The sequence below is a fragment of the Mustelus asterias genome, chromosome 8 (assembly GCF_964213995.1).
Source record: "Mustelus asterias chromosome 8, sMusAst1.hap1.1, whole genome shotgun sequence".
Lineage (NCBI taxonomy): Eukaryota > Metazoa > Chordata > Chondrichthyes > Carcharhiniformes > Triakidae > Mustelus > Mustelus asterias.
The window spans coordinates 33,536,101-33,608,189 of NC_135808.1; the positions used below are offsets into that span (position 1 = coordinate 33,536,101).

Below are 72,089 nucleotides of genomic sequence, written 5' to 3' on the forward strand. Positions count from 1 at the left end.
GAGTATAGGCACACAGAGGGACCTGGGTGTACAAGTCCACAGATCCTTAAAGGTGGCAGCACAGGTGGAGAGGGTGGTGAAGAAGGCATATGGCATGCTTGCCTTTATTGGACGGGGCATAGAATATAAAAGTTGGCATATGATGTTGCAGCTGCATAGAACAATGGTTAGGCCACATTTGGAATACTGCGTCCAGTTCTGGTCGCCACACTACCAGAAGGGCGTGGAGGCTTTGGAGAGAGTACAGAGAAGGTTTACCAGGATGTTGCCTGGTATGGAGGGTCTTAGCTATGAGGAGAGATTGGGTAAACTGGGGTTGTTCTCCCTGGAAAGACGGAGGATGAGGGGCGACCTAATAGAGGTGTATAAAATTATGAAGGGCATAGATAGAGTGAACAGTGGGAAGCTTTTTCCCAGGTCGGAGGTGACGAACACAAGGGGTCACGGGTTCAAGGTGAGGGGGGCAAGGTTCAACACAGATGTCAGGGGGACGTATTTTACACAGAGGGTGGTGGGAGCCTGGAATGCAGTGCCAAGCAAGGTGATTGAGGCGGACACGCTGGGATCGTTTAAGACTTATCTAGATAACCACATGAACAGACTGGGAATAGAGGGATACAAAAGAATGGTCTAGTGGGCACATGAGTGGTGCAGGCTTGGAGGGCCGAAGGGCCGGTTCCTGTGCTGTATTGTTCTTTGTTCTTTGACCAGAGGATGAGACGTCACACCCCCTCTCCTCCACCTCCCCACCGCCCCCCCCCCCCACCCAGGGGATGATACGTCACACACGTCACACCACCTCCCCTCCCAACACCCCTCCCCCAGGGGATGATCGGTCACACCCCCTCCCTTCCACCCCACCCCACCCCCAGGGGATGATCTGTCACCCCCCCCCCCCCCCCCCCGACCAGAGGATGAGCATCAGAGAGCCACTCTCTCCGCTTTCTGCTTTTTTTTTCGCGTCCGGGCACGCTGTCAGATTTTTTTCTAACTGCGCATGGGCAGTTTAGAGCTCCGATCGGTCCGCCAGCGCTAAGCCCCGCACACAGTGCGAATCGAACTGGAGCCGGCAAAACGCGTATGGGCGCGCTAGAAAGAGGATTCCAGGCTCGGATCTATTTGACGCCCAGCTTTGGCACTTACACTCAAAATGGTAAAATTCCCCCCGTAGTGTAACAATTAATAAAGACTACTTATTGAATTAAAGAAAAGACAAATACACAAACAGGACTATACAAGTAAACATTGGAATTAATAAACATAGTAAGAGTTTTAACAACACCACGTTAAAGTCCAACAGGTTTATTTGGTAGCAAATACCATTAGCTTTCGGAGCGCAGCTCCGCGCTCTGAAAGCTAATGGTATTTGCTACCAAATAAACCTGTTGGACTTTAACCTGGTGTTGTTAAAACTCTTACTGTGTTCACCCCAGTCCAACGCCGGCATCTCCACATCATTAATAAACATACACAGTTTTATCTGAAAATTGCCCATGGTTCCAAACTACTTTTTTTTTGTACTTTTCAAATTCAATCAAATCAAATCCAATTCAGAGTCTCAACAAGTTGAGACATTTCAGATCCAGGCTGACAAGACAGCGAGCGACCAAACCACCCTGTCCTGGGCCTGATCTACATGAGCAAAGCTGATTGGAGAAGGGGGAGGTTCCTCCTCCAAGACTTGAGCTCATTTGCATCTTAGCCAAAAGGCCGAGATGCCGCTTTAAAAAATTGCTTCATCTTCAGTGTAACCTAATGACCTCAACCAAGTGCGGCCGACTATGGGCTGCCGACCATACTACACTTGATCTTAGCCAAAAGGCCGAGAAGGTTCCAAACTACATTTACGATATCTGAACAATGAGTTCCCAAACAGCATCCACCATAAACAAGTCTATGAGTAAAACCCAGCTTATAGTTACCACACATTACCAGGAGGATGATCCTGTCAGGGAAGCATCTTTGCCTGGACCATGTGACAATAGTTAAACGGCCTTTACAAACATTTCTGCACTTGCTTGGTTGTAAGACTTTAAAAAGTGGCTTCTGCTGTTAGCTGGCTTGCTGTTAGATGTTAAACTGGCCTCTCTGCTTCTGCCTTCTGTATATTGGGAGTCTGTCTCTCTCATTCCTTTACTCTTGAAAATTTGCATTTGTATGCCTCCACTGATCTCTTAATCATCTTGGTTATCTGTTCCTGATGATAGGGCTATTTACATCTGATCTTATCTAGATGTCTGCTAATCTCATCACTGGGAAAAAGGACACATCTTATCATCCCCTTTGAATGTTGGTGACTGCTGTTGCCAGGCATATTCTTCCATGTTGCTGAGTAGATTACATTCTATCATTCCCTTTATTAATTCTGAGTCCTGCTGCTACCAGGCAAATCCATGACAGGGAGTAAGGAATACATGGTAACAATGATAGGTTTACATAAAAAAGAAGTTAAATTTTTAAAAAATTGTGAGCAGGCTCAATGGCAGCATAAAAACCAAGCTGCACTATCTGGGCTGAATGGCCTGATTCTGTGCTGCATATACCATGTAATCCTATGCAATCAGATAATCTATTGGATAGGATCACCAGCCTCTTACAGAAATGAACTGCAATTCTGATGGAGGGAATCACATGCCTCCTACAGAGATTTCCTAAGAGAAGATAAGGCCAAAAGGAGATTGTGGTCTTCAAAATCATGAGGGGTCTGAACAGAGTAGATTTTTTTCACACATTGGGTCCAGAATGCAGTGCATGAGACTGCAGTGGAGGCAGATTCAATCGAAGCATCAAAAGGAAATTAGATTGTTATCTGAAAAGAAAGGTTGTGCAGTATTATGCGGAGACGGGGGTTGTTCATTTGGAGAGCTGGCAGAGACACAATGCCTCCTCCTGCGCTGTGAAAGAACTGTTTTAATTACCTTAAACACCTTAATTAGATTACCCATTAATTTTCCACATTCTAGGGAATACAAGCCCTGTCTGTGCAATTTCTCATAATTAAACCTTTTAAACCCAGGAATATTTTGGTGAATCTATGCTGCTCTCCTTCCAAGGCCAATATATCCTTCCTGAGGTGCCCAGAACTTAACACAGTTCTCTAGTCAGGGTCTAAACAGAGCACTGTACAAATGAAACATAACTCCCACAAGAACACAGTTGAATTGAGGGACAGGAATTTGTGGGTTATCTTTTCAGGATGGTCCTGGAGTAATGGCAGTTTTGACAGAGGAAAACGGGACCACTAGTCCTTGATGTGGCCCTGTCAAATCTGCATTGGCTAGCTGAACGGGATGTATACCTGATACACTCAAATATTCATCCCTTGGACTAGAACAGCAGGGAGATTGACCAGGAAAGAACAGAGTAAATGTTAATTTTGGGAACAAGTATGTAGAAGATGGATATGAGGGAATGGTTAAACCAGATTGATGGCTACAGAGCATTGTGGTGATTGGAGGGTCAAAGGGCAGAGAGCTGGAAATTAGAAAGTGTTGTCCAACTCACCTGGGGAAGACTGTCTTCCAGGAATGGAAACTGGTCCGTTGAGCCATGTGACCACTTGGTATCTAACCATTGGTGGGTTTGTCTGATGGAAACAAGCTCCATTCTGTGTCAGTAGTGTCATTTGTGACCATCGGAATTGGGAGCCAGACTAAAGCGATTCTAAGGAAATTTCAGTCTAGTATTCTGAGAGTGTTTCCCCTAATTTGAGTGTATGTGTGTAACTAAAGTAAACCAGTTCTCAGGAGTGGGTATGGTGTAGAATCGGACCCTGCTTTATGAAGATACACAGATCCTCTTCAGGTGTCAAGTGTTTGACTAATACCATGTTTGTACTCTCCCGTCTAAGAGGACTACTATTCTGAGTATGGTGAGGGATTGGGGGTGAGTCTGTACAGACCTGAGTTCCCTTCAGCCCATCATTCCTTGATGTATTAACAGTGGGATTTGTTCACCTTACACTCTTCCAAGATTCAGTTAATGTTCTGGGAAAGATCTTAAATAATTTTCAATTTGTTATTTTGGTTAATTCAAAATTTGATGTAAGCTTAATATTGTGTTGTTGTTTGTCAGTTGTTTATTAATCTTCTGTATAGATTTACAACTCCCAATAAATGTTCTTCTTAGCTTAACCCAGAGTACTTGATTTGTCAGCCTGATGTGACCAGGCTGACAAAATTCACTCACTCAGGAGCCTACAGTAAGAGTCTTGTACACAATACCTTGGTCAATGCCACTGTGAGTTGGTGTACTTTCTCCATCAATGGGTTATAATTTTCAGTTCACAGGAAACATAGCATTTCCCAGAAAAAGAATGACTTCTATTTATGTATCATTGGTCACAAACTCCATCATCCAACAACATCCAAAAGTCATTTACAGTAATCAAACTGCAGTGAGAAACAGTCACAGTCTGATAAGTCTTGGTGTATTTTCTGAGACTGTCCTTGGACAACAATTCCATTGTTAAGGTGCCAAGTCTTTGAACAAGGTGTCAGCAGCAACCATCATAGCCTGCTTGATAACTTCACCATCGGTGAATGGTTTGTGTTGTGCTAGCAGATGACCAATCCAAAAAGACACCTCTTTGCCAGCTTTGCCTTTAGTCACAGGTTTTGTCGAGGGACTGTTGAGTTTTCAAAATTCCCTTTTAACTCCTCAACTTTCTTCATTCAAATCGCTGAATCCCCGAAAGGGAAATTTTATTGAAATTTTGCATGCATTGTCAATAATGTCATGCCAAATTACCTCTTTTACTCAAGGCTACATTCTTGTTGACAAATGAGACAAATTATCTTGTCTTTGACTTTTGTAAAAAGAAATTTAATTTCCCATCCGGGTGGAATTGGTAGGCCTTTGCCTTCTGGAAGATCCCTGGCTCCTCACCCGTCATTTTGTGTTCACCCAGCTTATTACAAGTTTTGGTGCCCGTAGGAATCTCCTTGCCTGATTCTTGAAGATTTAGGCATGGTTCGGCAAGCAATGAGCTGATTCACTCATCATTTTGAGAACCGTGAGTCTCGCGCATTTTTGGTGAGGTTCGGCAGGCAGTGACAATTAACTTTGAGACTCTGGGATCGACCTGTTGATTGTGATTGACTATTTGAAGACTACAGTTCCAGATGGGAGTGGGAGTGGGTTTGGAAGGTGCTATCTAAAGAACCTTGATGAGTTCCTGCAGTACATCGTGCAGATGGTATACAGGGCTGTTTGTCAGTGATGGAGGGTTTGAATGTTTTTGGAAGGGGTAGCAATCAAGTGGGCTGCTTTGTCCTGGATAATGTCGATCTTCTTGAAGCATTCGAGTTAGAGCTGCACTCATCCAGGCAAGTGGAGAGTACTTCATCAGACTCCTGACTTGTGCCTTGGAGATGATAGAAAGGCTTTGGTGAGTCAGGAGGTGAGTTACTCATAATAAATGGCTGGCAAATGGAACTGCTCTAAATCCATGCCCCTAGTCTTCTACCAGCAATTACGTTGTCTAGGCTAACCTGTGTAATTTTCTGCACAATTTCTGGGCATCTAGTCCAAGTGTTTGTGGTTGTTTAAATTTCAGTGAGAGTCCCACAACTGTCAGAGGAAACATCGGAGCAGTTCAATCAGTCTAAAATTCTGGACCAGACATGGCAATTCCCGTGAATCTATATGCCTGATAATCAGGAGTTGTGCAAGTTCAATGCACATCTCTCAATTCGGTTCCTAGCGTGCCGGTCCAGAGACTAGAAAATTTGGACGACTAAATTAGGATATTAAAACAATTATAAAGGATTTTGTCTCAATGTACCACTCATGCCTAATGGGATACAAAAATCTGCAAGTAACCATCTTCACAAAGTGTCTCGGATTGATTGAATTAGCCATAGTGCTCGGGCGTGTTGTGGGTTTTGGGAGGTGTGAACATAACCACTCTTCTTCTGCCAGTTTAACTCCCTCTCCTCATTCTTCTGTAGATTTGACCTACTCTCTTCCTGTTAATCTGATTCCTTTCTCTCACTCTCCTCTTGTTAATTTGACTCCCACCCCTCACTGGCCTCCTGCTCAGTGGGTTTCTTTGTGATTTCTCTGTGTGATGATCACCTTATTAAAGGTGGTGTCTCACTGTAACTTGTTGTGCTATAGTCCCAGTCTGCTCGGAGCCTGTTTAACATTACTTGAGGGGAGTGGAACCAGCGGTCAAAATGTTTAGTGCAATGGGGGAGTCCAGGATCGCAGTGCTTCCTTTCTTTGCACTGGAGCTGTTGAATGAAACCTCTTCAATCTCACTCTGAGGGCTGAACTTTGCAGGATTGGGACATATTGCTCACCTTCTCAGAAGAAATAGCAGATACTAGCTAACCCACATTAAGCAAAAACCACCTCGCAAAATCCAGGCCTATGTGTTTCCCAGCCTGAACTGTGTTTGAACTTCCTGGTTGCTATGACGGGCTAGCAATGGTTTAATTGGTTATTTTTCTGAAGCTAAGCAATGATTCATCAGCTGGATCTCCACTTTCAGTTCAGGAAATGATTGAAGTTCAGGAAAAGATCAGAGTTACAGAATAGAGTCTTAACAGAGCTGTTGTTTTCTTTGTTCCCTTCCATTCCTCAGAGTGTTAATACCCAGTCACTGATTGGAATTGGGACATTAGATTCACAGAATGTTGCTGATCCTTTTCCCCATCTCCCTGTGTTTTTCCTGGGTCTCTCCCGGTAAGTATAGAATTCACTCTTCCATTCTCACTCTCACCCTTTCTCTCTCTCGCACACACACACACACTCTCTTGCTGTAAATTCCTGAGGAGTTTACTGAAAGTGGGAGTGTCAATACCTGTAGAGGATATGTGCCACAATATTACACTGATAGTGTCTCACTTACTGTGTGTGTTAACCCTTTTTTCTCTGCCTCTATTTCTGTGGCTGGGATGTGGCCCAGGTGCAATGGATGCGGTGAGCCATTCAAAAGTCCATTCACTTTGGTGGGATTGGAAGATCCTGCCAGTGGGAGGGACCAGGAGATTCTGACCATTGATTCCATCTGCCTCTCTTTTCTCTCTCTCTTTGGGTTTGTTTTTGTGCCTGTCTTTCTAGTCTCTGTCTCATTTCTCTGTTTCTCTTTCTATCCCTCTGTCTCTTTTTTCTCTCTCTAATCTATTCCAGTCTCTCTCTCACTCACTGCCTGTCTCTCTCTCCCTCTCTTCATGTCTCTTTCTTATTGTATTTGCCTTTGGTTCTGTCTCTCTCTGTTTCTGTTTTTTTTCCCTGTCTGTGTATGCCCCATGTCCCTTTTTGTTATGTTTTGCCTTCTCTCTCTGCCATTGACTCTGTCTCTCTGCACTTTTACTAGAATTGGAGTCAAACAACTATTTCTTTCAATCTTTGTTGTCCACAAGATTTAAAATGAGCTATTGGTTTCAGAGTCCCAGTTATACTTGATCTGAAAGAATTAAATGGAATGGATGGGCAGTTTGCAGAAACATTTTCTTTCCCATAAGGGAATTTTCTAGTGCCTACTTAGCTCTTGCCACTTTGAAGATTGACTGGCCCTAACCTTTCAATCTCCAGATGTTTGGAGATTGGACATAAGCTGGGCATGTGTCTGGATCCTGTGTATTTCCAGATGCACAGACATGCAATGTGTTAGCCTGGAAAGTTTAAGTTTAACCTTCTGAACGGCTAATTCTTTCTTCCCAGAGCCCCCTGCGAAGTCTCCAACGCTGAGCTCAGTATCAGAGTTTTGGGACTTACCCAGGAAATGTTGCATAGTTCAATACCTACTCTAACTCAGTGGTCAGTCTGTGGAACTCAACTAAGCCACACAACCAACATCTCCAATCACTCCCTGATCACCCAACTTCAACCGACCACCGGCAGCTCCCCCACCACCCTGCCCCCCCCCCCCCCCCCCTCCTCCATCCCAAACCCCAGACAATCACCCAACTGGTTAGCACTGCTGCCTCACAGCGCCAGGGACCCGGGTTCGATTCCCAGCTTGGGTCACTGTCTGTGTGGAGTTTGCACATTCTTCCTGTGTCTGCATGGGTTTCCTCCCGTGCTCCCACAGTCCAAAGATGTGCAGGTTAGGTGGATTGGCCATGCCAAATTGCCCCTTCATGTCAGGAGACTAGCTAGGGTAAATGCATGGGGTTATGGGGATAGGGCCTAGGTGGGATTGTAGTCAGTGAAGATCGATGGGCTGAATGGCCTCTTTCTGCACTGTAGGATTCTACAATATTTCTGTCGTTGATATAATTTTGGGGATTACTGAAGATTGTTAATCTGTGAATGGGCTTCAGTTGGGTGTCAGTGTTTGTAAATGTCTATTAACTTGCCTATCAAATTGTTTGTTTTACAGATAGTAATGCCTTTACTGTAATGTATTTGGCCACCTCTGGCACTACTGATTTACCTGAGTACGTTGGTGTAGGAATGATCAATGGGGTTCCAGTTGCCTATTATGACAGTGGTACCCAACAAATAGTCTCCCGACAGCAGTGGATGACGGATTCTTTTGATGCGGAGTACTGGGAATATCTCACAAATCGAGGGAATAAACATTGTGCCATTGCAAAGGAGAACCTGAAGATGATAATGAAAAATACAAACCAGACATCTGGTAAGAACAGTGATACACAGTCTCTCCTTTGCCCTTTTACCTCCTGTCTTCTCACCATCTAAGGCCTCAAAGAATCATTCCAGGTGATAATGTGATTTACATATTTTTACATTTATTATACTGTATTCACTGCTCACAATGTGGTCTCATAGAATCATAGAAATCCTACAGTGCAGAAAGAGGCCATTGCGCCCATCGAGTCTGCACCGACCACAATCCCACTCAGGCCCTACCCCCATATCCCTACATATTTTACCCGCTAATCCCTCTGAACTACGCATCTCAGGACACTAAGGGGCAATTTTTAGCATGGCCAATCGACCTAACCTGCACATCTTTGGACTGTGGGAGGAAACCAGAGCACCCGGAGGAAACCCACGCAGACACGAGGAGAATGTGCAAACTCCACACAGACAGTGACCCAAGCCAGGAATCGAGTCCAGGTCCCTGGAGCTGTGAAGCAGCAGTGCTAACCACTGTGCTACCATGCCGCCCATTGGAGATCCCAAGCACAGACTGGGTGGTCATTTTTCAGAACACCTCCGTTCTGTCAATAAGTATAACCCTGAGCCTCCTGTTACTTGTCATTTAATTCTCCACCTTGCTCCAACTTCGACCTTTCTTTCCTTGGCCTGCTGCAGTGTTCCAATGAAGCTCAACTGAAGCTCAAGGAAAAATACCTCATCTTTTCATTATGTGCTTTACAACCTTCCAAATACATGTTGAGTCCAAATTCAGTCTTTTGCCCCTCAACCTTTCCCTCCATTTCATTTATTAACTTATCTCTCAAGATTTTCTTGCATTTACCTCTTTTGACAACATAATTCTTCCCATTCAAGCCTCGTTAATGATAATAGTAGGAAAAATTCGGGAATTACTACTAAAGGAGGGAACAGAAGAACTTCGAGAAATGGGAAATACAACAATGAATAGTTAGCATGAATTTCCAATGGGACAACCTTGCGTGGCTAACATTGTTGATCGTTTCAGGGAGATTGTGGAGACAGAGAGTGGACAATGGTAATGCAGTAGAGATAATTTATCTGGATTTTCAAAAGACCTTTGACATAGTGCCTCATAATAGATTAATGAATAAAAGTCAGAGAATGTGGAGTCGGGAATAAGTGGCAGAATGTATTGTTAACTGTCTTCAAGAAAGAAAGAAGAGAGCAGGAACAAATGTTGGTTAGTGGCAGAATGTATGGGGAGTTGGTGGCTCATTGTTGGACTATCCAGAAACCCAAGGTAATAAACTAGGGGCCGGCATTCGAATCCCACCATGGTAAATGATTAAATTTGAATTCAATAAATCTGGAATTAAAAGTCTCCTGAGGAGCATACAAAGCATTATGTACCATCTGGTTCACGAATGTCCTTTGGGGAAGGAAATCTGCATGAATGAATTTTTACCAAGTGGTGTTCCACAATGATCAGGCTGCTATTCATAGTTTGCATTAAAGATTGGAAATTAGGATTAAAGCACAATTTTGAAAATTGCAGATGGCACCAAATTATAGGGAGGTGAGATGGGGTATTCAATACATGCTGGAGGGCATCAATAAATAGGCAAATAATTGGCAAATGGAGTTCAGCACAGATAATGTGAGGTAGTGCATTTTGGTAGAATTAGGGAAGTAACATTTTACTTGGAAGGTGTCTAAATTGGGTGTAAAAAGAAAGGGATCACAGAGTACAAATATGTTTATCATTAAGAGTTGTGCCACAGGATACTATAAAAAAGAAATCAAAGTTCTAGGCTATATTTCTACAGAGATCAAATTGAAAAGGAGGGAAGTCATGCTATACTTGTATCAAACCTTGATTCGACCACACTTATTGTGTGTAATTCTGGTTGCCATATTATAAAAAGGATATAGAGGCACTAGGGCATTGGAGACAGTGCAGAAAAGATTTGCAAAGATAAAGCCAGAAATCAGTGGGTTATACATATACCAGTAAAGGATTGACAGGCTGTACCACTCTTCTCTTGCAAAAAAGAAGGCTCATGGGATGACCGAACAGAGATCTTTCATCGAATCCTTATAATGCAGAAGGAGGCCATTTGGTCCATCGAGTCTGCATCGACTCTCAGATAGAGTATCCTACCCAGGCCTTCTCCCCCTCCCTATCCTCGTAACCCTTTTCCCTGTACTGTTTCACATCTTTAAAAATGAAAGCTTTTGATAGAGTGGATACTGCGAAATTGGAGGCGATATTACCATCATGTTGCGCCTGTTTCCGGGCACGAAAGCTTGGTAAAAACGGACGAGAGGCGAGTAGGGCAATCCGTGGCCGCCTCAGCACCAGTTCCCCCTTTACCAAGGCCCAAAAATAGCCTTTCAGGAATCCACCAAAAATGGGCATGATGGCCATTCAAACCTATTTGCATGCATTCCAATCCACTTAACGGGCTGCACACCCAACTTTATTGGCACGTCCCCCTTTACTACTGCGTTCGCCAATCCGGAATTGGCCTGAAACAGACATGCTCCATAAAAGTCCAATTTGGACGCTCCATCCATGAGGGTTAGTGAGGAGGTAAGTGCCTAGCATCTGACGGCTCCATGCGTCCTTTCGTGGCTCCATTATGTTTTTTGGGTCGGTGGCAACTCTGCGAGTGTGTGGGGTTCGGGGGAGGGTGGGGTGGCTGTTGCTCAGCAGGGTGTCCAATGTCTGATTTGCAGCATGGACCCGGGTACCTGGGTCTCAGCACTGACCTCGGGACTTGTGGATGCTGCTGGGTCCTAATGCAGTCAGCACTCTTCCAGCTGAAAGATTGCACAAAGTCCTTGCGAATTGCACAGCAAGGCACTTTAGGGTTGCCGCAAGTTGAGCTATCTTCTCTCCTTCTAGCTGATTTCATTTACGCTATAGTTAATAGTTTGGGTGAATAATGGTCCCCCAGTATCTTAGTTACTTCTTAATACATTTTGCTACCTGGTTTCTCAAGCTGGACCAGACTTTGGAGTAAATTGAACGTTTTACCGCCAATGGTACTAAGAAAAGCAGGGACTACAATATCCTCTGGAATCTTATTTGCCAATATATAACACTGAAATCTTTCTACATAAGATCTCCAATTCTTAGATTTTTCCTTGAATGAGCTATTGGCATCAAAATTTCCTGCCATTCTTACTGGGTTACCGGGATCTAGGCAGTAATGTTTTCCAGGAGCTTGTCTTGATAATAAACAGCCCAGTTTTACTTTTCAACAGCTAGCTCTAGATTTTAATGCAATTCCAGGAATATCTGTTTTTCACTCTACCTCCATGCTTTACTTAAACTATGCACTTTGCAAGCTCTGCGTCCTGACCTCCTCGGATTGCCCGTATTTTGCTTTTTGGTGGGGACCTTTCTTTATGCTCCACTACCTTACTGGTCCAATGTCAGATGCAATCACTTACCTGCTGCTAATTCTACTCCAATTATCAGAAACATCGAAAGGGGATCGACCCTTCAATGAGTAAGTGCAATTCTAATTTTTCATTTCTTCTTTTTGTTAGAAGAAAATTTTTAATCTGCTCCTCATCACCAGTTTTGTTTTTATCTTGTTGTATATCTTGCACTCGTGAGGATAAAAGAAAGTGGAGTGTGTGGGTTGGTTGCAGTCAACAAGGCAGGTATATTGAGGTTCACTGTATGGAGGCATGGTCTAGACTGACTCAAAGTCCGCAAAGCAGCCGTTAACATCACGAATTACACACATGGCTAGATTCTTAAAGTGACAGCACAACAACACAACATCTACCCAAATAAATAAGTTACATTCCCTTCTCCTCTTGATCATCAAGACTGGGACATACAAGACAGGTTCTGAAAAGCAACCTCTTTTCACAGAATGGAGTTATTCACTGAAAATAAATTCTTTAATTTAAAATTTAGAAGAGTATGAGGTGATCTGATTGAAACATGTAAGTTTCCCTTCGGGGTCTTCACAGGGTGGATGTGGAGAGAATACTTCCTCTTGTCAAAGAATCTAGAACCAGAGGGTCACTGTTTAAACATAATGGTCACCCATTTAAAATGGAAATGAGGTGAATTTTTTCTCTCATAGTGTTGTGAGTCTTTGGAACAGAGATGAATAGATTCTTGTTAAGCAAGGATGTGATAAGGTTATCAAGGGGAGGTGGGATGCAGATGTGAGGTGGCAATCAGATCAGCCTTGATATTAAATGCTAGGTAGGCTCGAGGGACTGAATGGCCCATTCCAGCTCCTTGTTCATAAGCTTATAAACTTCCTTCAACACCACACATTTGCTCAGTTTTACATTAATGGATGTCATTGTGAATTAACCAATAAAAAAAGAAGAATCTATTACTACGAAATGGATCCTACTGAGAGACCTATTGCTGAAACACTGAGCCCACAGAGAGATCTTTTACAATGATACTGAGCCTGCAGGGGGATCTAATACTGTAAGACTGAATCCACACTGAGATATGGGGCGGAATTCTCCCAAAATATTTGTAAGGGCACAATCTTAGTGGCTTGTCCCAGCCAGTGAGATTGCATGAGAGGCCAAAAATCTGGTTTGCACCTGGATTTTGACCTCCGAGAATCATACAAGCACTGTTTTAACTGCAAAGCTGATTTAAATATGAATGACATGTTTTTCATGGGCTCACTTGAACTTACCCTCTCGCGATCAGCGCAGACCAGATTTGATGGCCTCACCGATGGGATCAGAAGCCATTGAAGCCCCCACATGGTCCGGGGCTTGGTCAGACAGTGCCCATGGAGCAGTGTCAGCTTAGCAATGCCCACTGGCCACCCTAGTACTGCCCACCGGGCACCGTAACTGCACCATGGCTGTGACGAGGGATGGGGCCTAAGTGGGGCACATGCTGGGGAAGCCGCAGAGGGGAGTCTTAATGGGGACCCATCAGGAGGGTCCCAATGCCAGCGACCCATGTTGCCATGTGGGGGGGGGGGGGGTTACAATGTCACCGATAATGGAGGGGGAAAGTTTGTTGGGGGGGGGGGGATGAGGCGTGGTTTGGGGATTACAAAGAGGTCTCCCAGTTCAGTGGGAGATCAGGGCGCCTGCGCAATGACGGCCCAATCAGTCTAGAGCCGGCAAGCTTAAGCTCCTCACGGCCACTGGTGAGAATCGCACTCCTGTCTAGAAAAGTGACAGTGACACAAGCTTGCATTTTCAAGCTCAGCCAAAGAACAGGTCTGATACTCACCTGTTTTCTCGCTCTTTTGGCACTTCGAATATTTTTCGTAAGATCGTGGCTTAAGTGTCATAATAATGCAGTGATCCACGTCGGTCTCTCAGGCGTGCTCCACATTACAATCCTCCCACACTCAGGCACTTTTTTGGAGAACTGTAAGTTTCACACCGATACTGGGTACTGGGATGGCTCGGGCCATTGAAGCCCGGACAGTTTTTTTTATTCATTCATGGGACATGGGCATCGCTGGCTAGGCCAGCATTTATAGCCCATCCCTTGAGAAGCAGGTGGTGAGCCGTTTTCTTAAATCGCTGCAGTCTATGTGCTGTGGGTTGACCCACGCGGCCAGGCGGTGCCCATCGGTGCCCTTCGCCGGAGGTGCCCTTGGTGGGTTGCACCTGGCACACGGCACAGTGGTTAGAATTGCTGCCTCCCAGTCTCAAGTAAACGGGTTCGATTCCCAGCTTGGGTCACTGTCTGTGCGGAGACTGCATGTTCTCCCTATGTCTGCGTGGGTTTCCTCTGGGTGCTCTGGTTTCCTCCCACAGTCCAAAAAGCATGCTGGTTAGGTGAATTGGCCATGCTAAATTCTCCCTCAGTGTATCCATTCAGGCTCTGAGTGTGGCGACTAGGGGATTTTCATAGTAACTTCATTGCAGTGTTAATGTTAGCCTACTTGTGACACTAATAAACAAAATAAATAAATAAACGGCTGTCCGGTGGCCACTACTGGGCACCGCCAGCGTTGCCAGGTGGGCTCCACCTGGTGGGCACTGCCCAATGGGCACCACCTGATCATGCCCCTGACTATCTGGGGGTTTCAGTGGCCTCCGAGCTCCCTGGTGTGACCGTCGCACCAGGTCTCTGCTAGTGGAGACCAGTAGTGATTGCTGCCATTATCACGCTGCACCCGAAGGCCAGTGAATTCCATGCACTGGATGCACGGCAATGCGTGTTTAAATGCTACTTTAAAAATGTTAATCAGATTCGCACCTTTTCTGGGTGCAATCCAGTTCACACCATCAGGAAGGGGTCAGAGGACTCACAAACTGTTTGGTGCCAAGTGTGAAACGGATTTTTAGTCCCGCATGCTGGTCTCCAGTACCGCTGCGACCTACCAACAGCGTAGCGAGGTCAGAGAATCTATAGTGTTCAAGACCCAACCATCTTCAGCTGCTTCATTAATGACCTTCCTTCCATAATAAGGTCAGAAATGGGAACATTCACTGATGACTGCACAATGTTCAGCATCATTCGTGACTTCTCAGACACAGAAGCAGTTCATGTCCAAATGCAGCAAGATCTGGACAATATACAAGGTTGGGTTGACAAATGGCAAGAAACACCAATGGGCATCACGATGGCACAGTGGTTAGCACTGCTGCCTCACCATGCCAGGGACCCAGGTTCAATTCCAGCCTTGGGTGACTGTCTGTGTGGAGTTTGCACATTCTCCCTGTGTCTGTGTGGGTTTCTTCTGGGTGCTCCGGTTCCTCCCACAGTCTAAAGATGTGCAGGTTAGGTGAATTGGCCATGCTAAATTGCCCCTTAGTGTCCAAAGATATGTAGGTTAGGGGATTGGTGGGGTAAATATGTGGGGTTATCGGGATAGGGTGAGGGGGGTCTTGGATAAAATACTGTGTTGGAGAGTCGATGCAGACTCAATGGGCCAAATGGCCTCCTCCTGTACTGTGTAAGGATTCTATGACAAGTGTCAGACAATGCCCAACTTCAGCAAGAGAGGATCTAACCATTGACATTTTATGTTAATAATGCTGAATCCCCCACTATCCACATCCTGGGAGTTACTATTGACCAGAACTGGACTAGCACTATAAATACTGTCAATACTTCGGCAGCAAATAACTTACCCCCTTATTCCCCAAAGCCTGTCCACCATCTGCAGGAATGCAATGGAATACTCTCCACTTGCCTGGATGAGTGCAACTTCAACACCATCCAGGAAAACGTTGCCCAATTGATTGCTACCTCTTCACAAACATTCAATTTCTTCACCACCAATGAACAGTGACAGCAGTGTGCACAATCTACAAGATGCACTGTAAGGACTCACCAAAGTTCCTGAGCCAACACATTCCAACCCACGACCACTACCATATAGAAGATCAAGAGCAGCAAACACCACCACCTGGAGGTTCCCCTCCAAATTTATCACCATCCTGGTATATTGCCATTTCTTAACTGTAGCTGGGTCAAAATCCTGGAATTCTCTCCCTAATGGGTGTACCGCAAGAACTGCAATGGTTCAAGAAGGCAGCTCACTGCCACCTTCTGATGAGCAATAAATGCTGGCCGAGCCAGTGACGCCCACATCCCATAAATAAATGAATAATATACTGAGCTGATAGAGAGATTTATTTCTCTAAGACTGAACCCAGAGTGAGATCTATTACTGTAATACAGGACCCACACAGAGATTTATCTTAAGGGGCAATTTAGCATGGCCAATCCTCTGTGCTTCCGTGCCGCCCTATTAATAGCTGATCTTTGATTCTCTGCTGATCTTTGACAGGAATTCATGTTTTCCAATGGATTCGGTCTGTTGAGGTCACTGAAGACGGCTCCATTAAGAGATCGATGCGGTTTGGATTTGATGGAAAGGACTATATTAGTTTAGAGCCAGACAGAATGAGATGGGTCACATCCAATCACATGGCAGTGAAGACCATGGAGAAATGGAATTCGGACGAATCCTGGAACAAGTATTGGAAATGGCAGTTGGAAGTAGAATTGATTGAACGTTTAAAACTACGTTTACACTTTGGAAAGGAATGTCTTAAAAGGAAAGGTATTCATTTCACTTTTGAGCCCATGTTCTGCTCTAACTTCACTGATCTATCAAACTGTTCTCCCATTCCATTCAGTGGGTTTATTGTTTGTGTTTTCACTCTTTCCCATTACAGTTCAGCCTGAAGTCTTCATCTCCAGAAGTGAACCCAATAGTCAGTATAAGCCGCTCACTCTCTCCTGCCTGGTTACTGGCTTTTATCCTGTAGACATCGAGGTGACCTGGCTAAGGAATGGAGAGGTAATGTCTGAGACACTATCCTCGGGGGTTCGACCGAACCACGATGGGACCCATCAGATCCAGAAAGAGATTGAAATAAATGCTGGGGATGAGGATCAATACTCCTGTCAAATTGAACACAGCAGCCTGGCAGAGCCCAAGCTCCACCAGTGGGGTAAGGAACTATATGTGTGCATATTGTGTGTATGTGTGAAAAAGATAAACAGCAAGTGGTGGCTGAATGAAATATAGATGGTGACAGGCAAGAGAAACTGGGACTGTGTCATGGAAATTGATTCAAAAAGAATGAACAAGAGAGAGCCATGGACATTTAAAATGAAACACATCATTGAGCATGCCATATACATTTTCAATTTTTGGCATTTTCCCATGTTTAATTTCAGGAATGTTTGAGCTGATTTTTATTGCTATGTCACTGTTCAAGTAAATTCAACAGACAGGCCTGGCTTGTCTTTGAAATTCACCTGAAACTGACAACATAAGCAGAGGCTCTGAAATCTACTTTGGAGAACAAACTGCTCAGTTTTCAAACTAATAAAAGTGTCAATCAAGCAATACCATTCAGAGTGTCAAAGTCAAAAAACTTGCATTTACTTCACAACTTTTAATCTTATGTAACTTAACACAAGAGGGACGGCATGGTGGCACAGTGGTTAGCATTGCTGCCTCACAGCACCAACAACCCAGGAACAATTCCGGCCTTGGGTGACTTTCTGTGTGTTTACACATTCTCTCAATGTCTGCGTGGATTTCCTCTGGGTGCTTCTGTTTCCTCGCACAATCCAAAGATGTGCAGGTTAGATTGATTGGCCATGGTAAATGCGTGGAGTTACAATGATAGAACAAAGAAAAGTACAGCACAGGAACAGGCCCTTCAGCCTTCCAAGCCTGTGCTGATCATGATGCCCTGGAAAAAAAAACCCTTGCTCGGTCTGTATCCCTCTATTTCGTCCCTATTCATGTGCCCATCCAGATGCATTTTAAAAGTTGCTAATATGCCTGTTTCCACTACATCCTCTGGCAGTGCATTCCAGGCACTCACCACTCTCTGCATGAAAAACTTCCCCTGCACATCTCCTTTAAACTTTCCCCCTCTCACCTTAAACCTGTGATCCCTTATAATTGACACTTCCAACCTTGGAAAGAGCATCTGACTATCCATTCTGTCTAGAGGTGGCTAAATATAGCACTTAGGGCAAACAGGATCAAGATTGTGGGGAGATTATGGGGAGAAAGCAGGATTAGGCTACTGAGTTGGACGATCAGCCATGATCATGATGAATGGCGGAGCAGGCTTGAAGGGCTGAATGGCCTCCACCTGCTCCTACCTTCTATGTTTCACCACCTCATATTTGTCCAGATTAAACTCCATCTGCCATTTCTGTGCCCAGGTCTCCAATCTATCTATATCCTGTTGTATCCCCTGACAATCCTCGGCACTGTCAGCACTCCGCCAATTTCCGTGCCATCTGCAAACTTACTAATCAGACCACCCACATTTTCCTCCAGATAATTTATATATATATATATAATATATATATATATATACATATATATATATATACTACAAGCAACAGACGTCCCAGCACTGATCCCTGTGGAACACCACGAGCTACAGATCTCCATTTTGGAAAACACTCTTCCACTGCTATAACCAAGACAGTTCTGTATCCATCTAGCCAGCCCATCCCGAATCCCACATAATTTATTTTTTGTACCAGTTTGCCATGTGGGACCTTGTCAAACACCTTACCAAAATCTATATAAACTATATCCACGCCCTTCCCTCATCAATTTACTTTGCCACCTCTTCACAAAACTCAATCAAATTGATGAGACATGGCCTTTCCCGTACAAAACCATGCTGCCTGTCACCAACTGGTCCATTTTCCTCCAAATGTGCATATAACCTGTCCCTCAATATCTTGTCCAAAAGCTTCCCCGCCACTGATGTCAGGCTCACCGCCCTATAATTTGCTGGATTATCCCTGCTTCTTTTCTTAAACAAGGGAACAACCGTGACTATTCTCCAGTCCTTTGGCTCGCCTGTGGTCAAAGAGGATGTGAAGATAACTGTTAAGGCCCCAGACATTTCTCCCCTTGTGCCCGCAGTAACCTGGGGACTTGACTACCTTAATGCATTTTAGGATAGTCAGCAATTTCCACTTTGACATATTGATGTTCTCAAGAAGGTTCACGCACCTATCCTTGACCTCAACATCCGCCATGTCCTTCTCCTTGGTGAATACCAATACAAAGTAATCATTAAGGATTTCACCCATGAAAGTTAATCTTGTGTAACTTAACACGAGAGGGATGGCAGGGTGGCACAGTGGTTAGCATTGCTGCCTCACAACACTAACAACCCGGGAACAATTCTGGCCTTGTGTTACACATTCTCTCAATGTCTGAGTGGGTTTCCTCCGGGTACTTCTGTTTCCTCGCACAATCCAAAGATGTGCAGGTTAGGTTGATTGGCCATGGTAAATGCGTGGAGTTACAGTGATAGAACAAAGAACAAAGAAAAGCACAGCTCAGGCGAGCCAGACGACTGGAGAATAGTCAATGTTGTTCCCTTGTTCCACACATAACTTCCCTCCATTGTCCTTGAGTGAAATTACTCTTTCTCTTGCTACCCTCTTGCTCCTAATATATGCATAAAAAATCTTGGGATTCTCCTTGACCCTGTTTGCTAAAGACATTTCATGGCTCCTTTTAGCCCTCCTAAATCCACGTTTAAGTTGCTTCCTACTTTCACTGTACTCCTCAAGGGCTTCGTCAGTTTTTAGATGCCTAGACCTATAGCATGCTTCCTTTTGATTAAGCTTACAATTTCCTTTGTCATCCATGGTTCCCAAATCCTGCCATTTCTATCCTTCATTTTTGTGGGGACATACCTGTCCTGCACTTCAGCCAACTGGCCTTTAAAAGCCTCCCACATGTCAGACGTGGATTTGCCCTCAAATAGCCGCTCCCAATCCACATTCCCTAATTCCTGTCTAATTTGGATGTAACTGGCCCTCACCCAATTAAGCATCCTCACCCGAGGGCCATTCTTGTCCTTATCCATGACTACCCAAAATCTTATGGAATTATGGTCACTAAGCCCAAAATGCTCCCCCACTGAAATATCGATCACCTGGCCTGGCTCATTCCCCAAAACCAAGTCTAGTATGGCCCCTTCCCTGGTTGGATTGTCAACATACTGTATCAAAAAGCCCCCCTGAAGACATCTAACAAATTGCTCTCCATCCGAGCCCCTGGCTGCAAGGGATTCCTAGTCAACATGAGGGAAGTTAAAGTCACCCATCACAACTACTCTGCTTTTTTCACACCTTTTCAGTATCTGACTACAAACTGCTCCTCTGTCTCCTATGGGCTGTTGGGCGGCCTATGGTACACTCCCATCATTGTGATTCACCCTTCCTATTCCTGGGCTCTACTCATAATGCCTCACTGCAAGATCCTTCCAATGTCTCCTCCCTCAACACAGCTGTGATGCAGTAATGCTCAGAATCAGTAATGCAACTCCCCCACCCCTTCTGTCCCATCCCGGAATGTTAAGCTGCCAGTGCTGTCTCTCCTTTAACCATGTTTCCATAATTGCAATTACATCATAATTCCAAGACATCTGTTTTCCAAATGGTCTCATTCCGAATGCTTGATTAAGCTCCAAGAATTGCTAATGTGCTTAGCTCAGCAGGGGTCTGTTGACTCAGCTTACAGTACAAATTTTGTTTGACTGACATCTTTATTCACTTTTAGTAAATTTTCATCATAATTCCATGAAATAATCCAGACTCTCAGTTCATCTGTTTTACCTACATTGAATTCTTCTTGCATTGTAGCAAACGCACTCCAGACCTACAGTCCTGCTGAGCCCTGCGGCTTCCCTCTGCCTGCTCTTACTCTGCGCTATGTTCATCTCGGTCTCACTTTTTCCCCCATTCTCTACACTGGGCAGGGTAGTTGTGATGGGTGACTTTAACTTCCCCATAGGGTGGGGAGATGTGGGCCTGGGTAGGATGCTCTTTCGGGGAGTCGGTGCAGACTTGATGCATTGAATGGTTCCTTCTGCACTGCAGGAATTCTATGGTTCTAAAGGCATTTAAAGACCGCATCATAGAAAAATTTACTAAAAGTGAATAAAGATGTCAGTCAAACAAAACTTGTACTGTAAGCTGAGTCAACAGACCCCTGCTGAGCTAAGCGCATTAGCAATTCTTGGAGCTTAATCAAGCATTCGGAATGAGACCATCTGGAAAACAAATGTCTTGTCATCCCTTCTCTTTCTGCAGGTCACAACCTGAAACGTTAACTCTGTTTCCTTCCACAAATGCTGCTAGAGTTGCTGAGCATTTACAGCATTTTCTATTTCGATTTCCAGCACCTTCAGTATTTTGTTTTGGGACTGGGAAGAACTTCATGTTCAAAATAATATCTTAAGTCCACTTGAGAGGACCGAGAGGCCTCATTTTAATATCTAGTTAAAAGATGGCACTTCTGACAGCGCAGTCATCTCTCAACACTACTCTCTAAGTATTTCTCTCAGTGCTTGCCCTCCAACAATACACTGCCTTCTCAGTACTGCCTGTCCAACAGTCTAGTAATATAACTGTATGTCCATTCCAACAAGGGTTACAGCTTTGGCACTGCCCTTTTGAAACTGGAGCAGTCCCTCAGTACTGACCCTCTGACAGTGCAACACTACCTCAGTGCTGACCCTCTGACAGTGCAGCAGTCCCTCAGTACTGACCTTTTGAAACTGCAGCACTCCCTCAGTACTGACCCTCTGACAGTGCAGCACTCCCTCAGTACTGACCCTCTGACAGTGCAGCACTCCCTCAGTACTGACCCTCTGACAGTGCAGCACTCCCTCAGTACTGACCCTCTGACAGCGCAGCACTCCCTCAGTACTGACCCTCTGACAGTGCAGCACTCCTTCAGTACTGACCCTCTGACAGTGCGGCACTCCCTCAGCACTGACCCTCTGACAGCGCAGCACTCCTCAGTACTGACCCTCTGACAGTGCAGCACTCACTCAGTACTGACCCTCTGACAGTGCAGCACTCACTCAGTACTGACCCTCTGACAGTGCAGCACTACCTCAGTACTGACCCTCTGACAGTGCAGCCCTCCCTCAGTACTGACCCCCTGACAGTGCAGCACTCACTCAGTACTGACCCTCTGACAGTGCAGCACTCCCTCAGCACTGACCCTCTGACAGTGCAGCACTCACTCAGTACTGACCCTCTGACAGTGCAGCACTCCCTCAGTACTGACTCCATGACATGTAATGCTCCCTCAGTTATAATTGACTGGCAGTACAGCACTCCCTCACTACTGACCCCCTGACAGTGTAGTGCTCCCTTAGTACTGACCCCTTGACTGTGTAGTGCTTCCTCAATTATAATCGTCCGGCAGTGCAACACTACCTCAGTACTGACCCCCTGACAGTGTATTGCTCCCTCAGTACTGACCCCCTGACAGTGCAGTGCTCCCTCAGTACTGACCCTCTGACAGTGCAGCACTCCCTCAGTACTGACCCTCTGACAGTGCAGTGCTCCCTCAGCACTGACCCTCTGACAGTGCAGTGCTCCCTCAGCACTGACCCTCTGACAGTGCAGCACTCCCTCAGTACTGACACTCTGACAGTGCAGTGCTCCCTCAGCACTGACCCTCTGACAGTGCAGTGCTCCCTCAGTACTGACCCCCTGACAGTGCAGTGCTCCCTCAGTACTGACCCACTGACAGTGCAGTGCTCCCTCAGTACTGACCCTCTGACAGTGCAGCACTCCCTCAGCACTGACCCTCTGACAGTGCAGTGCTCCCTCAGTACTGACCCCCTGACAGTGCAGTGCTCCCTCAGCACTGACCCTCTGACAGTGCAGTGCTCCCTCAGTACAGTAATGGAGTGACAGCCTAGGTTTTGTGCTCAAGTCTCAATTGTGCCTCAGATGTGCTCAACGTTACCTGTCCATGATGTCTCTCAGCTCCTGCACTAACCCTATGTTGCCAGGCTGCTAATCCAAGGGTGGAGTTAACTTGCTGCTTGTGTGTAAAGTTTGCCATTATTTCGATGGAAAATAGGCATTTGCTATCAGCTGACATGCGAGAAACATCAATTTCACTGATGCCTGGGAACAACAACAAAGACACAAACAGATTAAATTAGAACTGGGAATGGATCTGGGAACACAGAGTAAATCCTGACATTATTCCAATTTGTTTCAGAAATCCCAGGAAACAGTTCGGGACACTTGCATCCTGGATTTATAACAGTATTAGTGTTCACTGCACTGGCTGTTATATTTGGGATAGTCAGAATAATTATCTGGAAAAGACATCGAAGAGGTAAGAATCCTAGAGAGGGGAATGTAGAACTGAGGGGACAGAGTGAGTGTGGGGGATCTCCAGTACTGGGAGTACAGGAGCTGAGAGTGAGAGAGAGGGGAATTATATAGAATAAAATTTACTGTAAAGAACTGGCCCAACATCTTTATGTCAGTATTTTTACTGCACACATACCTCCTCCTACCATATCTTATCCAAATCTTTCAGCATGTTATGTTATTCCTTTATTGGCCACATACTGAGTGTACGTCTTCTTCTTTGGTTTCAGTCTTTCCTTATCTCTTTAATCATCCACACTTGTCATTAATTGCTAATTTGTTCTTTTTTTATTGAATTAGAAATGAAAAAATGATTTCAAGGAAATGATGACCATCAATGAGACCAGGTTACAAGCAGGACAAGACTAAGTGATATATATTTCAGGGTATAAATTACAAGTAGTTGAGGATCCAGCACTGATCCCTGTGGCACTTCACTTTCTACAACTTGCCAATCTGAAAAAATAATCTACTCTCTGCTTCCTGTTGGGTAACCAACCTTTTATCTAATATGTTACCTCTTATGCCATGTGATCTTATTTTGTGTAGTAACCTTTGATGTGGCATCAAATGCCTTTTGGAAATCTAAAAATACCACATCTACCCTTTATACACCTGGAATGTTGCTTTCTCAAGAAACTCTAATAGATAGGTTAAACACGATTTTCCTTTCATAAAATCTTGTTCGCTCTGCCTGATCACATAGTGATATTCTAAGTATCCTGCTCATACTGTAACCTCCTTAATAATGGATTCCAGCACTTTCCCTATGACAGATGTTAGGCTAATTAGCCTCTCTTTTCCTGTTTGCTTCCTCCCTCTTTTCTTGAATAAAGATAACACATCAGCTATTTTCCAATTTGCTGGGACTGTTCCAGAAAATAATTATTTTTGGAAGATTATTATTAATGAATCTACTATCTGTACCACCACTTTCTTTAAGATACAAAGTTAGGTAGCAAAGAAAGTTATGAGGAGGATGTAAAGAGTCTGCAAAGTGATAGAGATAGGTTAAGTCATTGGTCAAGAATTTGGCAGAGTATTTTGAGGGAAAAGTCAGGTTGTCCAATTTGGCAGGAATAATAGGAAAGTAGAATAACATTTAAATGGAGAAAGACTGCAGAATGCTGTGGTACGGAGGGATCTGGGGGTCCTTGTGCACAAAAATCACAAAAGTCAGCAATTCCAATCTTTCTACAACTGTACAGAACATTGATGAGATCATACCTAGAGTACTGATTAGTTTTCATCTTGGTTAAAGAGGAATATGTTTGCATTGGAAGCAGTTCAGAGAGGATTCAGTAGGCTCATTCCTCAGATGATGGGGTCTTGTTTTATGAGGACAGGTTGAGCAGGTTGGGTCTACACTTACTGGAGTTTCAAAGAATGAGAGGTAATCTTATGAAAACTTTTAAGGTTCTGAGGGAGTTTGACAGGGTAGATGCTAAGAGGATGTTTCTTATTATGGGAAAATCTAGAAATAGGGAGCAGAGTTTAAAAATAAGGGCCTCCCATTTAAGATGGAGATGAGGAAGAAAGTCTCCTCTCAAAGGGTCATTCATCTTTGGGGTTCTGTTCTGTTCGGAACAGGTTACAAGCAGGACAAGACTAGGTATTTCAGGGTATAAATTGCAAGTAGTTGAGGATCCAGCACTGATCCCTGTGGCACTTCACTTTCTACAACTTGCCAATCTAAAAAAAAATCTACCCCAAAGATTAACGACCCTTTGAGAGAAGGCATTCTTCCTCACCTCCATCTTAAATGGGAGGCCCTTATTTTTAAACTATGTTCCCTATTTCTAGGTTTTCCCATAATAGGGAACATCCTCTGAGCATCTACCCTGTCAAACTCCCTCAGAACCTTAAATTCTGTTCTGTTCAGAGTAGTGATGTTGAGTATATTCAAGGCTGAGTGAAACTGATTTTTCATCTACAAGAGAGTCAAGGGTTAACGGTGGGAGCCAGGCAGAAAAATGAAGTTAAGGCCACAACAGATCAATGATCTTATTGAATAGTAGAGCAGGTTCAAGAGACTCAAAGACCTATTCCTGCTCTTATTCCTTGGGATCTTACTTGCACAGGAGTGGTACAGTGAAGCTTCACTACATTGGCCCCAGGGATGAGTGGGCCATCCTACAATGAGAGACTGGGCCTGTGATTCTCCCATCCTGCTACACTAATTTTTTAGCGCAGCACAGCCAACTTCTACCACAGTCTGCTCCATACTGGAAATTGGGGAGGTGGGGCTAGCATTTAAATGATATTTTCAATATCATTTAAATGGTATTAGTGGGCCCAGGACTCAAATTCTCCAGGCCCGCTAGCCTCTCCCACCCCGCTAAAGTGTTTCACTCCAGTGGGGATTACAGTAGGTTCCCACTTTCGGGGAGCAAGTAGCCTGACCCCTCTGAAGTGAAGGGGGAACAATCGGGGCCCACCAGGGGTCGGGCAGTGGGGTTGGTGTCCCTGGGCGTGGTCATCCCGGCAGTGCCAGCCTGTGCCTCCTGGCACTGCCCAGGGGGCACCTTGGCACAGCCTGGGGGCACCTTGCCACTGCCCATGGGGATGGGGCAGTGTCAAGGAGGTGGGGCTGATGGGGCAGGGCCTAAGAGGCAATCGGTGGGGGTGGGCGGATCCCGCTGCCACTCTGCCATTGGGATCGGTCAACTAAGGAGGAAGGCCAGTGCTCGGGGTGGGCTGGGGGAGGGGTGGGGTCAGCCCGGGAGGGGCGTCTGCCTGCTGATGGGGAGGGGATCGGCATTGCTGGGGGGTGTAACTGTTGGGGGATGGGGGTGCTGGAGATCGGGGCAGTCCTGGAAGGGGAGGGAGTCGGGGCTGGCCCGAAAATGGTCAGGGGGTCATGTGGAGGGTCAGAGGTGCAACACTGTGGGGGTCGCGGGGCTGGTCAACAACCAAGCTGGCTACCAATCAGAAGGCTGACAGTGTGCAGAGGCCTGCTCATTTCAGCCTCCCGGGTGGGAATAGGCCCCACCCACTGATTTATAATGATATTCACACTGGTGGCCTCTGCATTGCACAGAGTGTGGAGATTCTAGTCTGAACTCCCACTGAAAAAATAACGTGACTTACTCCAGTTTTCACGCAAATTGAACACTTAGAATTGTTTGGGGAGAATTCTGGCCTGGGTCTATATTCTCTGGAGTTTTGAAGAATGAGGGGCAATCTCATTGAAACATGCAGGGGCTTGACAGGGTAGACACAGAGGTTGTTTCCCCTGGCTGGAAAATCTAGAATATAGACCGGGTCGGAGGGACATATTCTCAGAATAAGGGGATGTTCATTTAGGACTGAGATGAGGAGAGAATCTTTGGAATCATCTTCCCCAGAGAGTTATAGATGTTCCACCATTGAATACATTGAAGGGTGGAATAGATAGAATTATAGCCCATAGGAAATCAAAGGGAGAGCAGCGGAAAAGTGGTGTTGAAACCCAAGATCAGCCATGATCATATTAATTATGGAGTAGGCTCGACAGACCACATTGTCAACTCCCTATTCCTATTTCTTAAACTCTTTTTACAGTTTACAGTTTACCATGGTCTTTTTTCCCAGGGTGTATCACAAGCAGGGTAAAAAATATAGTTCAGTCGAAGATTCTCCAGAATTATCACATCTCAGTGGGTAACATGCAGTTAAAAAGTGTTTGCAATTAGTGCTCTTTGCTCTTGTCCATAGTAACAGATAAAACAGGAAATCCACAGCAACCATTTCATAGGAATTCTGGAAAAGGACATTTAATCGGTGAGATTCCAAGTTTTATAAAAATTTTAAATTGTTGTCTTATTGATGTCCACATTTTCACTTTTTCCAAACATCGTGCAATTGACTGTGTTTAATATTTTCATTAGATTCAGCACAGCCATTTCTGGAGACCAACCTCGCTCACCATCTCCCAGAAACTATGGTTCATAATGTGGATCTGGAGCTAAGTGACTCCCATCCTCAGCTTAAACTGCAACCTTTTCAGACAGGATCACAACCCGGAGCACACAATCCAGTGGAAGGTAACACAACCACAACTGAACAGGAATAGAATTCAGTCCAAACAGACACTTCAAATTCTGCAATGTTCCTGATGTAAATACAGTAAAATGTGATGTAGGTCACAACATGGCAGAGCGCTTAACAAACTGTGAGAAAGGAGAGACAACTCAGAGCTTACTGAGACACTGTGATCCACATTGTAAAATGGAAAGAACCCATTGTTAGAGAAAACTAATCTGAGCCCAGGTGTCGGGAGGAACTGGCAGTAATTGCAAAGCAGATAGGAATTGAAATAGATGAGGATGTCAAGCTGTTTTCACAAGATCTGAAAATATTTACAATTCTATTAAAAGAGAAGCCATTCCCCAATTAAAAGAGAATTGGAACATTTGTCATTTGCCACAAATTGTGTAATTTGTTTGCCATTATTCAATATAAGCCCACTGACTTACACAGCTACTTCAACCACAACTCCTCACACCCTGCTTCCTGTAAGGACTCCATCCCATTCTCCCAGTTTCTTTGTCTCTGCCATATAATGATGCTACACATCTGCCCTCACCTCTTCCCCTCCCTTTAGTGTTCCCTTCTACTCCACCAGCTTCTGTGTTCAAAAGATCATCCTCTGCCATTTCCAACATGGATTCACCCCCAAACATATTATACCTTCACTTCCCCTATCAGCATTCCATGGGGCCTATTCCCTCTGTGACACTCAGGTGCATTCCTCAATCACCCCAATACCTCTTCCTTCAGCATATTCCCATGCAATTGCAGGCAGTATAACACCTGCCCCTTTAACTGCTCCCCACCATCCCCTACCATCCAAGGCCCCAAAGACTCCTTCCAGATGATCCACTTGCACTTTTTCAATTTTGTCTGTGGTCTCCTCTACTATGGAAAGACTAAAAGAAAATTGGGTGACCTCTTTATAGAACACGTTCACTCAGTCTGCATGCATGACCCCGACCTTCCTGTTGCTTGCCATTTCAAGTCACCATATTGTTCTCATGGCCACATTTCCATCCCTGACCTGCTACAAAGTTCTCGGGAAACTAACAGAAATTGGAGGAACAGTATTTTCAGTTAGGCATTTTACAGCCTTCCAGACTTTATATTAAGTTCAATAACCTTGAACTCTGTTCTCCATTTTGATTTTTTTTCACCCCTTACTGTGCTTCAGAGTACAGTCTGTAACTTGTTTTCATGTTTTTCTTTCAGGAAGTGCTAACCATTGTTATGCTGTTGTCATGTTCTGCTATCTGACCTTTATGCTGCAGTTAACATCTGATTTAATCTTTAACACTGTCATTACCATTACTTTGTCTTGTATCCATGACATCTTTGTCATTTCATCTCCCTGGAGCTCCAACCTATCCCAGGCTCTCTATTTTGCTCCACGACAATAATGTCTCCTTCAATGTCAACAAAATGAAGGAGATAGTCATCGACTTCAGGAAGGGTAGTGGAAGGCATGCCCCTGTCTACATCAATGGGGACGAAGTAGAAATGGTTCAGAGCTTCAAGTTTTTAGGTGTCCAGATCACCAACAACCTGTCCTGGTCCCTCCATGTGGACGCTATAGTTAAGAAAACCCACCAATGCCTCTACTTTCTCAGGAGACTAAGGAAGTTTGGCATATCCGCTACACCTCTAACCAACCTCTGTAGGGGCACCATAGAAAGCATTCTTTCCAGTTGTATCACAGCTTGGTATGGTTCCTGCTCTGTCCAAAACCACAAGAAACTACAAAGGGTCGTGAATGAAGCCCAGTCGATTATTCAAACCAACCTCCCATCCATTGACACTGTCTACACTTCCTGCTGCGTCGGAAAAGCAGCCAGCATAATCAAGGACCCCACGCACCCCAGACATACTCACTTGCACCTCCTTCTATCGGGAAAAAGATACGAAAGTCTGAGGACACGTACCAAACAACTCAAAAAAAGCTTCTTCCCTGCTGCCATCAGACTTTTGAATGGACCTACCTCGTATTAAGTTGATCTTTCTCTGCACCCCAGCTATGACTGTAACACTACATTCTGCACTGCCTCCTTTCCTTCTCTATGAACGGTATGCTTTGTATAGCACACAAAAAACAATACTTTTCACTCTATACGAATACATGTGACAATAATAAATCAAATCTAATCAAATCAAATCTGTTTCATCCCCTCTCCGCAACAGCATAAAACCATCACATTCCTACCTCCCTGCAGCTCTGACGAAGAGTTATATGGTCTCAAAATGCTTACCCTGTTTCTCTCCACAGATGCTGCCAGACCTGTTGAGTTTTTCCAGCATTTCCTGTTGTGATTACAGATTTCTGGCATTCACAATATCTTGCTTTTATGTCGTCTCAATGTTCGAAAGGGTAAGAGAAAAATCATTGGCAAAAAACTAGGACCAGTAACTGCATAGTAATGAGGCACAACATCAAAAGTGAGAAATGCTACATTTGAAGGAGGGAATTTGGTGATTATTACTAATATATACAAAGCAATATGTCATTTAAAAATAAATTATTTTCTGGGCATTCCTGCTGGCAAGATTTTCCGGTCCCACCAAAGGTGTCCCCCCCGAACCGCTCCCCCCCCCCCCCACCCACCCCTCTCCCCACCCACCTGCAGCGGGTTCTCTGGAGGCGAGGTGGACGAACCATACAAAACACCATAGACTTCGATGGGACCAGAAGATCCCTCCAGAAAACACGCCACGAAACTACCAGAAAATTCAGGCCTGGGTTTATGAAAAAGTTGTACGATCCTCTAGAGTCACAATTTTTACAAAATTTATTTACTGGAGGTGGGCATCGCTGGCTGGGCAGCATTTATTACCATCCCTAACTGTCCTTCACTTCAGACATTCAATAGTCAATCTCATTAGTGAACCTGATGGGTTTTTACAATAATCAACAAGGTTTATCATTAGACTTTTAACTTTTGCTGTTCGTGTGTGAGATCCTTGTGGATTGTATATCTTGGACTGTCTGACAGCTTTATGTGAGTAAGAGTTTGGAGTGATGAAAAGGTGGATTTATTCTGGGGGAGCAGAATTTTTTAGGGTCTATATGAGCGAACCTCCCTGGTGACTTCCATCAGTGTTCCATCAGACTTCTTCCATCTTGCATCAGACTTACCTGATGAAGGAGCAGCGCTCCAAAAGCTAGTGGCTTGTGCTACCAAATAAACCTGTTGGACTTTAACCTGGTGTTGTGAGACTTCTTTCTGTGACTTACATCAGACCAGTGGTGGGGTTCTGGCTCATATCCCTCGGAAAGAGCACCTGCACCTGTCCTGGAATGTTTGGAAGGATGGTTGGATCTTCTGGCTACTATTTCCAATAGATTCTCTGCACACTTATTCACAGAGTGAATGAATGTTCAGGTGCTGGTTAAAGATGGCACCAGGATCTTCGATCCCATGAGCCAACAGTGGGGCAGACGAATCCCTGCCCTCCCTGCCATGATATTCATAGAATCATAGAAACCCTACAGTGCAGAAAGAGGCCATCTGGCCCATCGAGTCTGCACCGACCACAATCCCACCCAGGCCCTACCCCAATATCCCTACACATTCACCCGCTAATCCCTCTAACCATCTCAGGACACTAAGGGGCAATTTTAGCATGGCCAATCAACCTAACCCGCACATCTTTGGACAATGAGCTTTTTGCTCTGCAATGAGAAATAATGAGCTGAAAAGTGGAAAGAACCTACTCTGCAGCCCTGTGAGAAACACATTGATTTCAGCAGCTCAGACAGCATCTATAGAGAGAGCAAGAGAGTTAATGTTCCAGATTGTGATCTTCCATCAGAACTGGGAAAAAGTTAGAAATGTACAAGTTTTTATGTGGATGAAATGTGAGGGTTGGGGAGGACAAAGGGAGGCTCTGAAATAAGGCAGAAGATGGGAGACATTCGGCAGGATTATCCGCAAGCCACTCAGTTCAAGGGCAATGAAGGATGGGCTGTCCAGCGAGCAACGCGCACATCCCATGAACGAATGAAAACAACAAATCATGGCCTAAAATTGTTGACTGAAGGATGGGTGTCTAACCTTACTGAGTAAAATGTAATATTATGCTCCTACTAAATGCTTCATATGTTTTACTCTGATACTTTTCTCGTGCCAAATATCCATTAATGACCCTCCCAATTCCTAACTTAAATTTAAAAGCATATTTTGAGAAATGTGTTATGACACAGACACCGAATAGGACCTTATTTTGGTCTTCAGTGTGTTGCAGCAAGCCCTGGTATTCTCACACTCTCAGACAGCAATTTTGACTATAAAAGAAAGTTACCAAGAATAACGATTTCTGTTTAAAGTTTCTTCCAAGGAAATATGCTTCACATGTTTCACAAATGACTTGAAAAAGGAAATTGATTATTCTGACAAATTGCTGAACAATTTAAAGGGGAAGCTGGAGAATGTTGCTTATGATGTGGATGTGATCTAGCGTTATTCGCTGGACAGCCTATCCCTAATTGCCCTTGAACTGAGATGAATGTTGCTTATACAGGATGGTGAAACAGCACCATCTGGTGGCCGAGGCAGTCACTTCCTCTGTTCAGTGATATCTTGAAACTGGAATGTGGGAATTTGGAACTTAATTTGCCCAGAGCTCCATTTAGTAAGGAGATCCGTGATTACAAATCTGTTTCAAAATGAGTCCTACAACCAGAGAAGTTTGAGAAATAGCTCATGCATCACCTGAACTTTGGAATGTTCTGAAACATATCGGACAATGAGTTGGATGATAAACTATGAAGCAAGTTAATTCGGAACAACAACTTACATTTATATAGAACCTGGAAAAACTCCCAAAGTGCTCCACAGAGGAATGATGAAAGATAAAAGACACTGATCTAAATGAGGTATGAGAAGGGGTGATCAAACTTTGGTGAATGAGGAGGATTTTGAAGAAAAATGTGGTCATCTAATACAAAATTGAAGAATAATGGAACAAAGGTGAAATGCACAGAAAAACCAGAAAATGTGCAGAAAGTACAGAGTGGAGAGATTCTGTCTGGGTGGATGCGAGGCCGTAAGTTATGGTGAGTCGTTCAAAACTCCACTGATTTCAGCGGGACTGGAAAGTTCCACCAGCAGGAGCAGGCTATAATGTTACACCCATAGAATAATAACCATGGGAATATCAAGTATCTGATATCAATTAGCCTGAAGAGAATATGGTAAAGAGGATGAGATAGTGCAGAACTCTTTTATTACCTAATATTTAGGAAGCCCAACAAGAGAGGATTAATCACTGGATCTAGTAATGGGAAGTGAACCAAAACAGATAAATATGTGAAAGTTGGAGAACACTTGAGCAATAGTGACCATAATCGAATACAGCTTCAGGAATAATAGTTAATGATATAAGCATGGCTAAAACCAGTGCAACTGATTAGAGTAGAGTTGATTTGAAATTTTGAGGATAGAATTTTTGGAAAAATGTAACAGACAAGAATATTGACTGCACTCTTAATACCTGACACAGTTGCTACTGTGTCTCCTTTTCAGTGCTGTTCCGAGGTTCAGTATCTCTGTTGAGCAGAGTTTGGCAAGATTGTCCAGTACATCTGCCCTGCTGTCCCAGTCATCTCTGACTGCTTCAGTTACTTGCACAGTGAAGGTCACCACATGCTGTCCCATCCATCTCAGTAAGAGGTCCAGTGGAAGTGTCAGTATCAATCAATGGACCTAATTGATGTTGCTGAAAGTGATGCAAGGGGAATAGTGCTGTGAATGCTGTTGGATTGAAAAGAGGGTGCATTGCAGGATTTGGGTCATTAGTGGCTTTGTCGCCTGACATCACCTAGTCCGACCCTCCAAACATGTCACTGGATCAATATCAAAGCCTGAGTGTTAATTAGATATTAACCAGTGGTGGACATTAACTGGGGATTCACTTGTAGTTCTCCCTATAAGAGCAGAGTGAAACTCTGGTTATTGGGTTGGGATGTGCATATTTGTGCTGTGTACCTCTGTAAATAAAAACTTATAAAGATATTTCTCCAAAAAAAATTTGAAGTGTCGAACTCACGTAAAAACTGGAGTAAATCCCACTGTTTTTTTCAGTGGGAGTTTAAACAAGAATCTCCCACACTCTATGCACTGCAGGGTGCACTAGCATGAATCATGTTAAAATGCTGGGGACAGGGCCTATTGCTGCCAGCAGCATAGCGCTGAGCAGGCCACTGTGCAAAAATCTGTCTGTGCCAAGATCAGCACATGCACAGTGGCCCTGTCTGCTGGCCTACTGATTGCTGGCCCACCCAATCGCTGGTTAGCCATGCGATCCCACAATGCCGGCCACCCCCACACCACCACCACCACCCCCCCCACCCCCGCCGACCCCAATGGCCCAATTGCTGGTTTCCCAGACATTTTCAGGCCCAGCCAAACCCCCTCCCCCCCCTCTTCCGGATCGCCAGCCCGGATCGCTGACCTCCCTCCCTTCCCCACCGATCCTGTCTGCAGAGTGGGAGCGAAATCCCTCACCCCCACCGATCACCCTCCAGAGGCCCAGCCTCCCCATTAGACCCCACCCACTTGGCACAGCCCCAGCCTGGTGGGCAGTGCAAAGATGCCTCCTGGGCATTGGCACTTTGCCCCTTGGGCAGTGCCAGGGGGCCCAGGCTGGCACTGCCAAGGTGTCAATCCAAGGGAGCACCCCCAACCCCAGTGCCCAATCCTCTTCACTCCAGCGGGGTCAGGCCACCAGCTCCATGTTAGTGGGAGCTATATTAAACCCCATTGGAGTGAAACACTCCTGGCAGAAGGGAGAGGCTAGCTGGTCTGGAGACTTCAGTCCCAGGCCTGCTAATTGCATTTAGATCATATTAAAATGAGCAGCTGAAAATATTATGCAGCTAAATCGGCGGAGAGCTGATGGTACCGGAAATCCGACGCTGGGAGACACGCGGAGCCCCCAACGCGAATTGCACAAATTGACCACCAATATACAGTTAGAGTCTGGACTATTAAAATACAGCCTAGAGAAAAAAAAAACTAAGGGAACGGGGTGTTTCCCAGGGTCCAGGAAAAACCTGGATCTTAAAAAATAGATCGAGGCCATTTTGGGACCCAATCAGGAAGCACTTTCACAGTCATCACATGGAGGGTCATGGAAATGTGGAATTCACCCTCACGCAATAGGTGCTAAGGTTCAATTAGGCTAATTGGTATATCCTTCAATTTCTATCTCTCTTGAATGTTTGTAGCTTCTACTGAAATGTATCTATACACCATGGCAGAGCAATTTCTATGTACAATTCATTCTCTGGGTAAAGCAGCTTAGAGAAAAAAAACTAAGAGAACTAAGGGTGTTTCCCGAGGTCCAGGAAAAACACGGAGGGCAATTGTCGCACCAGTGCGGAAGGGGGGGGGGGTGCCTGGGATCTGGTTTGGGATGAAATGGGGATGCAGCTGCTACGAATCCTGAGGGGCCCCCAGCTTCGAGGCATGGGATCCCCTCTGATAGTACTGTCAGGAACATTGGCAGGGAGGATCAACCCATAAGGCGGTGGGGGTTTTTGTGTGGCCTCAGCTGGACTCGATTGTGAGACCGGTAAAGGAGGATAGGGGGGGCGACCAATCTTCCTCCTCATCATCCTGCTCAGCAGGATGTTTGTTTGTGAGGACGCTGCGCAACCAAGATCTTGGCTTTAAATCTCCCTTACAATTCCTTCGCTCCTCAGACCTTCTAGCAGTCTCTATACCCATTTTCCTGGACTCATCCAACCGCTTCTGCATCTCCATTGGCCACTGCAAATATGCAGACCATCCCACGTGATAAATTTTTCCAAGCACTCCAGGAAAATTCTCTGTTGATGCACAGCTGAGAAGATGGGGTATCAGTTTAACATCTCATCACATCCAAACAAAATCAGCTTTAATAAAGAAATACTAGATTATGTGCTCAAGGGTCAGGAGGGGGCTTGAACCCACCAACTCCTAACTGAGATTGCAGTGTGTGAACACTGAGCACAGTCTTCATTGAAGAGCCAATATGGAAGTTAAAGTAAATGTGATGCTACTGTTCCTTTAAGAAATGTATTTACTTAAAATCAAGTTCTCTGCAGATCATAAGCAGGTTTTGTTTTCATTGTTGCTGATCTGTCTGCTAGAAATCCTTTTATTGCTGCTTCAATTGTTTAAATAGGGTTTTGTTTATTTTTACTCTGGGCCTCGGATATTTTCTGGGATTTTTTATGACCCTGCATTGTTAGGGGAAGAATGATTGACAGGTCAAGTGACAGGAGTTCTTTCATTTTCAGTTTGGGCTGTTTCATTTTAGTTAGAAGGTGTTTGGACATCAGCCTGAAAAGCAGTGTTCCCTCTCTCTCTGGTATTGTAAATTCAGCTTGCTAGCTGGAAGCAGGCCTCCTTGCCTTCCTGGAGTGAAAATTCTGCTGTTGGTGGTTTGCTAGCTAGTACCTGGAGTCTCTTTCTCGCCCCCTGGGGTTTTGGGAAACTATTCTGACTTCAAGCTTGTCTGTGTATATGTCAAGAGGGCTGCTGGAAATTATAAGGCTGGGAAGTCAAAGTTTCAATTCTCTAACCAAAGGACTAAGTACCAGCATCACGTGAGCATTTGTATTTTCTGTGCTAAACTTGTGGCAAGGGGTATTTATAGGGAAGTGTTTGATTGGAACATTTCATATACTTGTCAAGGGTTGTATACTATCATGGATTTTTTTTCTTGTTTGCAATTGGTAAAAGATATTGCTATGTGTTAACTGTATTCTTAAATGAACTTTGTTTGCTAAAAGCTCCCTCATGGGTCAGTTGAATCATACCTGAAGTGAAACATCTCATGCTTACCCTAGTCAAATTCAAATTGCAAAACCTATGATCCAGGCGGACTTCATAAAACACTTTGGAGTTTCTGACCTGAATTATAACACAAATACTACATAAAATTACCAACTTACATTATCTATCTGGTCAGCTCTGCTGGTGACTGTGAAAGTATCTCCCACCCCTCCCACTTCCCACTTCCTCATCCTGCACTTCCTCCTCAAATTACTCCTCCATTTCTTCCTCTTCCTTTCCCCTTCAAATTCCTCTTCCCCGTCCTCTTACATTCCCCCTCCACTTTCCTTCATTTCCTCCTCCTTTCCCCTCTCTTTCTCCTATCTCTCCTCCAGACCACCAGATTCACTTCCTCCATTTCTACTTCCTGCCCCATTTCCTCTTTCGCCACTCCCTTCTCCTCTTCTTCTGCCTCCACCACCTCTCCCTCCTCCCCTTGCCCCCTTCACTTCCTCCTTCTCCCTTCCACCACCTTCACTTTCTCCTCCTCCAGCTTGGAGATTCGCCAGAATGAAACCAATCTCAGAAGATTGATGATGATGACAGATTGCATGGATTAATTGCATTTCCTTGAGTACAAGAAGATTGAAGAATAATTGATTGAGGAGATTAATATGTTACAGAAAATCACTAGTGTTGATGTAGAGAAACTATTTCCTCTAGTGGTGGAGTCCAGATCAAGGAGACAGAATCTTAAAAAATAAATCGAGGCCATTTTGGGACCCAATCAGGAAGCACTTTCACAGTCATCACATGGAGGGTCATGGAAATGTGGAATTCACTCTCATGCAATAGGTGCTAAAGTTCAATAAGGCTAATTGGTATATCCTTCAATTCCTATCTCCCTTAAATGTTTGTAGCTTCTACTGAAATGTATCTATACACCATGGCAGAGCAATTTCTATGTACAGTTCATTCTCTGGGTAAAGCAGTTCCTCCTGTTTGCCTGCCTGGTTGGATAAATTACTAATTATGTTTATGGCTCTAGTCCTGGATTCCCCACATTCCATGTTTATAATATCACAAAGTAATGGAAACTAACTGCAGCCCTGCATCGCCAAATAGTGGTGCTTCTCTGATCTAAAATAGCAACATGCTTCAACTTCCCTCCTTACAATTTCTTAATCATATTCAGCAATAACCATAATAATCAATTTCCTTTTTAAAATCATGGATAATTATATGAATTATGCTTTCTTTTCAAATTTTAAAAGTATGACTCTTAAAATAAATTGTTGTTCTTGATGGATTTGCTTCAGAATTTAGAGTTTAAAACTTATTCATAGAATTATAGAATCCCTACAGTGCAGAAGGAGGCCATTTGGCCAATCAAGTCTGCACTGACCACAATCCCGCCGAGGCCCTATTCCCGTAACCCCACATATTTACCCTGCTAATCCCCTGACACTAGGGTCAATTTAGCATGGCCAATCAACCTAGCCTGCACATCTTTGGACTGTGGGAGGAAACTGGACCACCCGGAGGAAACCCACACAGACACGGGGAGAATGTGCAAACTCCACATAGTGACCCGAGGCCGGAATTGAACCCAAGTCCTTGGGGCTCTGAGGAAGCTATGCTAACCACTGTGCCACCATACCGCCCACAATTGGACACAGGTGGACACTGGACACTAGACCATTGGACACCAGATGACAGTTAGCACTCCTACCTCACAGAGTCAGGGAACCGCATTCAATTCCAGCCTTGGGTGACTGCCTGTGTGGAGTTTGCACGTTCTCCCCATGTCTGCGTGGGTTTCCTCCAGGTGCTCTGGTTTCCTCCCACAGTCCAAAAATGTACAGGTTAGGTGGATCGGCCATGGGAAACGCACAGAGTTACAGGAAAAGAGCAGAGGGGACGGTCTGGGTGAGATGATCTTTTGGAGAGTCACTGCAGGGTCATAGAGTCTTAGAGGTTTACAGCATGGAAACAGACCCTTCAGCCCAACTTGTCCATGCCGTCCCTTTTTTCAACCACTAAGCTAGTCCCAATTGCCCGCGTTTGGCCCATATCCTTCTATACCCATCTTACCCATGTAATTGTCTAAACGCTTTTTAAAAAGACAAAATCATACCCGCCTCTACCACTACCTGTGGCAGTTTGTTCCAGACACTCACCGCCCTCTGTGTGAAAAGAATGCCCCCCTCTGGAACCATTTGTATCTCTCCCCTCTCACCTTAAACTTATGCCCTCTAGTTTTAGATTCCCCTACCTTTAGGAAAAGATATTGACTATCTAGCTGATCTATGCTCCCCCCTCCCCCCCCCATTTATTTTACAGATCTCTATAAGATTACCCCTCAGCCTCCCAAGCTCCAGGAGAAAAAGTCCCAGTCTATCCAGCCTCTCCTTATAATTCAAACTGGACCGCATGAGGGGATGCTATTGGATGTATATTTGGAGATGGGAGGCGATGGCCTACTGGTATTATCACTTGACTATTAATCCAGAAACCCAGATAATGTTCTAGGGACCTGGGTTCGAATCCCGCCACGGCAGATGGTGAATTTGAATTCAATAAAAAAATATCTGGAATTGAGAGTCTGCTGATGACCATGAAACCATTGTCGATTGACAGAAAAACCCATCTGGTTCACTAATGTCCTTTAGGGAAGGAAATCTGCCGCCCTTACCTGGTCTGGCCTCCATGTGACTCCAGAGCCACAGCAATGTGGTTGACTCTCAACTGCCCTCTGAAATGGCCTAGCAAGCCTCTCAGTTGTAACAATCGCTACAAAGTCTCAACAAAGAAATAAAACCGGGCAGACCACCTGGCATCGACCTCGGCACCGGAAAAGACAACGGCAAAACAAACAGCCCTGTCGACGCTGCAAAGTCCTCCTTACTAACAGCTGGGGGTTAGTGCTAAAATTGGGAGAGCTGTCTCACAGACTAGTCATTCTCATGGAATCATACGTTACAGATAACACCCCAGACACCACCATTACCATCCCTGGATATGTCCTGTCCCACCGGCAGGACAGACCCAGCAGAGGTGGTGGCACAGTAGTATACAATTAGGAGGGAGTTGCCCTGGGAGTCCTTAACATTGACTCCAGACCCCATGAAGTCTCATGGCTTCAGGTTAAACATGGGCAAGGAAACCTCTTACTGGTTACCACGTACCATCCTCCTTCGGCTGATGAATCAGTATTCCTCCATGTCGAACAACACTTGGAGGAAGCACTGAGGGTGGCAAGGGTGCAAAATGTACTCTGGGTGGGAGATTTCAATGTCCACCACCAAGAGTGGCTCGGCAGCAGCACTACTGATCGAGCTGGTCAGGTCCTAAAGGATATAGACTAGGTCTGCAGCAGGTAGTGAAGGAACCAACAAGAGGAAATAATATGCTTGACCTCATCCTCACCAACCTGCCGGCTGCAGATGCATCTGTCCATGATAGTATCGGTAAGAGTGACCACCGACAGTCCCTGTGGAGACGAAGTCCTGACTTCATATTGAGAATAACCTCCATTGTGTTGTGTGGCACTATCACCGTGCTAAATGGGACAGACTTCGAACCGATTTAGCAACTCAAGACTGGGCATCCATGAAGCGCTGGGGGCCGTCAACAGCAGTGGAACTGTACCCCAGCACAATCTGCAACCTCATGGTGCGGCATATCCCCCGCTCAACCATTACCATCAAGCCAGGGGATCAACCCTGGTTCAATGGAGAGTGCAGGAAGGCATGCCAGGATCAGCACCAGGCATACCTAAAAATGAACTGTCAACCTGTTAAAGCTGCCAAATAGGACTACTTACATGCTCAATGGCAAAAACAGCAAGTGATAGACAGGGCTAAGCGATCCCACAACCAACGGACCAGATCTAATCTCTGTAGTTCTTCCACATCCAGTCGAGAGTGGTGGTGGACAACTCACTGCAGGAAGAGACTCCACAAATATCCCTATCCTCAATGATGGAGGAGCCCAGCACATCAGTGCAAAAGATAAGGCTGAAGTATTCGCAGCAATCTTCAGCCAGAAGTGACGAGTGGATGATCCATCTTGGTCTTCTCCAGTGGTCCCCAGCATCTCAGATTCCAATCTCCAACCAATTTGATTCACTCCACGTGATATCAAGAAACGGTTGGAGGCACTGGATACTGCAAAGGCAATAGGCCCTGATAACATTCCGGCAATAGTACTGAAGACTTGTGCTCCAGAACTTGTCGCTCCCCTCGCTAAGCTCTTCCAATACAGTTACAACACTGGCATCTACTAACAATGTGGAAAATTGCCAGGTATGTCCTGTACACACAAAGCAGGACAAATCCAATCCAGCCAATTAGAGCCCAATCAGTCTACTCTCGATCATCAGTAAAGTGATGGAAGGAGTCATCAACAGTGTTATCAAGCAGCACCTGCTCAGCAATAACCTGCTCAGTGACACCCAGTTTGGGTTTCGCCAGGGTCACTCAGCTCCTGACCTTATTACAGCCTTGGTTCAAACATGGACAAAAGAGCTGAATTCCAGAGGTGAGGTGAGAGTGACCTTGACATCAAGGCCGCATTCGACCGAGTGTGGCATCAAGGAGCCCTTGCAAAACTGGAATCATTCGGTATCAGGGGGCAAACTCTCCGCTGGTTGGAGTCATACCTGGTACATAGGAAAATGGTTGTGGTTGTGGAGGGTCAGTTATCTCAGCTCAATGACATCTCTGCAGGAGTCCCTCAGGGTAGTGTCCGAGGCCCAACAATCTTCAGCTGCTTCATCAATGATCTTTCTTCCATCTTAAGGTCAGAAGTGGGGATATTCGTCGATGATTGCACAATGTTCAGTATCATTTGCGACTCCTCAGATACTGAAGCAGTCCATATTCTTATGCAACAAGATCTGGACAATATCCAGGCTTGAGTTGACAAGTGGCAAGTAACATTTGTGCCACACAAATGCCAGGCACTGACCATCACCAATAAGACACACTCTAACCACCACCCCTTAACATTCAATGGTGTAACCATCACTGAATTCCGCCACTGTCAACATCATTGGGATCACCATTGACCAGAAACTTAACTGGATTCACCACATAAACACAGCTACAAGAGCAGGTCAGAGGCTAGGTATACTGCAGTGAGTAACTCACCTCCTGACTCCCCAGAGTCTGTCCACCATCTACAAGGCACAAGTCAGGAATGTGATGGAATATTTCCCACTTGCCTGGATGGGTGCAGCTCCAACAGCACTCGAGAAGCTTGACACTGTCCAGGACAAAGCAACCTATTTGGCACTACATCTACAAACATTCAATCCCTCCACCACCGACACTCAGTAGCAGCAGTGTGTACTATCTGCAAGATGCACTGCAGCAATTCACCAAAGATCCTTCGACAGCACCTTACAAAACCATGACCACTTCCATCTAGAAGGACAAGAGCAGCAGATAAATGGGAACACCACCACCTGCAAGCCACTCACTATCCTGACTTGGAAATATATCGCCGTTCCTTCGAAGTCGCTGGGTCAAAATCCTGGAATTCCCTTCCGAACGGCATTATGGGTCAACCCACAGAACATGGACTGCAGCAATTCAAGAAGGCAGCTCACCACCACCTTCTCAAGGGCAACTAGGGATGGGCAGTAAATGCTGGCCAGCCAGTGACACCCATGTCCCACATATGAGTAAAAAAAAAATATTTTACCACTTTCCAACTTCCAGAGTTTGCTGCAACATGTTGAAATGTAAGGGGTTCTCTTCAGCACCTGGGCCAGGTGACATTATCAGATATAATGCATTTACAATCACATTCTGGTTGCAGGCATTTGGGCTCACTAATGGACTGATTTTTGAGATTGACATAAAAACGTATTAGGTTCTTGATATGAAATAATATTACATATTACTTAGTGAGGTTAGACACAAATCCTTGGTCACTGAAATCTACACATCCTTGCCCAGATATTTCGTTGTTATTAAGGCTTAATTAAATAATTTATTTAATTGATGAGCAGGTGATAGCTTATTAAAATTATGAGATATCAAAGCAATTACTTGATAAAGTACATTAAATGACATTTGGTCCATCAGAAGGTCAGAAGTAGGGATGTTTGCTGATGATTGCACAATGTTAAGCACCATTCGTAATTTATCAGACACTGAAGCAGTCAATGGCCATATGCAGCAAGACCTGGCTAATATCCAAGCTTGAACTGACAAGTGGCAAATACATTCATGCCACACAGGTGCCAGGTAATGACATCTCCAACAAGAGAGCATCCAAACATCTCATGACATTCAATGGCACTAGTTTCACTGAATCCCTTACAATTAACATCCTGGAGATTACCATTGACCAGAAATTTAACTGTACTAGCCAAATAAATACTGTGGCTACAAGATCAGGTCAAAGGCTAGGAATTCTGTGGGCAAGTAATTCACCTCTTGACTCTCTGAAGCCTACCCACCATCTACAAGGCAGAAGTCAGGGGTGTGAAGGAATATTCTCCACTTGCCTGGATGAGCGAAACTCCCAACAACATTCAAGAAGTTCAACGCCATCCAGGACAAAGCATTCTGCTTGATTAGCATCCCATCCACAAACATTCACTCCCTCCACCACAGACGCACAGCAGCAGAAGTGTGTATCATCTACAAGCTGCACTGCAGGAACTCACCAAGGTTTCTTTTGACTGCACCTTCCAAATCCATAACCTCTTCCACTTAGAAGGACAAGGGTAGCAGATGCATGGGAACAACAACACCTGCATGTTCCCGCCAAGCCACTCACTATCCTTACTTTGGACTGCTTCAGTCTCTGAGGAATCTTGAATGGTGCTTTACATTGTCTAATATTAGTGAACATCCCCACTTCTGACCGAATGGATTTTATCAAGTGATTTGCTTTGAAACCTTAAGATATCGCTCGCTTCTCAATAAAACACCTAATTTTAAAATTTTAAAATTCAGTAAACATGATCACTTGTCCAGGGATCACAAAGTCCAATAACTGAACACAAGCAACACAATTTGTAATCAACTATTTCATTATTTGAAGAAAACGCCTGAAACAATAAAATGAAAACGCCTTACGATGGAAATAACCTAGTACAAATGTTAATGTTTAGCCTTTCTGCTACTACAGCTTTAGAAACCTGTTAGTAACTTTACTGACTGCTTTCTGTGACAAAGCTCTGAGATGACTATTGTAGATTTCTTCTTCCAGCTTTGAGCTAGTTAAATCGACAGCCTCTTTCCCCCTCATGAATTCTGGTTATTACTTGTTTCTAAAATTAATTATAGATTTCCTTTGGATATTGATATATATTGTGTTGCAAATATTTAGTTCACATTTCAGTTGGCGGGGGGGAGGCGTCAGGGGGAGGGGGAGTTTTCCGGCCATTCGTGCTGAGCGCCAAATTCTCCATCACAGCGACAGCGTGGCATGAATGGCCAATAAGATCGCACCCTGAATGTTTTAGAATATAACGCTTATTTTTAGGAATTAAAGGGTTAAAATTAAGATTAAATAGAAACATCAAGTTGAGAAATTGCTTATGCATTTCAAGTAAATGCAACTTAAACAAACTCGGAGTTGATAACAGCTAAAACCGAACATACGTTTATTTACAAGGTCAGCATTCGAAGTGAAAACACTAAATAATGGATGACCCATTTCTGGACTTGTTGGGAGAGCCAAAGTATCTATTGTTATCTCTATAAAAGAAGTTAAAAATAGCAATTCTGAGAAAGAGGATTGCAAATCTCCCTTAGAGATAAAAATTATTCATATGGATTGCAGAATCAAAGAGTTGTACTGAAAGTAAAAGTATTTAGTTTGTACTTCTGTTTGAATATCTCAAACTATGCCATGTTGCCATGGTGATGGGCTGTGGGGGGTGAGAAGATTCCTTTGTTTAACTTATTTGCGTGTTTCTCTGGTCAGAAGCGAGCAGTTCAGTTTGGGAAGAACAGAGGCAGTTGTGTCGGCCTTATGTAGGCTACAACTCATTCAGTTTGGAAAGCCAAAGGAAATGAATGTCAGTCAGGCTGCACTTCAGCAGAGAAAATTCCAACTTTATTGCTCACCATGGGAATGCAGTGGAGGCTCAAGCTCAGTTTGGAATTCATATGATGAATGAAACTGCAAAAAATCGTAGTAAGAGAAAGAAATCTGCAGAGGTCCTCACAGTGACTTGTGATGGAAAGAGTTAGTTTGGAAGGCTGTTCGATGAGAAGGCAGATATATATCTGCCAGCAGTTAGGACAAGGAACTGAACAGTCCACTGTCATGAGGTCTTTAAAGAAAATTGGACTTAACCAAAAGCCAATAAAAAGGTCTCCATGAATAATGTGCCTTGTAAAAGCTGAAATATTGAGGAGAATTAAAGTAAATTCCAGAGAACAGTGACATACCTCAGGGTTGTTCTGCCAGAAATGAATGAACCTTCAAAATTCCTGTAATATATAAGAGAGCTTGCAGAGGGAGGGGTGTATGGTGGTGCAGAGTACAAAATTGAATTAAATAGTTATAAATTTTACTGTTAAGATAATACTTTATTTGCTTATTTCATTTTACATACAATAAAGTTTGTTTTTGTATAGAAACTTGAAATCTTGGAGAGGAATGCTCCCAAAAAGATTGTAAGTCTCATAACAGCGAGAACGATGGAATGATTTGCGCCGGTCTCTCAGGCACGCTCCACATCGCAATCCTTCCACACTCAGTCACTTATTTGGGGAGATGGGAGGTTTGCATCAGTACTGACAGGGGGAGATTTAACACGTGGTGAGTTTGGCTTCTGTGCATTCAGACACCATTTTGCGAGGGCAAACCTATCTCAGAGTGCACTGGGAGACCTCTCCTTCCCTCCACAGACATCAGGATGCAATGATCCCTCCCCCTCACCATCATCGATGGCATGTTTTTCAACCCCCTGCCCGATGTAGGTCGCCGGTCGGGGCCCTCGCGATGGGTCCCCGTGCCCAATCCCCAGCATGCCCCCCCCCCCCGATCAGGACCGCCTGCACAACCCCCCCCCCCCCCCCCCCAACCAACATTAAACCTCAACCCCGTCATGACTTCCACTCAGGCCCAACTCCTTGGCACTGACCTGGCACACTATTGGTATCCAAATGGCACCGCCGGACTATCCGCTGGCCACCACCAGGCTATCTGGTGGCCACAGCTGGGCACCACGAGGTGGGCATGGCCTGTTGGGCACCACTCGGCCATTTCCCTGACCGCCTGGCGTCTTCAGTGGCCTCCAACACTCCCCACCCCCACCCCATGCCAGTGTGACCATCATGGTAGGTCTCTGCTCATGGAGACCAGTAGCGATTCTCGCCCAAAAGCCAGTGAATTCTGTGTGATGGGATTTAAATGGGCTTTGCATATTTAAATACTACTTTACATATGCTAATAACTCATGGCCATTCTGGGCCTGATCCAGTTCACACCATCAGGTAGGGGTCACGGGACTTGCAAACTATTTGGCGCTGGGTGTGAAACAGATTTTTAGGCCCACACGTGATTCTCTGGAAGTGTGACTAATGCGCGGCAAGGTCGGAGAAACTCCCCCCCTTGTGTTGTAATGCTGTCAGTTAATGACAGGGTGTGAAGATCTCTGTTCAAACATTAACGGTCTCAAACAGGATTGTAATAAATGATTGAACAATTAAATACTTATGTAACTTTAAATTAAAACAAAGATTGAAAAAGAAAATAATTCAAATACGAAGTAGGTCAATCAGCATTTTAAATTGGGAAATACTTTGTCATATGTATAGGGAAAATTTCCAACTTCATTGGGGAGTTCCCATTGATAAATACTTGTTCAGGAGGCAGGGAGGGTCAAAATGGCAGAGCCCAATGGGCTCAAAACTGTAGTAGGAGGGTGAAGGAACTTCTCAGGTTCTGTCTTTGAAATTAGCTAGTTAATTGAACTCATTAATATTCACATTATATTTTTCCTCAATGTCTTTTCCAACCTTCTCCCAGGATAAGTTCCAACTTGAAATGTTGTTTGCTGACTTTGCTGAGTATTCATCAGCAAACTCTCTGTTGCACTTGTAGTAAACCCATTTCCAAAAAGGTGTTTCAATGCTGGTATCAGCAGGAATATTCCAGTTACTGAATTGGTCATTGTGATCTCTGCTATGCTCATAACAAAATGATTCCCAGTTGGTGTCTTTAATCCCGGAAGGAACGTCACCTCCAACATACACTGTACAATTCTTTGACGTGGCGAATTTTGGAGCAAAGTGCCGTCCATATTTGTTCAGCCTTCTGATCCGGTGATACTCAGCACTGTGCTGTGAGTACTCCTTGTTTTTACAATCACATAGGACACTACAGAAGGGATACTGCTTCCCATAGCCACCTTGATTTGATTTATTATTGTCACATGTATACAGTGAAAAGTATGGTTTCTTGCGTGCTACACAGACAAAGCATACCGCTCATAGAGAAGGAAAGGAAAGAGTGCAGAATATAGTGTTACAGTCATTGCTAGGGTGTAGAGAAGGATCAACTTAATGCAAGGTAGGTCCATTCAAAAGTCTGATGGCAGCAGGGAAGAAGCTGTTCTTGAGCCAATTGGTACGTGATCTCAGACTTTTGTATCTTTTTCCTGACAGAAGAAGGTGGAAGAGAGATTATCCGGGGTGCGTGGGGTCCTTAGTTATGCTGGCTGCTTTGCTGAGGCCGCAGGAAGTGTAGGCAGAGTCAATGGATGCGAGGCTGGTTTGCGTGATGGACTTGGCTTCATTCACGACCCTTTAAATTTTCTTGTGATCTTGGGCAGAGCAGGAGCCATACCAAGCTGTGAAAGAATGCATTCTATGGTGCATCTGTAAAAGTTGGTGAGAGTTGTAGCTGACATGCCAAATTTTCTTAGTCTTCTGAGAAAGTAGGGGCATTGGTGGGCTTTCTTAACTATCATGTCAGCATGGAGGGACCAGGACAGGTTGTTGGTGGTCTGGACACCTAAAAACTTGAAGCTTTCGAGCATTTCTACTTCGTCCCCATTGATGTAGACAGGGGCATGTTCTCCACTATGTTTCCTGAAGTTGATGACTATTTTCTTCGTTTTGTTGACATTGAGGGAGAGATTATTGTCGTTGCACGAGTTCACCAGATTCTCTATCTCATTCCTGCACTCTGTCTCATTGTTTGAGATCCGACTCACTATGATGGTGTCATCAGCAAACTTGAAATTCGAGTTGGAGGGGAATTTGGCCACACAGTCATAGGTGTATAGAGAGTATAGTAGGGGGCTGAGGTCCCACAGCCTTGTGGGGCACCGGTGTTGAGGACTATCATGGAGATCCAGTATCCTTACTGATTGCGGACTGTGGGTTAGGATGTTCAGGATCCAGTCACAGAGGGAGGGGCTGAGCCCCAGGCCACTGAGTTTGAAGATGAGTTTCATAGGAATAATGGTTGTTGAAAGCTAAGCTGTAGTCAATAAATAGGAGTCTGACATAGGTTTCTTTGTTATCTAGGTGTTCCAGGGTTGAGTGCAGAGCCAGGGAGATGCTGTCTGCTGTGGACCTGTTGCGGCGGTAGGCAAACTAGTGGATCCAGGCAATCTGGGAGGCTGGAATTGATTCGTGCCATGACTAACCTTTCAAAGCACTTCATAATGATGTATGTCAGAGCCACCGGCCAATAGTCATTAAAGCACGCTGCTTGGCTTTTCTTAGGTACCAGAATGATGGTTGTCTTCTTCAAGCAGGTAGGGACCTCCCATTGTTGTAAAAAGAGGTTGAAGATGTCGGCAAATACAACCGCCAGCTGATCCGTGCAGGATCTGAGTGCTCGTCCAGGTACCCCATCCAGGCCAGTTGTGGGTTGACCTTTGAGAAGGCTGCTCTGACATCTGCAGGGTGACCTCAGATACAGGTTCATCCAGGGCTTCCAGGGTGGAGGGCATGCTCTCGCTGACCTCTTGCTCAAAACGAACATTGAATGCATTGAGCTCATCAGGGAGGGATGAGTTGAAGCGATTTTATATGCCTTCATCTTGTAGTTTGTTATGTCTTGCAGATCTTGCCATAGTTGGCAGGGGTCCATGTGGCTAGCCTGGGACTCTAGCTTGGTCCTTTTGGCATCTTTGATGGATCTCCTTAGATCATATCTAGTTTTCTTGTATAGGTCAGGGTCGCCTGACTTGAACATCTCAGACCTAGACTTCAACAAGCAGTGGATATCCCTGTTCATTCATGGTTTCCGGTTGGGGAAAACACGGATTTGCTTCTTTGGCATGGTTTTCTGCATACTTACTAATGAAGTCAGTTACTGTAGTGGCATACTCGTTCAGGTAATTTACAGAGTTTTTAAATATTGACCAGTTCACTGACTCTAAGCAGTCTCATAGGAGATCATCCAATCCCTCAGACAAACATTGCACGACTTTCTTTGACAGATTCTCCCATTTCATGTTTTGCTTGTAAGCCGGGAGCAGGAGCACAGCCTTGTGGTCTGATTTGCCAAAGTGTGGGTGGGCGATAGAGCGGTCGGCATATCTGATATTTATGTAGCAATGGTCTAGGATCTTTGGGCCTCTGGTGGAACAGGAGACGTGTTGGTGGTACAATTCACTGGATAGATCTGTGATGAGAACAGTGATTTTCCCAGCAATATCTTTCTCCCAATTATTAACCCTTTCAGTCAGATCATTTATACTGTAACATTTTGAATTTTTTGCTGAAAGGTCTCTGGGTCAATCTTTTCAGACTGAAAAGTAACAGACCCAAACTTCTGTGGAATCTGTATCTCATTGCACAGTTTCTCTTTAAATATCCGAATAATACCTGAATTCTGATCATTTGGGGGTGTTATATCCTTTAGAGTTTCACTCACCCGACTGATAAACCCCTGTAGAATATCAGGGCCCGATCATTCTCAGTGGGTGGGGGGGGGGGGAGGCCTGATCATTCTCTGGTGGGGGTGAGGGGGAGGCCCGATCATTCTCTGGTGGGGGGGAGGGAGGCCAGATGGATCTCTGGTGGGAGGGGGGGAGGCCAGATGGATCTCTGGTGGGGAGGGGGTGGGGGGCGGGGGGAGGCCAGATGGATCTCTGGTGGGGGGAGGGGGGAGGGGTGGTCCGCTGCCACTCTGTGGGCAATCGGTGGGGGACAAAGGGGGCAGAGGGTCGCGATCGGTCTGGTTAGCGGGGTGGGGGGTGGGTGGATAAGGGGGAAAGTTATGTTGTAGGGGTGGGGGTGATGTCTGTGAGGGCCTGGGGGTGATGTCTGTGAGGGCCATCGCTCCTGGGCCGATTTATCTGCTTTTTGCGGCCCAGGAGCGATGTGACGGTGGCGCGATTTTCAATTTTTTTCCTAACTGCGCATGCGCAGTTCAGAGCTCCGATCGTTTCAGGCACGATAAGCCCCACCCACAGCGTGATTCAGACTTGCGTTTTTTTTTCAGGCTGAGTGCGTATTGGGGCGCCTGAGAGCAGATTTCCAAGTCGGATCTGAATTGCGCCCAGATTCAGCACTTAGAATGAAAATGGGAAAATCGGGCCCGGGTGTTTCTGGATTTTCTCATCTATTATTCGCTGCAATTATTAGAGTCGTAATCCCGTTCCTGGTTCTGTGTCTGTATCACAAACTGTTTACACTCCCACACCCACTGATCTGTAAGCTGCTGGGCACTTTCAATGTCTTTATTATTTTGTCCCATCAACACTTTAATATGTGTTCGGAACAAATGATGTTGACTAATGAAAAAATTCCAAGTCACTCTGTTCAGGCAGGGTTTTCTTGATAAATTTCTGTTTGAGGAGCTTGGTGTCTGCCGGCATATTCTGATTAAGACCCGCTTCTATGTCATTCATAATATTGACTCTCGGTGAAGAAGAACGTTTAAATGTTCAAATTGTTTCAATTGTCCTTTATCCATTTTCCTATCTTCTTGCCTACACTGTCAGAGAAGTTTATTAACTTGTTCTTCAATCGGACTGATAATTGTCCTTAATATCATTCAGCTCCTTCCTATCTCTCTGCCTTGCACTGCCTCATCACATTTCCTGTCCATATACATCCCACATCTGAAGGCCTCATTTTGCACTCTCCACTCTTGATATCTGATCCCGCCCAAGACCTATCTGCTTACTTTAAAAGTTACCTTCCCCCTGGCCTGCTATTTTTCAATAGGACCTTTAAACTGACCTGCTCTATGCCAGCTAATGCCTGTGAAAAAGATATGTGTCTTCCTTTGGTCCAATTCTTTTAGACTGCGGTTCTGGACCTGGGGACATGATGCACTGCCTGGATCTCGTGCAACCTGAGCCAGGGAGGTAGGGCAAGACAGACACTGAAGAAATTTAGTGTAGGTAAGTGGCTATGGAGTGACAATCTAACACTGATTGCCACTGTGAAGGAATTGTACCCCATATCTCCTTTTTCTCTAATGCAGTGATATAAACTGAGGGTATAGTTTGAACTATGTTAGTTAAAAGTGAATCTAAAAAAAATTCTCTAATGCATTTAAATAGCACCTTTGACATAGCAAAATATTCCAAGGAGGAGAATTATCAAACAAAATTTGATACAGTAAAGGAATAGTTTGGTCACACGGGAATGTTTGAAGGAATGAAGGTTTGCGGGGCAGGCTTGAAGGGCCAGATGGCCTACTCCTGCTCCTATTTCTTATTTCTTATGAATTTAAGGGAAGAGATAATTCCAGAGATTGGGCGTGGTTGAAGGCACAGCCATCAATTGTGGAGCAATTATAATTGGAGGTGCTCAAGACTCCAGCATTGGTGGAGTCCAGATGACAAGAACAAATTATATTTATATAGTGTTCTTTAGCATAGTAACATATCTCAAGGTGCTTCGCTGGAGAATTATCTAGCACAATTTGACAACAAGCCACAGAATATTAAGGGCAGAGGGTAGAACTTATGTTAATTATGCAAATTTCTCTACATCAAAAAGCCATCAATACAAAAACCAGTGGGATGGATGCTTTCCTCCGAGAGGGTGGGATGGGGCTTCCTATGATTTGACAGGGTTGAGGGGCTTTTCTATACTCCAAAAAGGTGAAGTTGATAATGGAGACCTGGCTCAAAAAAAAATGGTACATTGGGGAAACCATGCAGATGCTACGACAATGGATGAACGAACACCGCTCGACAATCACCAGGCAAGACTGTTCTCTTCCTGTGGGGGAGCACTTCAGCAGTCACGGGCATTCAGCCTTGGATCTTCAGGCAAGCGTTCTCCAAGGCGGCCTTCACGACACACGACAGCGTAGAGTCGCTGAGCAGAAACTGATAGCCAAGTTCCGCACACATGAGGACGGCCTAAACCGGGATGTTGAATTTATGTCACATTATCAGTAACCCCCACAGCTTGTCTCCGGGGCTTGCAGAATCTCACTAGCTGTTCTGTCTGGAGACAATACACATCTCTTTAACCTGTGTTTAATGCTCCCTCCACCCACATTGTCTGTATCTTTAAGACCTGGCTGGCTGTAGGGATTCGCATTCTAATCAGTATTCTGTAACTTGATTTTGTGTCTGTTTGCACTGTTTGAGAGCACATTTCCACTCCATCTGACGAAGGAGCATTGCTCCGAAAGCTTATGGTATTTGCTACCAAATAAACCAGTTGGACTTTAACCTGGTGTTGTGAGACTTCTTACTGTGTTCACCCCAGTCCAACGCCGGCATCTCCACATCAAAAAAAGGACACATTTGGTATCTAAATGTTGATAGTAAGAAGTCCACAACAGCAGGTAAAGTCCAACTTTAACTTGGACTTTAACCTGGTGTTGTGAGACTTCTTACTGTGCCCACCCAAGTCCAACGCCGACATCTCCACATCATTAATATTCATAGACACAAGGTTTTCAAGTAGTAAAGTGTAGATAGGGATCATTTAGGGAACAGTGGTCATAATATCCTAATGTTACATATCCATGAATGACAACATTCTAAAGTAAATTGAGTAGACTGGGATTGCATTCTCGAGAATTGAAGAATGAGAGTTGATCTCATTGAAATATACAACATTTGGTTACAACATGAGATTATTCATGAAGACCCTGCCTTCTCAACCTTCCCCCTCCTAAGGTGAGGTGAGCCTCAGTTTACAATCTTCATCACTCAGCTCTCCCCTTCAAAGGGGAGAGCAGCCTGAGGTCATCTGGGATTGTGGTGACTTTACCTTTTTACAGCTTTTCGACAGGGTTTGACAGGGTATTTTTTTATTCATTCAATGGATGTGGGTGACACTTGCAGGGCCAGCATTTATTGCTCATCCCTAATTGTCCTTGAACTGAGTGGCAGTGGATATAGGAAGAATGTTTCCCATGGCGGGGATGTCTAGAACCAAAGGATGAAGTCTCAGAATAAGGGGTAGGCCATTTAGGACCTAAAAAATTCACCTGTACACATTTCAAGAAATCTGCTCCACCCAAGTTCTTTACATCTATATCTGTCCCAATTCATGTTGAGAAAGTTGAAATGACCCAATATGATTACCCTACATTATTGTTTTTACACACATTCATGAGCTGTGCACATACTTGCTTCTCAATTTCCTGCTGACTATCTGGGGGTCTATAATAAACACCTAGAAATATGCCTGCCCCTTTTTTATTCCTAAGCTCTACCCACAAAGCATCATTTGATGCCCCCTCTAAGATATCATCTCTCCTTATAGCACAGTAAAGAGTCTCACAACACCAGGTTAAAGTCCAACAGGTTTATTTGGTAGCATGAGCTTTTGGAGCACTACCCCTTCATCAGGTGAGTGAATGATTTGCTTCACAAACAAGGCACATATAGACACAAACTCAATTACAAGTTAATGGTTGGAATGCGAGTCTGAACAGGTAATCAAGTCTTTACAGGTGCAGACAATGCAAGTGGAGAGAGGGTTAAGCACAGGTTAAAGAGGTGTGAATTGTCTCAAGTCAGGACAGTTCGTGAGATTTTGCAAGCCCAGGCAAGTCGTGGGGGTTACAGATAGTGTGACCTGAACCCAAGATCCCGGTTTAGGCCATCTTTATGTGTACGGAACTTGGCTATCAGTTTCTGCTCGGCGATTCTGCGTTGTGTGTCTTGAAGGCCGCCTTGGAGAACGCTTACCCGAAGATCAGAGACTGAATGCCCTTGACTGCTGAAGTGTTCCCCGACAGGAAGGGAACACTCCTGCCTGGTGATTGTCGAGCGGTGTTCATTCATCCGTTGTTGTAGCATCTGCATGGTCTCGCCAATGCCTCGGGACATCCTTTCCTGTAGCGTATCAGGTAGACAACATTGGCCGAGTCGCAAGAGTATGCACCGTGTACCTGGTGTTGTCACTTGAGATGATGGCATCCGTGTCGATGATCCGGCAGGTTTTGCAGAGGTTGCTGTGGCAGGGTTGTGTGGTGTCGAGGTCACTTCTCCTGAAGGCTGAGTAGTTTGCTGCGTACAATAGTCTGTTTGAGGTTGTGCGGTTGTCTAAAGGCAAGTAGTGGGGGTGTGGGGATGGCCTTGGTGAGATGTTCATCGATGACATGTTGAAGGTCCGGAGAAAATGTCGTAGCTTCTCCGCTCTGGGGAAGTACTGGGCGACGAAGGGTACTCTGTCCGCCATGTCCCGTGTTTGTCTTCTGAGGAGGTCGGTGTGGTTTTTTGCTGTGGCATGTCGGACTGTCGATCGATGAGTTGAGCACCTTCAGGGGAATGGTGACCGCGACACCACACAACCCTGCCACAGCAATCTCTGCAAAACCTGCCGGATCATCAACACGAATGCCATAATCTCACATGAGACCACCATCCACCAGGTACACGGTACATACTTTCGCGACTCGGCCAACGTAGTCTACCTGATACGCTGCAGGAAACGATGTCCCGAGGCATGGTACATTGGGGAGACCATGCAGATGCTATGACAACGGATGAATGAACACCACTCAACAATCACCAGGCAGGAGTGTTCCCTTCCTGTCAGGGAACACTTCAGCAGTCAAGAAAGGGCATTCAACCTCTGATCTTCGGGTAAGCCCACTCCAAGGCGGCCTTCAAGACACACAACAAAGCAGAGTTGCTGAGCAGGAACTGATAGCCAAGTTCCGCACACATGAGGACGGCCTCAACCGGGATCTTGGGTTCATGTCACACTATCTGTAACCCGCACAACTTGCCTGGGCTTGCAAACCCTCACTAACTGTCCTGACTTGAGACAATTCACACCTCTTTAACCTGTGCTTAACCCTCTCTCCACTCGCATTGTCTGCACCTGTAAAGACTTGATTACCTGTTCAGACTTGCATTCCAACCATTAACTTGTAATTGAGTTTGTGTCTATATATGCCCTGTTTGTGAAACAAATCCTACACTCACCTGATGAAGGGGCAGCGCCCTGAAAGCTCGTGCCACCAAATAAACCTGTTGGACTTTAACCTGGTGTTGTGAGACTACTTACTATGCTTACCCCAGTCCAACGCCGGCATCTCCATATCATGGCTACCTCCTTATTGCAGTAACTGACTCCTTAACTAACAATGCAATGCCTCCTCCTCTTTTACCCGCTCCTTTATCTCGCCTGAAAATTCTATATTTTGAGTTGCCATTCGTGTCCTTTCTTCAACCACGTCACTGTAATGGTTACTATATCACACTTCCATGTGTCAATCATTGCCCTCAACTCATCCGTTTTACCTGCAATACTCCTGGCGTTTAAGTAGAAGCTATCCAACCTTGCCTTACTCCCTTGAAACTTAATACAGCTACACTCCCTCTGACTTGATTGTTTTACTGTATTATGTTGTGTCCCTATTCTGCTAACAGCCTGAGTCCTCTGCTCCTGCTGAATTAGTTTAAACTCCTCCCAGCAGCTCTAGCAAAGGATGTTAGTCCCATTTTGGTTCAGATGTAGACTGTCCTGCTTGTACAGGTCCCACCTTTCCCAGAAATTGTCCCAGTGACCCAGGAATCTAAAACCCTCCCTCCTGCAGCAACCCACACATTCATCTGTGCTATTCTATTTTTGTGCTTGTTAGCACATGGCACTGAGAGAAATCCATAGATTACAACCCAAGAGATCCTGTTTTTAAGTCCACTGCCTAACTCTCTGAATTCTTGATGCAAGACCTCATCCCTCTTCCTATCTATGTCACTGGTACCAACATGTCACCCTCCCCCTTCAAGATGCCCTGCAGCTGTTCAGTGAAGTCCCGGATTCTATTCTGACAGCAAAAAAAGAGAAACTGTAGTGATTTGAGGAAAAGCTCCAATGTGTTCAATAACAGAGTGTTAAGCTGGTGAAAATGTCAATTAATTCTTGCAAAGAGCTGGAAATCAAGGTTGGAATGCTGATGGAGTCATGTCAACATGAGACAAATGGACTAAGAATAAAACTTGCACATACTGTGACTGAGAATCAGAAGAACTGCTTAATCATCAGATACAAACAAGTCAGCTCCCAACTGGGTGAGAGATTGGGAAGGCAACATTGGGAAATAAAGCCGAGTTGTAACAAATTTGGAAACAGGTTGAAGACTGTGATCACTGCAAAGAATTATTTTAACAAAAATGGGCCATTTAAAATTGTCAGTTATTTAAGGGTACTTCAGATGAATATCAAGATAAAAGAGAATTATTTTTTTTTAAACTGCAGGAGATGCAACTGGAAATGGCTCAGACCAAACTGAGTGCAAAACACAGGTGGAGGAGAAAGCAGATTCATTAAATAAAGAACTACTCTTGTCCAAGCTGAAGATTTCTTGATACTGAAGATGAAAGGAAGAGATTAGTAAATGAAAGAGATGTGTGAGAACTGGACAAAGAAGCAATTCAGGCAGAGAAGGAAACTGGCATTACATGCCAGAACAAGAATGCCGAAATGGTCACACTAATAGAAAAACAGAAGAACAAATATGATAACATGGTCAATGGAATAGAAATACTAAGAAGAGAAGGAACTTTATCACATGATCTCAGTACTAGAAACAGAGTGCCATGACCATTCCTTCACGTGGAGCAGACCAAATTGTGAATGAGCTACTGTATTGTGATGAAGGTAAGTGCATGCATTGTAGAGTAAGGTACTTGACAGAGAAAAGGATCAATGGAGGATTGGAGAGTGACACTGTCTACAGACTAAAGTATGTTGTCCTTGGTTAGTGCACAGACTAGGACAGAACTCAGAAAGCAGCAAGCCTGTATGGAAGAATCCCATGCAAGACTATATTGGGACTCTGCATAATTGAAGCTTTCTAGAAGAAGTGTTATATTAAATGCAAGTCTCAAGATCCCTCCATTGAACAATTGCTACATCAATTTACAAATGTCCAACTTGTGTGTATAATGTTTATTTAGAATGTGAGTTGAGTAAATTGATCTTGAAGATTGTCTAAGAAAGGTAAAGGGGGAGGGTGTAGTGATTGTAGTGTCTGTCTCTTTATGAGACAACCCATGAGATTCCATAGAATCATCAAATCACTAAGCGCAGAAGAAGGCCATTTGGTCCATCGAGTCTGTACTGACTCTCCAAGAGCATCTTAACCAGGCCCCCACCTGATCCCTGTAATCCTGCACATTTACCATGACGCAAGTATCATGGGACACTAGGGGGAAATTTACCATGGACAATCCACCTAACCTGCTCTTTGGAGTCTGGGAGGAAACTGGAGCACCTGGAGGAAACCCACGCAGACACGGGGAGAATGTGCAAACTCCACACAGACAGTGACCCAAGGCCAGAATTGTACCCAGGTCCCTGGCACTGTGAGGCAGCAGTGCTAACTACAGTTTCACCCCTTCTCATTCATTCTCATTTCATTACAAAAAAAAACTTATAAAACAATAAAATACCCTCTCACACATTCATTCTATTAGCAATGGTCAATTTTATATTTTTCAGTCCTAACTGGACTCCTTTAAGTTCTGGACAGGGCATCTGCAATCACATTTGATTTCCCAGGAATGTCGGTGATTTTTAAGTGGTACAATTAGAGGAACAAACTCCAATAGAATAACTTGTCTTTCTGGGTCTTAAACTTTTTCACAAAAATTAAAGGATTGTTAATATCAGTATAAACTGTGGTCTCTCAGACATATATCTCAAAAGTATTTTGAGAGCCTGTAATAAACCAAGGGTTTCCTTTTTTTGTGGAGTACTGTTTCTGATGCTTGTTGAGTTTTTTAGAGAAGTATCTGATTGGTGTTTCTATTCTGAATGTGTCATCTTGTAGGAGAACTGTTAAAGTCCAGGGCTGCAAGCACAGGTCCACCTATTAAAATTGCTTTCAGCTTTTGGAAAGCTATCTGGCATTTCTCAGTCCATAATATCTTTGCTTTTCCCTTTCGTAGATCTGTCAGCGGGGCAGCTACTATGCTAATGTTTGCGATGAACTTGTGGTGGAACTCACACATCTCCAAGAACCTCATGATTTCCTGTTTTATTTTGGGAACGTGGAACTGGGCTATGGATTAAATCTTGGTAGCCATGATTTGGACCCACTACATGTTCTAGTTAGATCACTTTAGCCTTAGCAATCTTACTCTTTGCCAGATTGACCATTAGGTCAGCTGACTGTACGCTCTGGAAATGACTTCCAGTTGCTAATTATGGTTTTCCAAGGTGCCACTGTACACTAGGAAGTCATCAAGGTACACTACTCAATTGAGTAAACCTGCCAATACCTGGTTCATCAGTCTTTGGAATGTAGCCGGATCATTTCGGAGTCAAAAAGGCATAATTCGACACTGGTATAACCCATCTGATATTATGAAGGTGGAGATTTCCTTTGTGAGGGCCATCAACAGAACCTGCCAGTATCCCTTGTGTCTTTGCAATATAGGAATTTTACCTTTACCAGCTGTTGGGCCATGGCGTCTCTCCTGTAGCAGAAGGGTCTGGTAACTAAATGATTAATACTGGACTAAGTAGAATATTGTGCTCACACTGTGATGTAAGAAGACACATAACCTAGATCTAGGTTCAGTTTAGAGATGGGTAGCAATGTGAGCAGACCTAGTATGGGTCCCCTCCATACTGGAGGATAGCAAATGTTGTCCCCTTGTTCAAGAAGGGGAGTAGGGACAACCCTGGTAATTATAGACCGGTGAGCCTTACTTCTGTTGTGGGCAAAGTATTGGAAAGGATTATAAGAGAGAGGATTTATAATCACCTAGAAAGGAATAATTTGATTAGGGATAGTCAGCACGGTTTTGTGAAGGGTAGATCATGCCTCACAAACCTTATTGAGTTCTTTGAGAAGGTGACCAAAGAGGTGGATGAGGGTAAAGCGGTTGATGTGGTGTATATGGATTTCAGCAAAGCGTTTGATAAGGTTCCCCATGGTAAGCTTTTTCAGAAAATATGGACACACGGGATTGAGGGTGATTTAGTGGTTTGGATCAGGAATTGGCTAGCTGTAAGAAAACAAAGGGTGGTGGTTGATGGGAAATATTCATCCTGGAGTTCAGTTACTAGTGGTGTACCGCAAGGATCTGTTTTGGGGCCACTGCTGTTTGTCATTTTTATTAATGACCTGGATGAGGGCGTGGAAGGATGGATTAGTAAATTTGCGGATGACACTAAAGTCGGTGGAGTTGCAGACAGTGCGGAGGGAAGTGGCAGGTTACAGAGGGACATAGAATAGCTGCAGAGCTGGGCTGAGAGGTGGCAAATTGAGTTTAATGCGGAAAAGTGTGAGGTGATTCACTTTGGAAGGAGTAACAGGAATACAGAGTACTGGGCTAATGGTAAGATACTTGGTAGTGTGGATGAACAGAGGGATCTGGGTGTCCATGTGCATAGATCCCTGAAAGTTGACACCCAGGTTGATAGAGTTGTTAAGAAGGCGTACGGTGTGTTAGCTTTTATTGGTAGAGGGATTGAGTTTCGGAGCCAAGAGGTCATGCTGCAACTGTACAAAACTCTGGTGCGGCCGCATTTGGAGTATTGCGTACAGTTCTGGTCGCCGTATTCTAGGAAAGATGTGGAAGTGTTGGAAAGGGTGCAAAGGAGATTTACCAGGATGTTGCCTGGTATGATGGGAAAATTGTATGAGGAAAGGCTGAGGGGCTTGAGGTTGTTTTCGTTAGAGAGAAGAAGGTTAAGAGGTGACTTAATAGAGGCATACAAGATGATCAGAGGATTAGATAGGGTGGATAGTGAGAGCTTTTTTCCTCGGATGGTGTTGGCTAGCATGAGGGGACATAGCCTTAAATTGAGGGGTGAGAGATATAGGACAGATGTTAGAGGTAGGTTCTTTACTCAGAGAGTAGTAAGGGCGTGGAATGCCCTGCCTGCAGCAGTAGTGGATTTGTCAACATTAAGAGCATTCAAATGGTTATTGGATAAACATATGGATGATATTGGAATAGTGTAGATTAGAGGGGCTTTAGATTGGTTCCACTGGTCGGCGCAACATCAAGGGCCGAAGGGCCTGTACTGCGTTGTTATGTTCTATGTTCTATACCTGTACCCTGTACTGTTAACATGTATATCGTTAAGTTAGTTAATTGAGACATCTTTATAATTTATTCAAGACTGCTTCATGGTGCTACAAAAAGCCTCTGAGAAGGTTAGCAACAAAAGCATGCACCAATTAAAGGCAAAATACTGCAGATGCTGGAAATCTGAATTAAAAACAGAAAATGCTGGATAAACTCAGCTGGTCTGGCAGCACCTGTGGAGAGAAACAGAGTTAATGTTTTGGGTCATAATGACTCTTCTGCAGAACTGAAGAAATGTAAAGAATTATATGGCTGGAAAGGAAATGCAGGAGGTGAAGGACAGTAATAGGACAGGGCAAAGGAGAGATTAACAAAGGTGTCATGGACAAAGACAATTGGGAGTGTTAATGGTGCCGTTAAAGGATGAAGAGTACGAATGGCAAAAGGTGAGATTAGCAGAATGTGTAAATGGAAACAACTGAACAGCAAGGGACAGGAGGCCATGTGGGGAAGGGGTGGGATTGTGAAGGGACAAGCCAGGGAGCTGAAGAACAATGAAAAACAAACAAAAAGTGAGGTGGGCAGGGATGGGGGTGGTTTAAGATGGAGGGGAAAGGTCACAATCTAAAGTTATTGAACTCAATGTTGAATCCAGAAGGCTGTAACATGCCTAAGCAGAAGATGAAGTGTTATTCTTCCAAGTTGCATTGGGCATCACAGGAACATCACAATAGGCCAAGGATGGGTATGTGGATATGAGAGCATGATGGCGAGTTTAAAAGACAAGCATCCGGAAGATTAGGATCATGCTTGCAGATGGATGAAGGTGTTTTGCAAAGCGATTACCCAGTCTGCATTTAGTCCCCCTATTGTAGAACAGTCCGCATTGGGAGCAGCGGATATAGTCGATCAAGTCGAAGGAAGCGCATCACCTGAAAGGATGTTTGGGTTCTTGGACAGTGAGGAGGGAGGAGGTAAAGGGGCAGGTGATGCACCTTCTGCAATTGCATGGGAAGATGCCGTGGGAAGGGGATGCAGGGTTGGGGGCAATGGAAGAGTGGACCGAGATGTCACAGATGGTGTGGTCCCTGTGTAATTTCAAAGAATCACTATAGTGCAGAAGAAGGCCATTCGGCTCATTGAGTCTGCACTGACTCTCCGACAGAGCATCTTACCCAGGCCCACCCCCTGCCCTATTACTGTAACCACATATAGTTACCCTGCAAACCTACATATCTTAGGACTGTGGGAGGAAACCGGAGCACCCAGAAGAAATCCACACAAAGGGCCCAATTTTACCATTTTCTTTCTAAGTGCTGAATCTGGGCACAATTCAGATCTGACTTGGAAAACTGTTCTCAGACGCCCCCATACGCACTTAGCCTGAAAAACTAATCGCAAGTCTGAATCGCGTGGTGGGCGGGGCTTACCGCACCTGAAACGCTGCTCGTCTGATCATAGCTTTGAACTGGGCATGCGCAGTGAGAAAAAAAATTGAAAAACACTCCCCTGTCACATCGCTCCCGGGCCACAAGAAATAGATAAAGTGGCCCGGGAGCGAAAAGCGGGAGCGATGGCACCCACAGAGATCACCCCAACCCACAACATAACTGTCCCCCTTATCCACCCGACCCCCCGCTACTCAGACCGATCGCGACCCCTGCCCCCTTCCCTCCCACAGAGTGGCAGCAGAGCCCCCTGCCCCCGCGACCCCACCAGAGAACCATCTGGCCTCCCCCCCCAGAATGAACGGGCCTCCCCCACCCCCCGAGAATGATTGGGCCTCTCCCCCCACCCCCCTCAGAGAACAATCGGGCCTCCCTCCCCCCCCAGCCCCCCAGAGAATGGTCGGGCCTCCCCCCCCCCCCCCCCCCCCCGAGAATGTTCGGGTTTCCCTGCCCCCAAGAATGATCAGGCCTCCCTCCCCACCAGAGATACATCTGACTCGCCGCCCCCCCCCCCCCCCCCCCTCCCCGGCCTCCACCACCGATCTGAGTCAGAGAGCCGCTGCGCCCGGAACAGACCTTTGCCGAGCATGTCTGTTTCACATCAAATCTGGACGCGCGAACGCGATGGTAAAGAGAAATGCTGGTAAAGTTGGAGGGCAGCCCATTAATTCAATTTAAATGCATGCAAATGCATTTAAATTGCCGTTGCGACTGTTTCGGGTGCGATTCGGATCGCGGCCATGTTCAGGCCTTGGTAAAGTGGGCATCTACGGATCGCATTAATGGCCTCATGCCCAACTTTACCGAGTTTTCACGCCTGTTAACGCAATGGTAAAATAGGGTCCAAACAGTCACCTAAGGCTGGAATTAAAGCTGGGTCCCTGGCACTGTGAGTCAGCAGTGCTAACCACCGTGCCACCATGTTGTAATGCTGACAGAGGGAGTGAGGGAATAAGATAGGTCTACCTGGGCATTACTTTTTGTGGATTTTGGGAAGCAGGTAGAAGAGGGCTAAGCAGGGTTGGGAAACATATGAGGTTGGAAGCAGTGGAGAGAAGATCCCCAAAGGCAAATTTAGTGGTGGCATCATGCTGGAGTTAGCAGAAATGGTGGAGGATAATTCTTTGAATGCAGTGGAGTGAAAGTGAGGACAGAGGAGCTCCCACACCTCTGAATGTCCTGGCAACCTCAGTTGAGGAAAAAGGCAGACATGTCAGAAACGTTGTTTTCAAAAATAGCATCATTAGAACAGAGGCAGCAGAGATATAGAAACTGAGAGAATGCGATAGAGTCTTTACAGTCAGTGGAGAATGAGGAGCTGTAGTTGAGGCAGGTGAATGTTTCCAGGTCCTGATGAGAGCATGAAGTGACACCGACCCAGCATTGATCTGTCGGTGGGTCTGTCAGCTTAGTTGGCTGGACAGCTGGTTTGTGATGCAGAGCGACACCAACAGCGCGAGTTCAATTCCCGTACCAGCTCAGGTCATTCACAAAGGCCTGGCTTCTCAACCTTGCCCCTCGCCTGAGGTGTGGTGATCCACAGATTAATCAGGATCCACCAATCAACTCTCCCCATCAAAGGGGACAGCAGCCTCGGGTCATCTGGGACTTTGGTGACTTTACACAGTCATCGATGTAATGGAGCAAGAGTTTTGGGAGAGGGCCTGAGTAGGACTGGAACAAGAAATATTCCAAATACCCCACAAAAAACAGGCATAACTGGAGCCTATGTGGATATCCATATCCACATATTTTATTTTCAAGAAGTGAGACAAGTTCAAGGAGAAATTATTTAGTGACAGAACAAGTTCAGCTGGGCGGAGGAGAGTGATGGTGGATGGCGATTGTTCAGGCCTCTGTTCAAGAAAAAGTAGAGAGCCCTCAGATCATCCTGCAGGGATGGAGGTGTAGAGGGATTGAATCATAGAATCCTTAAAGTGCAGAAAGAGGCCATTTGGCCCATTGAGCCTGCATCGACAATAATCCCACCCAGGCCATATCCCCATAACCCCACATATTAACCCTGCTAGTCCTGCTGACACTAAGGGGCAATTTAGCATGGACAATCAATCTAACCCGCACATCTTTGGACTATGTGAGGTAACTGGAGTGAGAGGAAACCCACGCAGACACAGGGAGAATATGCAAACTCCATACAGTGACCCGTGGCCAGAATTGAACCCGGGTCTCTGGCGCTGTGAGACAGCAGTGCTAACCACTGCGCCACTCATAACAAACAGGCTTCAACATGAGACAAAATTTTAAATTTCCAGGCTAGCCAGTTCCGGGAACGTCTTCTCTGATCAAATTAGACAAAAACACAGTTGTAAATTTCACTAGCAAACCCAAATTCTGACTTGGTGTCCTATCCACATGGCACCTGAGTTCATAACAAATAAAGAAAACAGACAAAGCAATATAGCATCAATTAATTTGCGTACTTCACCACTTTCTGGTCTTCCGGCAGCACCCAGACTGTGCCGCCTGATCTGTTCCCGACCTGTAGCATGATGTCATGGAGTGAGAAGTCCTTCAGCAGCCTTCTGACCCCACAACTATTTTGTGTTCTTCACCGAAGCACTGTGGCGGAAGTATAAGACCTCCAGACCACCGAATCTTCAATGTCAGGGACTTGATGATAAGTGTGGGAATAAGAATGTTATTAATGCATGCCTGTTAATGCTAATAATGAAATAGCATGGGGTTAGAATAGTTTATGGCTGTAACAATAAAGTTAATACACAAGACTTATTGCAATGGAAGAGTTGAAGTAACCTGGAAGAAAACTAAAATCAGTCTATAGCCAAGGAATAAAGACTTGGGGCGGATGTAGCAGAAGGGTCTGGTTCCCAAGTGGGACAGAGTACAGTATCACCCACACCAGGATGTCAGTAGAATCAGTCTAGAGATGAGTACCAATGTATAAGGATATATATGTACATGGTCAAACATGCTCAATGACTGACCTTCCACAGCCCTCTGTGGTAGAGAATTCCAAAGATTCATCACCCTCAGAATGAAGAAATTCCCACTCATTTCAGTCCTAAGTGGCCTACCTCTTATACTGAGACCGTTTCCCCCAGTTCTAGAACCCTGAGCTAGGAGAGACATCCTTCCTGCATTGACCCTTTCAAATCCAGGAAGAATTATGCATGCTTCAATTAGATCATCTCTCATTCTTCTAGACAATAGAAAATACAGGCCCAGTCACCTCAATATTTTGTCATAGGATAATTCCTCCCTCCCAGGGATTAGCCAGGTGAACCTTCATTGCACTCTCTCTATGGGAAATATACCCTTCATTAGATAAAGAGACAAAAACTGTACACAATACAGCAAGTGTGGTCGCACCAAGGCTCTATCCAACTGCAGCAAGACATCTTACTCTTGTATCTCACATCCTCTTGCAATAAAGGTTAACTCCAACGAGAGAGAATCTAACCATCTCCCTGTGACATTCAATGACTTTACCATCGCTGAAATCCCAACTATCACCATTCTGAAGGTCATGATTAACCAGCAATTGAATTGGACTAGCTACATAAAAACTGTGGCTACAAGAACAGGTCAGAGGCTAGGCAGTGAGTAACTCACCTCTTGACTCCCCAAAGCCACAACGTACAAATCAAGAGTCTGATGGAATACTGTGCAGCTCCAACAACACTCAAGAAGCTTGGCACCATCTCGGGTAAAGCAGCCTGCTTGATTGTCACCCCATCCACAAATATTCACTCCCTCCATCCACCGATGCAAAGTGGAGCAGTGTGTACTATCTACAAGATGCACTGTAGGAACTCACCAAGCCTCCTTAGACAGCATCTTCCAGACACACAACTATTACCATCTACAAGTACAAGGGACATATGGGAACACCACCACCACCACCATCTGGAATTGCCCCTCAAGCCAAACACCATTCTAACCCTGACTTGGAAATATATTGCCGTTCCTTTGCTGTGTGTCACAATCCTGGAATTCCCTCCCTAACAGCACTGTGGGTGTACCTACACCTCAAGGACTGCCTGGGGAACATGTTGATTCTTTCATAAATTATCTGTCGGCAGGTGTGAGTAATGCTATTTAATGGCCTAGCTTATCCGAGACAGAATCGTGATGGGTGTCAGTCTCAGATTGAGAAGGCAACTCAGCATCACCTTCTCAAAGGCAATTAGGAATAGGCAATAATGTCTAACCGAGCCAGTGATGCCCAAATCCCATGAATGAACATTCAAAAATTACCTATTGCTTGCTGCACCTTCACTTTCAGCAATTTATGAACAAGGACATTCAAGTCTCTTTTGACATCAGCATTTCCAAATTTCTCTCCATTTAAAAAATACTCCACGTTTCTGTTTTTACTACCGAAGTAGATAATTTCACATTTTTCTACATTCCAACTGCCACGTTTTTTGCCCACTCAGTCTGTTTAACTCTTCTTGAAACTTCTTTGCATCTACCTTACAACTCACAGTCCCATTGGAGTCCAAAAAGGGGAAAGCAGCCTATGGTCCTCTGGGACAGCAGTGATATTTACAGATCCTCGCAGTACTAGACAGCTTGCCAACTGAGAATCGCCCGTTTATTTCCACTCTGTTTTCTGTCCATTATTAATTCACAATCCATGCCAGTATATTACTCTCAATCCCACGTGCTCTAATTTTGCTTACTAACCTCTTGTGTGGGACTTTATAGGGTGGGATGGGGTTTTCTCTACTCCAAGAAGGTGAAGCTTTCATCCCATCCTTTTGGACTGGAAAAAAATACTCTGGCATCCGTTCAGATAAAAGACATTGGGATGGAGCTAAAAAAAAAAGTGGAAAGATGATGCTGCAAAATTAACGAGACCTGTTTTTATTATAATGGGGGAGGAGTCCTGGATCCATGTCTCCTCCCCTGGCACCGGAACTGGTGGAATCAATCTCAGTCATTGTGCAGGATTCAATGTAGGTGATGGGGGTTTCAGTCGCTAACTGAAGAGTCTGCAAAACCTCTGCGCTGCCTTCTTTCAGATGCTTTCAGTGGACAGGGGCAAGACTTGGTGGGATTAAAGACTCTGGTGCCGGAGAGCGGAAAACTATCCATTGCAGGCAGCAATGATAGAGGCAATGCTGCAGCAGGGGTCCAGGGTTAGCAAGGAATCAAGGGCACAGATGAGTAAGGGCGGGATCAGAGGGGTTTAGGGGAACAAAGAACAAAGAACAGTACAGCACAGGAAACAGGCCCTTCGGCCCTCCAAGCCTGTGCCGCTCCTTGGTCCAACTAGACCAATCGTTTGTATCCCTCCATTCCCAGGCTGCTCATGTGACTATCCAGGTAAGTTTTAAACGATGTCAGCGTGCCTGCCTCCACCACCCTACTTGGCAGCGCATTCCAGGCCCCCACCACCCTCTGTGTAAAAAACATCCCTCTAATATCTGAGTTATACTTCGCCCCTCTCACCTTGAGCCCGTGACCCCTCATGAACGTCACTTCTGATCTGGGAAAAAGCTTCCCACCGTTCACCCTATCTATCCCCTTCATAATCTTGTACACCTCTATTAGGTCTCCCCTCATTCTCTGTCTTTCCAGGGAGAACAACCCCAGTTTACCCAATCTCTCCTCATAGCTAAGACCCTTCCATACCAGTCAACATCCTGGTAAACCTTCTCTGCACTCTCTCTAACGCCTCCACATCCTTCTGGTAGTGCAGCGACCAGAACTGGACGCAGTACTCCAAATGTGGCCTAACCAGCGTTCTATACAGCTGCATCATCAGACTCCAGCTTTTATACTCTATACCCCGTCCTATAAAGGCAAGCATACCATATGCCTTCTTCACCACCTTCTCCACCTGTGTTGCCACCTTCAAGGATTTGTTGACTTGCACACCTAGGTCCCTCTGTGTTTCTATACTCCTGATGACTCTGCCATTTATTGTATAACTCCTCCCTACATTATTTCTTCCAAAATGCATCACTTCGCATTTATCCGGATTAAACTCCATCTGCCACCTCTCCGCCCAATTTTCCAGCCTATCTATATCCTGCTGTATTGCCCGACAATGCTCTTCGCTATCCGCAAGTCCAGCCATCTTCATGTCATACGCAAACTTGCTGATTACACCAGTTACACCTTCTTCCAAATCATTTATATATATCACAAATACCAGAGGTCCCAGTACAGAGCCCTGCGGGACACCACTGTTCACAGACCTCCAGCCGGAAAAAGACCCTTCGACCACTACCCTCTGTCTCCTATGGCTAAGCCAGTTCTCCACCCATCTAGCCACTTCTCCTTGTATCCCATGAGCCTTAACCTTCTTAACCAACCTGCCATGTGGGACTTTGTCAAATGCCTTACTGAAATCCATATAGACGACATCCACGGCCCTTCCTTCATCAACCGTTTTTGTCACTTCCTCAAAAAACTCCACCAAATTTGTAAGGCACGACCTCCCTCTTCCAAAACCATGCTGTCTGTCACTAATGAGATTGTTCCATTCTAAATGCACATACATCCTGTCTCTAAGAATCCTCTCCAACAACTTCCCTACCACGGACGTCAAGCTCACCTGCCTATAATTTCCTGGGTTATCCCTGCTGCCTATAATTTCCTGGGTTATCCCTGCTACCCTTCTTAAACAACGGGACCACATTCACTATCCTCCAATCCTCAGGGACCTCACCCGTGTCTAATTCACAGTAATTTCACAGTCAGGGGTAGGATGTCCATTTCTCCACCCACCATCGGCTTGCTTGATAAAATGTTGTCCCCGCCTCCAAACCCGTCATGGGAGACGGAATTAAATTCCGCCCTTAGGTCACGATTTTCCCATTGCAGCCCCGCACTTTTCTGGCAGGTCCGACCAGGAGATGAGCGTGTCGGCCATTTCGCGGATTCCCTGATAGTTTTCTCAACCTGCGCACATCTCCCGGCCGGAGAAGAATGGCGCTGCCGGGAACCTGCTGAAAACCGGTGGGCTGCTATTTAGCATAAGTGTACATACCTTTACATCCCATTATCGGGATCCACATGGCAATCTCCGCCCACGTCTGCATCTCCCACCTCTTTGGCGTGATGTAATTTTGGCGCAAATCAGAACAGGTATTTAGGAGTCGCAACCTAGTGTGGCAGCCTTGAACTGGTGTGAAGAGGTAAGTGCTGCCAGCAGAGCGTGGGGGATGTTACAGGCAGGCCCTGGAGATACCTGGTGGCCTTCCTCCTGGCTGCCTTCAGGTTTTGGCCCATTGATGAGTGACAACTGTGAGGGGTTGAAGGGGGGCTTCCATTTCCTCACAGCTCCCTGGGTGAGGTTCTGTCAGGGAGTCCTGCTCCCCCCACATCCCAGTCCCGCCCCCCCACCTCCACCCTCCAAGCAGCGCTGAAGCTGACTATGAGAGGCAGCGTTGAGGGCTCCCGCGCCCCCCGCCCTCCCCCCCGCCCCAAGCAACGCTGAAGCTGACTGTGAGAGGCAGCCTCGAGGGCTCCCGCTCCCCGCCCCCCCTCCACAGCACTTTGCAGTGGCATTGTCTTTCTGCAGGGTGTGGTCAGGGACTCTACTAAGTGCTGGTGTTCCGGGGTAGGGGAGGGGTGTACCATGTACTGACTGAGGCCCAACCAGATGAAGCAGCTGCTGCTCCAGGTGCAGAGGTTCAGATATGGACTGCGTGGAATCTGCTGTCACTGGGCACACATCTGGTGCTGCTTTGCAGTCTATCCCTGCCATGTGACATGGACCAGCAACACATGCCTGTAACAGATGTTGCAGTTGCACTCATAGCAATGGCTTAAGGGTGCGCATTGTCCACATCTGCACACTGACCTGCGTAATCTGTGCCAACATTTGTCATGATGGGAATCTCACATAACCCTAATCGGGCCATGCATGGCACCATGGATTGTGTGGGGTTGCCAGCTCCCACAAGTGGGGATGCTGGCCCAAATGAGGGATTGGGGTGGTGCTGGGTCTATGCAGCCAATGATAATAATCCATCTTTCTATGCTCTTTCCAAACCCCACTGTGCCGATGGATCTCGGCTTGCTCGATCTGGAGCTGGCCATGTTGGTGGTAGCAGGGGTGCAGGAGGAGGAGGAGGCGGTTCAGGAGGTGGTGGGCATGGAGAGAGCACCATTGCCAGCCCAGGCACATTAATAGGGTCAGATGTTTCTGGGGGAAATGGTGGTGGGATGACAGGAGCTGGGGAAGGGTAATGTGGTGGTTTGAGGGCCGAGGTGAAATTGGAGGGGGAAATAGGGGGAGATGTGCTGTCGCCAGCTGCGCTTGTCCAAAACCACGGTGCGTCACAGTTGTGAGATGCTCTCGCGCCTGGCACCTCGGGAGAGTGGCAGCCACCCGCTCCCTGTGGACATGAAGGTGCCGGCAGCCCTCAATCTCTATGCCTTCGGGTCATTCCAGGCTCCCAGTGGTGGGATCTCCCAGCCTCCATGCACAGATGTGTGCGGCAGGTCACAGATGCCCTGTATGCCCGGGCAGGGCAGTGCATTCATTTCGATCTGGGCTGTGCACAGCAGGAGGCCCCGGGCTCTTGGCTTCACATCCACTGCCGGGATCCCGAATGTGCAGGGCGCAGTGGATGGCACGCACATCGTCTTGCGGGCCCCCCATGCAGGGCCGCAGCAATTTGTGAACCGGAAGGGGTCCCTGAACGTTCAGATCGTCTGCGACCATCGGCTCAAGATCATGCAGGTCGACGCACACCACCCAGGGAGTGTCCATGACAGTTTTGTGATCCGGCAGTCGGATATCCCTGGGCTCTTTGAAGACCAGCCCAGGCTCCCGGGCTGGCGACTGGGTGACAAGGGTTACCTGCTAAGGTCATGGCTGATGACGCCTGTGCGGAGGCCCCAGACCGAGGTCGAGACCCGCTACAACGAGGCCCATGCAGCCACCCGGTCCGTTGTTGAGCGGTGCATCGGCCTGCTGGAGATGCGGTTCCACTGCTTGGAGCGCTCTGGGGGGCCCTCCAGTCTGACTCTGTGCGTGCTTCACGCATCGAGATTGTTTGCTGCGCTCTGCACGAGATCGCCCAGCAATGGGGAGACCAGCTGGAGCAAGAGGAGGAGGAGGAGCGAGGGGGCGAGGTGGGCGCCCCACCACATGAAGAGCCGGAGGAAAGATGACGGGCGGCGATGGCAGGTGTCCGGCAAGGAAGGACAGCGGGAGACGCCTTGATTGCAGCCTGCTTCACCCAGCTGGTGCTGTGCAGTGAGGGGGGGTGCAACCACCACACATCCACCACACCCCAGGAGCAAGTGCGGCCGCTATTCCCCCTCCAATTTCACCTCGGCCCTCAAACCACCACATTACCCTTCCCCTGCTCCTGTCATCCCACCACCCTTTCCCCCAGAAACATCCGACCTTATTAATGTGCCTGGGCTGGCAATGGTTGCGAGTCTTGTTTGAAGGCTGGAGGATGATGACGACTCACTGTTGTGCACACTGGAATCCTGCTCCTGGTGCAATTCGAGTCTGACTCCTACCTGTACTCTGAATGCACGCTGCCACCCTGGCCCACATAATTGTAAGGGTTGGGGACACATGTTTTTTGGCCAAGAGCCGGGGTGGGCGGGGGGTGGGGTGATGGGGGGGGTAGGGCAGGCACTCTGAAACATGGGCTGAGTCTGCAAGGCTCAACAGACAGCACCTCTATGTTGGCGAGTCAGGATCGCTGCGCTGTGGGGGGGAGGGAGAGAGAGAATCAGAGACACATTAGTCACAGCCAGATGTGCAATTAACAGTTTATTGTGCTCTTAACATAAATGATTACCAAACCCTGACTAATGCTTACCTTTCCCCCTTTCTGACTTTGTGCTGTCGACTGCTTCTTCTAGGTGCTACCCCAGGATGCACATCGGAGGTCCAGCTGTGATGCCTGTGATGTCCTTGGCGGATGTTCCCTGGGTGGCTGGGACCTGGAGGGCCCTGGCTGACTTGCGGATGGCACTGTTTCAGTGCCACCCTGTTCATCTCACTGGCCCTGAGATGCCCCGGTGTGAGGAAGCCTGTTTAGGGGAGTCAAATCGGAAGGTCTCTGGACTTCTGGGATCTACTGGGTGGAAGACCCCGGCATGGACTCAAGCCCTTCCTCCTCCCTTGGGGTGCCCAGAGGCCCCGGGGGCACTCCATGGGATTCCAGGGTAGCTGGATTGAGCTCCAGAAGCTCCGGTGTCACCTGGCTCTTCCAGTCCTGGAGGTCTAGATGCGTCTGCCCCATGATGTGTGATCCCTCAGTCCTGGCCCTCTGAGACGTGGCCAAGCTCTGGAGTCCCTCCGCCACAGCATTCTAGAAATCATAGAAACCCTACAGTACAGAAAGAGGCCATTCGGCCCATCGAGTATGCACCGACCACAATCCCACCCAGGCCCTACCCCCATATCCCTACATATTTTACCCACTAATCCCTCTAATTTATGCATCCAGGACACTAAGGGGCAATTTTAACCTGGCCAATCAACCTAATCCGCACATCTTTGGACTGTGGGAGGAAACCGGAGCACCCGGAGGAAACCCACACAGACACGAGGAGAATGTGCAAACTCCACACAGACAGTGACCCAAGCCAGGAATCGAACCCAGGTCCCTGGAGCTGTGAAGCAGCAGTGCTAACCACTGTGCTACCATGCCGGTAGCAAGCCACTGTGCTACTGTGCCGGAGCAAGCCAGGCTCTGGAGCCCCTCAGCAGTAGCCCTCTGAGCCTGGGCTAAGTTGCCAAGGCTCAAAGCCTCTGCCTGCTGTGTCTCCAGAATGCCAGCGAGAGTCCCAGCCATGGCCAGCAGTGTCTCCCACATGCCCCTGACACCCTTGGCCATCGAATGCTGTGCCTCCTGGATGCCAGAAACACACTCGCCCGTGGCCCGTAGTGTCTCCAGGATGGCCTGGACCTTGTCACCCATGAGGACAGACCCCTGAGCCAGACTTTCCACTGTGGTCGCAATCCTTGCAGTGTTGGCCTGGATCTCACGCTGTGCCGGCACCACCTCCTGCACCAGCACTCTGTTTGACTCCCCTAAACAGCCTTGCAGTCGCAGCATGGTTGCTGACAACCCTTCCACAACTCCCCGGGTTTCCTGAAGTATCTCCACCAGCCTTGGGAGGAACAAACCCAGAGGCCCAGCAGCTGGTTTGGGGACAGCTGAATCCTGGCCTCCAGCAGACCTCTGTGTGCCCGAACCCTCGGATGTGCCGCCTCCACCCAATGTGTATCAGCGGCTGTGATGTGCTCACCAGATCGTGACCCA

General features: G+C 45.8%; 1 protein-coding gene across 1 annotated transcript; it reads left to right on the forward strand.

The window, feature by feature from the left end:
* Nucleotides 1–6,524: 6,524 nt before the first annotated feature.
* Nucleotides 6,525–29,465, forward strand: LOC144496999 (class I histocompatibility antigen, F10 alpha chain-like). Its single transcript, XM_078217674.1, has 8 exons — nucleotides 6,525–6,690; nucleotides 8,333–8,593; nucleotides 16,305–16,580; nucleotides 16,696–16,974; nucleotides 23,055–23,174; nucleotides 26,909–26,974; nucleotides 27,082–28,260; nucleotides 28,327–29,465. The coding sequence occupies exons 1-7, from the start codon at nucleotides 6,639–6,641 to the stop codon at nucleotides 27,264–27,266; spliced, it is 1,239 nt and encodes a 412-aa protein (XP_078073800.1). The 5' UTR covers nucleotides 6,525–6,638; the 3' UTR covers nucleotides 27,267–28,260; nucleotides 28,327–29,465.
* The last annotated feature ends 42,624 nt before the right edge of the window (nucleotides 29,466–72,089 follow it).

What these genes read in the sequence shown, in the direction of transcription:
- LOC144496999 (XM_078217674.1), top strand. Translation starts at nt 6,639, where the DNA reads ATGTTGCTGATCCTTTTCCCCATCTCCCTGTGTTTTTCCTGGGTCTCT. An exon ending in GGAATGTCTTAAAAGGAAAG is followed by an intron (nt 16,581 to 16,695) that starts GTATTCATTTCA and finishes TTCCCATTACAG; the next exon opens with TTCAGCCTGAAGTCTTCATC. An exon ending in TGGAAAAGGACATTTAATCG is followed by an intron (nt 26,975 to 27,081) that starts GTGAGATTCCAA and finishes TATTTTCATTAG; the next exon opens with ATTCAGCACAGCCATTTCTG.